The sequence below is a fragment of the Diplotaxodon limnothrissa genome, linkage group LG2, assembly GCF_057381915.1.
Source record: "Diplotaxodon limnothrissa isolate DT_005_m linkage group LG2, D_limnothrissa_male_GT1.1, whole genome shotgun sequence".
In the NCBI taxonomy this organism is placed as follows: Eukaryota; Metazoa; Chordata; class Actinopteri; order Cichliformes; family Cichlidae; genus Diplotaxodon; species Diplotaxodon limnothrissa.
In genome coordinates this window covers 21175689-21247777 of record NC_140597.1, presented here as the reverse complement: position 1 = coordinate 21247777, position 72089 = coordinate 21175689, and the positions used below count along the sequence as shown (strand labels likewise).

The window sequence follows — 72089 nt, the reverse complement described above, 5'->3', positions numbered from 1 at the left end:
TAGTTGAGTTACACCAACGAACTTTTTTTTACATATATCCTACTCACCGACGGATGGGTGCAGGACCTTGAAATGCACCGTGTAGAACGAAAGACCATCGTACGTATCATAAGTTTACCAGTCTCACAAATCGTCGTCATAAATACACATTCGTTAACCGTTTATTAATATAACCTTTGAGCTCAACGGTAATTAATTAGTAGTGGAAATAATTTCTGGTAGCATCACAGAAATGTAGCAGTGACAATAATATTGTATGCTGTAATCGTACTGGGCAATTAGTGATACAAAAAACCTGTTTTATCCTGTGAATAAAAGTATGTGTTTTTGTCAGTGTACCATAATAACAGAAGCGAAACGCAATATTGTGTCAGGATAATTTACTATTTATGCACAATAAATAAAGGAGCATAGCGCGACAATTTCTGTTCAGCGCCAGACTTGCTTGTAACCTATATCACCAATTATGTTAAGAAAAATGACGCATTAACTACAACAGCAGACTGACCTTTGTGTAAATGCTTGGAGCAGACTAACCTGTGAGCTGGAGTGTTCTAGGACGTTATATTTGATCTTTGAATGGCTGCAATCCAGTCGCCTCTTTGTTACTTCGGAAACATGGCTCGAACAATTTCTCTTCCACGACGTAATCCGATAACAACCGATCTCTTTACCCGTCGGCTTCCCGTGGCTGTCATGCGACCGGCTATTGCAGTTAATAATACAACAGCTTCTTGACATTTTTGTGTTTCTTTTTATCGCTGTGTGACTGATTTTAATTGAAAGCCTGCGTGCGCTAGTACCGCTTGCCACGAGTTCCCAGAATCCTTTGCGGTTCTACCCGTGAATGACGTCACATTTTCAATCTCTATATAATATGCATGTTAAATTTTATATTTGGGGTGAAATATCAAGTCTTTTCAAGTAAACCGGTTCAAGTCCAATTCAAGTCCCAAGTCATTGGTGTAAAAGTCCAAGTCAAGTCACAAGTCTTAGAACATTTTTTCAAGTCAAGTCTAAAGTCATAAAATTAATGACTCGAGTCTGACTCGAGTCCAAGTCATGTGACTCGAGTCCACACCTCTGGCTATATTCTTTTAAACTAGTTAAATACCACTGTGGACATGCCACAATCCCACACTTTACATTATGCTTACAATTACAGAAAGCAAATGCAAGTCGTATGCACGCGCGCGCACACACACACACACACACACACACAATAGGGCTTTGGAGTTGACGTCACGCCGCAATGCATTATGGGAGCGCAGCGCCATTTTCGGGGTCTACGAATCAAACCAAACACACTGTGTTGGAACGACGACTACAAGAAAGATGCTTAAAAGCAGCTCAAAAGAGAATGAACTGTATAGAGACCGATTTCATTCAGAGGCGAAGCAGCGGTACTTGCAGAAAATAGCGTGCATTGGAAATGTGGACCCGTATGAAATACGGCCGTGGAGTAGAAACCCTGAAGACCAACCGCTACTGACGTAGCCTGACATATTTTCGTACCTTATCTGTGGAATCAGCGCGTACAAGTCGTCATTCAAGCAAAGGTAAGTCAGCTCGAGTACTGCGAGTGAAATGCATTTGATTTCCTTGCAAACATTCAGATTAGTGCAGCATAAATTCATTCATGAGGGGAAATTACAGTGAGAACATGTGGAGGCTGTTAGGTGGATAACATAGCGAGTTCAGTGCATTGATGTGACATTCTCCTGAAGGATTGTTATTCTTTATGGTTAAAGAAATTGCACTAATTTATTCATATTTATTATAAATAATCCTAATTAAACATCTTGCTTCCATGTTTGTATCTTGTGTCACTAAAAATACAATTTATTTTAATTTTATATATTGATCAATGACCTGCAGAATCTCCTTATCATATTAAGGGATTCATAATTGTCACTTTATGCTTTCTCCATCTCTAAAGTGATGACATCCTTGCATTACCGGTACATACTTTAGGTTCATTTTCTGCAGGCAGATTTACACTATAACATGCAGCGTTCTATAGATGGACACATAAAGAAATGAAAAATTACATGTATGTGCTAACTTTCTAAACACTTTGTTACATTTATGATAAAGTAGATAAAACACATTTCACCAAGCATTTCACTACATATCGTACTGTGTATGACTGTGTACGTGACAAATAAAATTTGAATTTGAACATTTACGTCGGCCTTGGCTCATAGTTCTTGTCTTTAAATGAACTTTGTCTGTGTGTGTTTCAGGTCCTGCACTCTCAAAGACTGAATGAACCAGCATTGCAGCCATGGGTCACTGTGAGCATCACAGGGAAGGTTGAAGCCGCCCACTGCACCTGTATGGCCGGAGTCGCAGAGACCTGCAGCCATGTCGCTGCTCTTCTGTTTAATGTAGAAGCAACAGTGTTGATCCGTGGCACAAGGACTGTTACAGATGAACCTGCATACTGGGTTTTGCTGGGTAATATGACCAAGATACAGCCAGAGGTTGGCCATAAGATAGACTTCTCCTCTTCAGCTGCCCAAAAAAAGGCTCTTGATCAAAACCTAAACAGACCATCTGTAGTGACAGGTAAAAGGAGCTGTCCTCAAAACAGAAAAATCCCACCTGCTACTTTGGAGGAGTTGTCACTGCTATTGGATACTTTGCTGGAACACAGTAAAGCTGTGGGTTGTGGGAATGACCCATAATGTTTTATCTAGGGGTCTACATTTATGCCTGTAGTGCACTGCCGTGTAAATAATTTGCATTTACTGAATATATACTGACTGAGTCCCACTGTTCAAAAGTTGAATAAAGAAACAAACTAATTTTTGCCTCTTTTTTTTTTTATTGAAACCACCTTATAGAACATCACATCAGTTACAATGTAGAATCCATGTCATTTATAGTTTACAAATGACAAAATGTTTACACAAAATCATGAGTGTTTACATGACATCACCCACTACTAACATTATTTACTGTATCTTTTGAAAAAATACAGCAATTTTAACAGCACAAGACTTAAGAATATTTAACAGGAGCAGGTTTCATTCTTCCCTGGTTTTATTATCACACTGTTCACCAAAACGCAGCAAACCTTCACCATCTTATCCAGAAGGGTCCCCTCTTCACCCTCACATGGAAGAAGTAATCTGATTGGCATGGTGGTATGTTTGCAGCAGGTCTCTTGTGTAGCGCTGGAACCCAGTCACGATGTTTCATCCATTTCATAGGCTGGTTTGCTGCAATAATGCCAAATAATTAGCATCTCTATAGATAGAAGGTAGTTCTGCAAAATCACTCAGTAGGATGTTTGTTCTAATTTGCTATGACCTCAGAGCGCATAGAAAATAAAACTAATAGGCTATAAAGAGTGATATGAACATATTTAGAACTTACCGGAATGAAAATGTCTGGAGCACCAACAGATATTTGGAGATGGAAGAGAACTGCACGTCAGCTCGTCTCACAGCTGCTCTCCAGGCTAGACGCCTTCGTTTGGTAACATCAATACACGAGCTGCTCATGTTGCTTCCAGGTTGGGAAAGAATGAAAAGATAAACCATTTTCAACCTTATTCTCTTGCCGGTCGTGTGATCGAACATTGCAGCCGACCACACAGCAAATACGAACCATGGCTGGTGTGTGTGACTTCGCACCCTTTTCACTTGCGCTAGACCCCCAAAATGGCGGATCGGGCCAAAATCCTTTCCACGCCCACCCCCCCGTGACATCACGCTCCAAAGCCCTATATTGATTTTTGGGGTTTTTTTTGCTAGGTCAACCAACTTTAACCTCAGGCAGAATTCCCAGTCGAGCTTAGAACATCAACATAATTGATAGAAATACTTTTAGTCAGGGATAAATTCACCACATTTTACTCTTTCAGTAATTAGTTACCTCACCCGAGACCATCATGTGGAAACACGAATTTACTCTGACACCATGATAAAAATGCAGGCAGCTACTGACCGGTTAATTTGAACATATACGGGTTCAAATTGAACATGCTCTGCTGTCGGCATAGTCTATCAGCTAACCAAATGTACCCTGACAAGTGACATGTTTTAATTGTATCTGTACTCTTTTATTTGTGAGGAACGTTTGCTAGCTAAAAGAAACGGCTAGCTAAACTTAAAAAAACAACAACAACTCTACTCTGCTAAATTACGATTAAAACCATCAAATTTCAGTTTTTATTAAATATGACATTTTAAAGTGTACCGGTACAAATATAACTTGTAATTCATCTATTTAGAATTCAGTACTTACTTAACTCACCGAACACAGTCGAGGGCAAACACACCTCTTCTCCCACGAAGCCACAAGAATCCAGAAACTGTTGCGCACGATACGAACATATGCTACGGGGTTGCCCTCGTCTGTCTGAATGGTCTCAATTCAAACAGGAAGGATGTTGAAACTCATTTTTACATGTTACACAAACTTAATATTTTCTGTTGTTGATTGATGACAAAAGTATTTTATTCAATATACCCAAACATTTAAGTTAAGGAGCTGTTTTTTAATTTTTGTGTTGCACTGACTTCTAACATTGATTATTCAATTCACTGAAACGTGTACATGTAGACAACTTACTTTTTTTTAGCAGAAAAATGCTTTTTTGGTAAGTTCTACCGACAAACACAGCGAATATTTTTTAGAGTGTATTAAAAACTCCAACCTGAGTGTCCCAGTAGGAACAGACTGTTTTAACCAGGCCTAACAGAAAGTGCTGCATACAGAATGATGTTAACATAATATGTAACCATGCTTGAATGATAACACTATGCAGATATATTAAAGTTGCCTTCATTTTTTTTTGTTTAAAAACAACGCCACTATATAATGGTTTACATAAAGGAAAAAGGCATGGTGCGCCTCCAGCACCTTGTAGGAATATGGCCTGGACCCTGGTCATCATTATTCCAAACGCCTGCTCAATAATGGAGCGTGCCCTGGAATGATGGCTGTTAAAACGTTGGGCTCCCACCTTAATCTGGTCTCTTGACAGGAGTGATGAGGGGGAATGGATGTTGGAGGCATGGACACCTTCCATCTGTGAGGATAAAATGGCCAAGATGAAGGTAACAGGACTGTCTGTACAGTGGGCTGTGGTGGAGCACCCTGGAGTTATGAATAGACCCAGGCTAGCCCCACATACGTGCTGATGAAGCAGCCCTGATGGTCACAAACCACTTGCAATGTAATAGAGGGGAACAGTTTGCTGTTCCTGTAGCATAGAATATCAGGGCCGCTAAGAGGCTTGATAGGGATGGGGATGATTGGACCAGCCCTGTAAACCCATGAGCCATGACATCTCGGTCCTCAGGGGTCTGAGGTAGGTGGCTGACCCGATGGTGAAAGGCTACCACATCCTCTGTGACTCTGTAGAGTAATGATGCATCCCCGACACAACTCTGTTGGACGCTCCACTTGCCAGCCAGTAAAGAAAAACCAGGACCTCGGTTGTTACACCCTGTCCATATCTGCTTAAGCAGATTCAGCAGCAGAGACTCCCTGCTCAGCTGAAAATCAACCCTCACTATTGAAGAGTTAATTGCATGACTTACATAAACTGTAGATACATGTTTATTACAACCCGTTCTCACTCCCAAAGCGTAACATTTTACGCTAGGTGACAAATCGTCACCATATTACGTTTTCGGCTACCCACCACGTTCCTAAATGACGACCTCGGAAAAAGAGGAAATATGAGAACCGTCTGGACTGAACTTACACATGTTCGCTCTTTTTCTTCAAATCGCTTAGAAACACGCTATTTAACATCATTAAAGTCCTGGTTAAGGTCAGGAATAAGGTTATGGTCAGGGCTAGGGATAAGGTTAGGTTTAGGGCTGGAATACAGGGCTGGAACGTCTACTACCGCGGGAGCGTCATTGCACTGGATTCCAGCCATAACCCGCCGCGTACCATAAGAACGCCGAAGGTCTCCTTTCGCGTTCCTCAGGAACGCCGCGGGACGTGACAAAACGTCGACATGTTACGCCTCGGGAGTGAGAACGCTCTGTTTATTATTAGCTGTTTGCTGTTAGCATGTCACAGCTCTCTCTTTACATTATTATCTTCCCAAAAACTCTTCAGTTGCGTTTTGTGAGCTTTTGCAGCATTTTGCTATTTGCTTTCCTTCTTTGCAGTGCATTTGACTTCTTGGAGCCACCGTATAAAAAACAAGTCTACTCAGTCTAGCAAAAAATGAGTTCACGTGGGACACAAACCCCAGGTCCTTGAGTGCAAATTCTGCCTTGCACTCAAGGATCCAGCACAACCTCATCTTCATGAGCACTTTCATCTTCTACATTTGCTTTCACTACAGAACAAGCTCTGCTTTGATATTTTCCCTGATTTGCTCAGCTTTGACATTACAACAACATGAAAAATAGTAATCTGATGTTGAAGGTGATATGAGATATATTTCTTGCTGTGATCCAAGTTTATTTCTGAACTGTAGTTTTTGAATAATAGTGAACATTTCTTCATGTGACTCTGCAGAACTTTGAGCAGTAAAGTTTTCTGTTTGTAGCTCTGTGTTTATAGTTAACTCGTTGTTTAATACTCCCATATTCAAATTATTTCTACAGTAAAAATCTGAAATATAAATGACAAAATAAATAAGCTTTTAACAGTAGCACTGCCAGGCTTCTACCTTTCTACCTTTAAAACCCGGAGAGCAGCCAAATGGCTGGTAGGCTTTCAGCTAAGCTTTAGCTTCAGCCAAGTGGAAGCTAAATTGGCTAGTCATTCATATTCACATTCATTAAGTGAGCTCACATCAACTTTGGACGCGTTCCAGTAAATCTACACACAGGCCAAAGATCTGCGTGCGTGCGTGTGTGTTCACATACTGAGGACATTCCTTCAGTTGATGCTTGAGTGTTAAACCAGTAGTGGTAGATACTCGCCTCCGTTCCCGTCTGCTCACCTGTGTCCATGCGTGCGCCTCTCACCGTTGTCTCTTCTGCCCACGAGTCTGCTCAGTTTTCTTTAAAGAGGATTTGAGTGTGTGAGTTGGAGACAGAAGTCTGTTTTACTATCCAGTTAAAGATGGAGTGGAATCTATAGGAACATTGGCCTGGATGCTGTACATAGAGACTGTGGATGTTTTCCCTTTTTTGAAAGACACTGTAAAAACCAGTCAGTTGAGGACACTGGCCTGTAGGTGTAAATAGACTGCAGAGTCCTGAGACCTGATGAGTTAGCTTTTCTGTGTTGCACCATCCGTTTCGCCAAAGGTTGTTTAGTTTCCCCGATGTATAAATCCTGCCAATCCTCCTGGCACTTAACAGCGTACACTATGTTACTCTGTTTGTGTCGGGGGACCCGATCCTTGGGGTGGACCAAGTTTTGGTGCAGCGTGTTTTGGGATTTAAAAGCTACAGAGACGCAGTTTAGAGAAAATGCGTCTCAGCCGTTGCAATACTCTTGGCCAGAGGGGCCGATGGTGCGATATGGCAGCCTCGCTTCTGTCAGTCTGCCCCAGGGCAGCTGTACTACAACTGTAGCTGCTGCAACAATCCATTATTATTATTATTATTACTCCTGACACATAAGGGATCACTACAGGTTTTCGCTTGGGCAGCGGTTGTCCTTCTCTCCTGGATCGGCTGGAGCTTTCTTTAGAAGCCTTTCCCGCTTTGACAAAAGTCCAGCTGGGATAACCACATTTACTCAGGGACTTCTTGACGTGCTGTTCTTCTGCCTCCCTGGCCGCTGTGTCAGTGGGGATGGTGTTCGCTCTGTGTTGTAGCGTCCTGATGACACCCAGTTTGTGCTCCAGTGGATGATGAGAGTCAAACCTTAACATCAACATCAACACTTTTCCCATCTTCCCTGGTGAATTTGATGTGTTGGTCCACCGAGTTACGTCCAGATGAACTGAATCAACTCTTTGGGATTTCCTCACCTGGATGATTGAACAGGCATGAAGACACACTGTAAATAGTTTTTTACTGTAAAGAAATTCACCGAACTGCATTCTCAGTGTGTTTGAGTCCTGCCTGCTTGCGGAGTATGACAGAAAAGCTAGACTGACCCATTTAACAGCCACTTGCTTCCAGCCACCGTGGCTTTCACAGTCATAGGACCCGGCCTGTGAAGAGTCTGTTCCTGGTAAGAATCCTGTAACAAACAAGGATTAAAACATTACAGTTCAAGCAGAGCAATCTCTATCAAATCATTTCAGTGACTGCAGTTAAAAATATTACAGGAAAATATAAGTAAGCAAACGGAGCTGCATGTGGTCAGGGCCCTGCTTACTTGGTGCTTTGGATGGGAATACAGAGGAAGGTTTGGTAGGAGGGTCTGATGGAGCTTTTCATGTTTTTCATGAAACTGATTGAAACTTGTAGAACTTGTCGCGATTCGAATTTTGAGGAAGAGACATATGACTGAAAGTCCATAGTGGGTCAACACAAATTATTTTATTAAAACACATATATGTGGTGAAGATAGGCTCTGCAAAACATCAAGCTCCATCTTCCCCTTACAATAGGTGGGTGTAATATTTATACTTATGATGACCAGTACCTCGCGTCACTGAAACAGAACAGTTCCTCTTTCAGTTCCTCCAGATGCATCCTGTTATTCTACTTGTCCAGACTTAAACAACACTTGCAGTCAGTTTACCCAGACAGGCTATGTGTCGTTAATCCAAGTGCACGACCCCCCCCCCCCCTCTACATCATCTGTGACCAGGCAAACATCCATAGCAGCCTGCTAAATGCACACAGGCAATATGTAGTAAATTATACTATAAACATGTAGGCAACCTTTCAATAGCTGAACTTTGCTCCATTGATCGTCCAGACATCGCGCTGCCCGTAGCTTCAAACCATTAATTAACTTAACCGAGCTTCAACCCTTTAATTATGCAATATGTGTATAACATGATTACATTTGCACCTGCAATGAAAGATTATGTGCTTATGCTAACACCTGAAATACAGACTTTAATATAACCTCACCAGTTTCAATAAGTGTGTCAATGAAATGATAACAATGATAAATCATAAATGATGCAACAATAATAATAAGGATTATGAATAGTGACAGTAAAATAATATTTCATCTCGACAAACTAAATTAATTTAAATGACCCATTTCAGCTATCTGTGCACAAAAAGTAACCATCAGATCTGTTCCCCTCAGATGAATGTAAAGATTAAGGGGGTCCTTTAAAAGTGCTCTGAATAAAGTTGTAATATGAGTGGGTGGTGTCTGCTCTGCTTGAGACTTGCAGTGCATTATCACCAAAAGGAGCAAAAAGAGACCATTTAACCATCTAACACAGTCGACTGACTTCACAGGCGCTTAAGATTCTCCAATCCCCCCGAATGACACAGCATTTTAGTCTCAGTAAATTTTTTATTTTTCCTTGTAAAGTCTCACCCCCTCCTTAAGTGGTCCTTTGTTCTGAGGTTTTTCTGCTAGATCACATCATGGAAAAATACCCTTCTGCACCAATACTGCTCTATCAGTGCAGCTGGCCCAAAGGAAGAGAGCCTTTCAAAAGACACAAAGCCATTCAAACTCTGTTCAGGATTCCTGATAGAGAGGCAAATATTAAACATTTTCCTTTACTTTGCAAATTAGTCAGAAACATGCTGTTAAAAATCACAGCAATATGGGTTTTTGGGTCAGAATCTGAACAAGTCTGGATTGAGAACCAGTGAAGGATTTTACAAACAATAGCAGGTCCATAGTTAAAGCACAAATACCTTTAAAGTCCTTTTTATATCACCAGAAAAAAGGCAAACTTGGGAGAAAAAATGTATTAATGAGAAAGAAGGGGGAGGATGTGGTTTTATGGCTCCAGGCGAAAATGTTTCAATTAACCTGTTAAGCGATTAATCTGTATTTGTTTTGTTTAAGTTGAAGAAAGTCATTCTTCAACTTAGACTTTTGCTTGGTGTTTGTTTGCCTCAGTAATACGGTTGGAAAAATGTGTTGTTGATGTTCTAATAATGTTTATGAGTTAGTTAATGAGTTCAAATCACCCTCATCCAGCCCCTTAAGAGTTTCATTTGTTGTCATTTTTTTAATATATTTTTAAGCAGTTAAACATGGACATTGAGGGGACATGTAAGGATATGATAAGAGCGAAGTGAAGTTGCAGCAAAACTTGTTGAAATCTGTCTTCACTGTGTGAAGAATGAGTTGTTGTTGCAGCCACCGAGGCAGAGAAGCCCTTGAGGTGAAAAAGAAAACATTTTCTCACAGATATATTCAAGCTTAAGAACACAAACCCACACTCGTGCACACACAGATGAGCACAGAGACACACACACGCACACGTCTTCATATTGATTAGTAAAGCTAAAGAAGCAGCTTCTATCTTCATTAGCTGCTGAAGTTTAAGTCAGCGTGAAGGTGAAAGAGATGAGATTCGATACCAGTTTGTGTGGTTCTTTTTTGCCTCACTGTTGCCTGCAGAGTTTCAAACTCTCAGTTGTCATCTGCATCTCATTCTTTCAGAATCCTTTAAGAGGCTTTCACGCCAATCACTCTTTCTCCGTTTGTCAAGTCTCTATCCCGCTCTGAGAAATTCTTCTCACCCCTGGAAAACACAAACCTGCAGATTCTCGCAGAGGAACTTTTCTCTGGATTCTCTGCTTGGTGTGAGGGACAATATCCAAAGTTAAGACCATATAATAAATATATAATAAATAAACAGTCTCAAACACTGACAAAATTGCTTCTTGCAGGACAGAGACAAGGCAGCTCCCCACCCACGCATCTGCCATTCTCTGGACACTTCCAATCTAAAGCGTCTCACAGAGGCTCCTGTTAGATTGTTTAGCTGCAGCGGTTTATATGAATACAGAAAAAGAGCCAACCCAAAGAGTCGGATTCATCCAGCCGTTATAATGAGGTCACAGTGACAGAAAACATCGACAACAGAGGGGCTGTAATATGCTTGGTCTGTGTTGCACTGCCATTTTGCAGGTGTCTTTAGATAGCAGCTGCTGGTGGGAAATAAAAAGTGCAGAACAAGTGGTTGAAAAGTTAAGCTGCCGAGAACAATACAAAGTGAATTACTCTTAAGAACTTTTAATTATTTATTTAGTATTAGACAGCATCAGCGTAAGGGATGAATTTTTAATTCTGCATTTCTTTTAGAAACTTTATTCTAAGACTCTAAGACTTTATTCTAAGAGCTTGATAGAAGACTTGTCGGTACAGTAAGGTCTAAAGAGCATAGGACTCAAAAGGTATGTACTCCTGTGTGTACCCCTGTTTAAAAACCTTATCTGGGGAATGATTTCTCAAGAATGAACGAATTGACACCTGTTAACTTACTTTTCAACTTTTTGGTTGTTTAGTGTGGCTGGTGTATGCACAGTCATCAACAGCTTGCCTGCTATCCCTTTAGTTTACTGTGAGTGGCCACGGGTCTTTTGCATGCCAGTATAATGGAGGCAGCTACAGTTTCCAGTACAAACAAGCGGTGCTCAGTGACAACAGCCAACTGCAACCACAAGATCTCAGTAATATAAATGATGGTTGTAAACAACAGACTTTCAGCTTTTGGGTTAAGATCAGGTGACTGACTTGGCCATTCAAGAATATTCAACTTCATTAATAAACTCCGGGGTTGCTTTGGCCGTGTGTTTGGGGTCATTGTCCATCTATGTATAAATGCCACCCAATCAATTTGACTGCATGTCTCTGAACACCTCAAAATTCATTTGGCTGCTTCTGTCCAGAGTTGCATCATCATTAAACACTAGTGTCCCAGTGCCACGGACAGCCATGCACGCCCAAGCCTTCACACTTCCTCTGCTGTGATATTTTTCTGCGATCATCCACAACTGTTGTCTTTCATGGTCTTTTTGCGTTGGTAAGTTCACGAGTGCTCTTCAGGATGTACCAAACTGCAGATTTTGCCAATCCTAATATTGTAGCACTTTCTCAGATGGGTTTCTTTCTGCTTGTTTCACCTGCACTGAGAGCTCGTTTGACTGCATGTTGTTTGTTCACAGCAAAATCTTCCAAATGTAAGCACCACACCTCAAATCAACTCCAGGCCTTTTATCTGCGTAACTGATAAAGAAACAACGAAGGAAATGCCTGTCCATGAAATAGCCTTTGAGTCAACTGTCCAATTACTTTTTTTATAAGGAGATGTTAAGAAGCACATCTTAAGGAGCTAAAACTAACTTTGATCTGCTGTCTGAAAGACAGAAGGAGGCAACTGGACTCCAGAGCACTACCATAGGTAACATCCTCGGGCACCTGAGGGGGAGTGTTCAGCACAAATGATCTTAACTTTGCCCTGAATGGCCACACCAGCACAGTCATTGCTCACTCCTGCCGCAGGCTCACCGTTTTCACACAGTGGTCAGAACAGGACTTCCAGGGAGCTGTTTAAATATAGCAAGAGTGCTAGGAGCCAAGCTCTGCTGTTCAAGGAGACTTCCTTTAAAAAATTGCACAGCAGCTTTCAGAATTTCACAGTCTCGGTTGATAATACTCAGGAAGTTTCTCAGAGCTGCAGAGTCACTGCGAGTACCTGTCTGTCAATTTAACAAGTTGAATTAAGGTGCTTTAATACATAATACAGCTTATGAGGGGTTGTGACTTTTTTTAGTGTTGTGTCTGCACCAATGTGTCATTCATACTTTGAATTAAGGTTCCTGCCATTTGATCAAGTTACAGATTAACTAACTATCAGGTAATGGTTACCCCTTTAAAGACCCTAAACCAAAGTCACTTCTGATATTCTGCCAAAGGGCTGTTATGAAGTATCTCTTAGCAAACCTACTCCCCCAATATTCGATTTTCTTCCACAATAACAGACTGTAAAATTGTCAGCTATTACCTGCTGCATGCAGTACAATGTGGCACCACTGTGATGGATCACCCTGCACTCTGTGTGTTTGTGTGTCAGCCTCAGGGAAGTCTGATTTCCTGCGATCAGTCTTTATGATGCTGGTTATTGCGTTTAACTTTATGACCCCACAGAGGAAAAACAGCATCCAATCACTCACTCACACCCAGGCCTCCATGTTTTATGCACCCAATTCTTGGACACTGGCATGTCCAACAATATTATCTAGTCATTTGTTTTTCATAAGTAAATACAACACTTTGCAACATGCTGCTCGTCTTCTTCTTCTTCAAAGATTTACTAGAGTCAGTGCGTTGTTTTCAAGATAGCTCTGCAGTGATGAACCTCATTTTTCTTTTAATAAAATATCACGGTGCCTGAGAGAAGTAGGACAACAGATCATTAAAGATCTGATCTAAAATGTCAAACGTGTCTACCAAATGAAAAATGCCAATGAAACCTACAGAAACACAGAATAACCGTGGAGATTTGAAAATCGCTTTTATATAACATTTAGACCACAATTTGTCACATAAAGACTTACAAGCTAATGCTCAATCTGAGCAGTTCAGTCACGCAACAAAAAAACAACACAAAACTGCTGATTCTACAACGGTATATCTCATGTACTCCATCAACATACAGAACGTTTACTGCCATTACCATAAAATGTGCATTTTAAAATCTTGTATGATTAAATTTCAATGTTTATTCTAATGCAAGGTGAAAGCATGTTTTCTGTACTGTGTGTTTGTTTGTCAGCTAAACAAAATCTACTGAATTTCAAGTCAAAGGTGGTGCATGGGCACATGTTTGTGCTGATCGCATCCCTTCCCTGCTGTATGTTAAAATGTGTACATATAAATTAGAATGGAATGAATGCATCTTGGCTTTATGTGATATCCCTCTATCAACACTTGAGCAACTTCTACCTCCTCAGGTAAGCCTCAAACTTTCCTTTGAAGTAGTTGGTATTAGACCTTATCAGCAAAACATCGTTTTCCCACTGCTAAAGCTGCCTGAACAAAATTGTACACTTAGCTTTCAGTTAGCAGTATTCTGTAAATTAATGAAGGGCTTTCTTTTCAGGATATCGGCTAAGACAGAGGTCAGATAGGAGTATTGAAAGGAAAACAGCTGCCTTTGTTTCTATTTTTTTACTAGTTGGATTCCACTGACCTCCATTACCAGAGGTCCTGGATTAGTGAGGCACTGGTGCTTCATCAAACAGGATTTTCGATGCAGGAGAATCCTGGGTAGAAGAGCGGCTTTCCTTATCCTCTCTAATTTAGTTTCTCTCACTGCTTTTTCTTTTGATTTCTTCTGTGCCTCGGCGTCTCTGACTCTCACCACTGTCTGACAAAGATGGTGCAAATAGCATACCTTATTATGGGGAAATCCTGTATATGTACAGTGCTCTGTAAAATAGTTATTAATAATGCATGTCTTTGTATTTGACTTCCTTTTTTTTTTTTTTTTCTTTTTTTCTTCTTTCTAAACAAACTTGTAGCAGCACTAGCGGTTCTATTTTATTCTACTTTCTGCTTTTACTCATATTTCTGTTGTAATTATGATTGTGTTTTGGACTTCATACCATTTATTTTTAAAGAATTAATAGTTTTCAGTTTAAGTGCATTATTAAGCAATTCAAGCTATGTAGCAAGCAATAGTACTATCCAAAAACCTCAAACCACCCTTTATTTTTTGAATAGTTTCATATTTTCTGGGTAAAATGGCTGCAGTAATTTATGCACACACATAAGTGTAAATGGAGTATATAGGGCAAAAACAGTGTTTCAACAATTCTAACAAACTTGTATTTGACTTCCAGGGAGCCATTTTTTCTTGTAAGTTTTTGAAGAGGTTTTGAGTAATTATTCTAAAAAGCTTTCTGAAGGTCTTTCAGAATTTGCTTTGGACGTTGGTCATTTGTTCAGTCACTTTCAGTAAAGTCCTTGCACCTGACAGTTTTACAGGAATGTTTTTTGTTTGTTTGTTAAACACTTATCACTGATCTATGAATCACTGAAGCCTAAAAAAGCATCTAACTCAAGGGATGAACCAGAGTTATGTCTACATGAACGAGAAAAGACTTTTAGAAAGTGCACGTACCTTTCTGAACTTTGTTATAGCTTGTGGCAAAGATACAACATTATTCACATTTCTTTAGTTGAATACTAAAAAAAAACAAAACAAAGCATTAGATCTCTGACTTTTCAAGACTCAATTAACATGTTAAATGTTAAAGTTTAGAACAGTGCTATTTGAAAAGACTGAATACGTATGGCCAAGCACACTGGCAAATCCACAAGCGAATGGCTGAAAAAGAAAAGAGTCAGACTATAAATGATTCAATAATGTGGTATACTTAGTTTTTCACAGGACTATAGAGTGTAAACAGAGAAACAGGGCCCTTTACTCACTGCCCAAAGATGTAGAAACAAAAGCTAAGCTACCGTTACAGTTCAAGCAGACTAACTGACAGCTGCGACATGTGGAGACCTCATATTACTGTAAAATAATCCTTAGAATTACTGAGTAAATAAGCTGTGTTGGGTTTTCTCTGCTCTGATGTGAGTTAGTTTATATAGTAGAGTTTCTTTACCAGTGAGATTCAGTTTTCTTTGCATGTATTTGTGTAAAATAGTTTCATAACTTAACACTTGAATGGCCTTCTTGTCTCACCAGCACCTTTACCTGCTCTGTAAGGTCACATGTACTAGAGGGAATATTTTTTTCTATGATCTACTGCCTGACAAAGTCCAAACACGGAGCGGAGAAAAGCCAAAACCTGCAAGCAAGGTGACCTAGGTGAAAAAGGCTGCATCACACAACAGCGCTGCACAGTTTTCTCTAACATACAGCTGCCACTATATCCTACAGCATCCATATTAAAACATTACACATGAATGTTGTCTTTAAATGTATCGTCTGTCTTCCAAATATTTCCTTTCATTCCTCCTTATTAATTCCTCTACTAACCCTTAAAGCTTTTGGGGTGTGTACACTTTGGCACTGCATGGTAAGCTTCTGTGACACACACACACACACACACACACACACACACACACACACACACACACACACACACACACACACACACACACACACACACACTGTAGGATGCTCCATATAACAGCTGTCCTTTGCTGCTGTTAACTGTGCCTCCCCACATGGAAAAGATATTTATAAATCTTATAAAGTTTGTATCTGTCTTGTGTGAAACTTGTATGAAAAGCATACAGGAGTGAAAACAGATATAAGATCCCTTGAAAAATTATATAAATGAAACTTGTATGTTTTGGATACTTACTGAAACAATAAATGAAAGTAATCAGAAAGTGGCCATATGGCTCTAATCCCTCGGATGTCTGTCGGTGCAGCCACCATTTGTGCTTCCCGTTTACATTTTCTTTGAGGAACTAAATTAGCAAATTCCACAATTTTTAATAATAATGTGGTCATTAGTTCTACAGAAGCAAAAACATAAAGGCAGCATATTTGCAGTGATTGATGCACAAGTCCCTGCTGTCTTTGTCTGCAACCAGTGTCAAGTGTTTTATTCCAGGATGGGATACGTACTGTGTGAAACAGAATCTTCCATGACAAAGTAATTGGAGGTTTCCAACAAAAAGTAGTGCCATGATGACTGCTTTGCTTTGTTTTGGAGTGGAATTGTGTCTTTTGGCAAAAATGGTGTGGTTTCAAAGAGAAAATCCTCTTATAAAAAAAGGACATCATATTTCTACCTCGCACATCATCGTTTGAAATCAGTAAGGAGTTCCATTTTAGGCTAAAGCTGATTTATTATTATTGTGATTTGAGCTGCATCACTAAACCTACTGGTTCAGGTTAGTTTATCCAAGATATTGTTAATATTCCTCAGTAGTGGTGAAAAATTCAGCAACAAACAGAAGAATCAAGCAAAAAGTTACATCTAAGAATCTACTGTTATTACTGATGCTCATTAGGGATAAAGACTTCAGAAAAACTAGATCCTAATACAGTCTGCACATGGAGGTATAAGGAATGTTCCAGCAATGGTGCAATGATATTTTCCAGAGCAGTGATGAGTCAGTAGGTGGTGATTTCATACCTGTTGATATCTAATCTAGGACACAATCTGGTTTGGAGCAGATTAGGTGTACGGTGAAAGTTACAATGGTGATGTAAAGCAGTAAGTAATGCACTGTCTTCATAGTGTAGGAAACCCAGGGCTAATCCTGAAGTTACGTGGATAAAATGAAATCCTGCTTCACAGTGCTGTTCGTTCTTGTCATTCATTTTTAAAGAATTCACATAAATTTTGAAAATCTAATAAAGGGCTAAATTGTTTATATTTACAAGAGGATCTCTGTATATAGAGATTCAGCTGTGGTGCCCCCCCCCCCCCGTGTACTAAATTGAACATAGGTGTGCTTTTACTCATCGTGTATAAGACGAATGTGAAATGTTTTAATTAAGGACTTACTTAGTATAAGGGGGGGGGGGGGGGGGGGGGGGTATGGCAGCTATTTCTCCCATATCACAACATCAACTGAGTCAGTACAACATCTGTTATCCTACCCAGCAACACGTAAGGAGATTTTCAGAATAAAAGCCATAGTGGCAAAAATACCAACAATGGCGGTCCTCAGGCCTACTTGAGGTAGGCATTTCGCCACACCACAGGGGGAACTGGAACCCTCCTCTCAGGTCCCGAGAGTGTCTGTTTATACAAGCAGAAGCCGATTAGTAGTTGCTGAGTGTGGCTGTTTGTTACTTTGCCCACAGACCACCCACCTGCTGACAACTGGCTGCACTGTGTGGTTCTCTTTGGCACAAAACTCTGTCCACACATCACTGTACGTCCAAGCACTTCATTTAAACACATGCTAAATATATGTATATCCAAAAAATCCTTACTGGGTTACTATCCTGACAGTATATTTTATAGTACAGCAACTCAGGAGCTCTGATTCTGTGTGTCAGGTGTGAAAACTCCCTTTTTAGTTACTGCTGTTTGCACTTATATTACAAAACGATTTTGCCCTTTAATTTTGTTTATTTTTTGAGGGAAGGCTGGATTGGTTTGGTTACAGTTACCTACAGGTGTCACAACTAAACCTGAACTGTGTATCTTATTTATTCCTGTGCAAAACGTATCATATGTACACAATGTTGGGAAGGTTACTTTTAAAATGTATTCCACTACAGATTACAGATTACATGCCCCAAAATGTATTTTGTAACGTATTCAGTTACATTACTCAATGAGAGTAACGTATTCTGAATACTTTGGATTACTTAATATATTATCATGCTTTTTTACAACTACATGAATGTACTATTGCTGTGTGATTTATTATTATTACTGAAGGTTACTCTCCATACCAACACCAACTAGATGTTTAAATCTTAATATAAATGAGTAACAGTAGGTGGAGATTAGGTAAGGCTGCACTTTTTGCAGCGATCTCGTATAGAAAACTATTCCACGCGTATATAAAACAGGTCCGCGGCTCTGAACCGTAGTAAAGGGACCTCTGACTAATACGTTGGGTTCGTGTCGGGCTCGTTGCCAAAAACTAGCTTTACTTTGTTGTCTGGGTCAACTTTGCTAGTGAGAGACAGAGAGAGGCGTTGAAAGGCTGCTCCAACTGAACTTATTGTTTCAGAGCAAAACACAAACACGGTGTACAGTCGAGTCTTAATAGCTTACTTACAGCTGGGCTCGTCAGGCTCTCTTTTTGCCTGCAGTGGTTTTTATTATATTTACATGCTTCCAGCTCCCGTTTCTGCTCGGTGACAGCTCGTACTTTTCCTTTCTCTCCCTCCCTCGCTCACATACACATCACCGGTATGACAGTACTCATATTTTGAGTACTCCATGTACTCCATGTACTCCATTACTCCCCAACACTGTATGTACAGGATTAAATAAGCAGAGGCAGTGGATCAGCACTGAAACAGAGAAACTGGGTGATGAGAGCTTAGAATCTGTTATTAAAAAAATAATATATACGTGAAAAATAATACACTTGGTGTATTTTGAGGTTCAGCTATAAAGACACAGGTTTTGTGTCTCACTGGTTTGTTGGTGTAAATACCGCCTGAGCAAACAAATCTTCTCCACTGGACTACTTCCTATCAGATAGGATGTTTACGTGAGATATAGTTACATTTTGCACCTGTTTAAAGCGTACATCATCTATTACACCTTAGAAACAACCGGTTCTCCTCTGGGCGAATGTCCTTGAAAGCATGTTGAGTGCAAACTAAAAGCAGTACAGCCGGTTTTAAACAGTTTATATTCCACAGAGTAGCCTCTCCTTCTCTCACCATACACTTGTTTATTGTTTAGACCCAGTTCAATCTTGTAGGCCATTAGAAAGTGTTTGTTTGATAGAGTAGATGCTGAATTGAAAGTGTTACGTAAACCATATCAACGTGGCAAATTGAAATGCTGTATCGGTACACCCTGACCTTGGTGGAAAAATGTGTAGAAGAAACGGCCAGTAGCTCACGCTGCTGAGGGCAGCGCCATGTCCATGTGCTTTAGCCTTGACTAACATACAAGTAAACACAGCTTACAAAGGACCAGTGTATGGAGTCACATGCCTTGGAGAGCAGCAGGAGGGCTTTGCTCTGCAAGAAAAGAAATTTATGTTAGTGTTGAAACAGTGTTGGTAGCTGTTCCAGTCCTTGTTATAATCCTTTGTTGTTGTTCTTCTTGTTCTTCTTCGTTTTTGGTATTGTTGTTACGTTTTTTATATTTATGGTTGAATAGTAAATTTTATCAGAATTATCACCTAGTAGGAGCTGGTTTAATTCTGTAAATGCAAAAGAAAGTGTCAGGTACAGCAGGGTGGGACTCAAATACAGGACTCAGAGGCAGGGGAATAAACTCAAGGAGGCACCTTTACTGCTGTACTGAGACTTGCACTGTACTAAATACAAAAATATGAAAACTCAGGCCAGGAGGAAACTAGGAACTAGGAACCACAGAGCAAAGGGAAATACAGCAAACGAGGACAACGCGACAATGAGCAGAGGAAGACAGAGAACTTAAATACACACAGGATAAGGAGATGATGGGAAGCAGGAGAGAACACAGCTGGAAGTAATACAAGAGCAAAACCACCAAAACAAGGAGCACAAGAGTCCAAAACAAAGAACAAGCAGTTCAGGAGGCCGGCTGCATGGCCGACGGTGGAGACAGATTAGCTCTGCAGGATGTCCTCGTGACCAACTGTGTGGGTGATGGTGATCTGGAGGCTGACTGGGAGGCTGGCGACGAAGGTGGAGTAGATCTGGAAGCTGACGACTGAGGCAGAGTTGGTCTGGAGGTCAACAAGGATGAAGAAGACCCACCGAGCGACAGGACTGGAGCCCAACATTGGAGACGGAGCCCCTCAGGTGAAGCAGGACCAAAAGGAGCACGACAGGACAGGGGAACACAGACCTCTGGCTGAGGCAGGCTGGGGCTGTGCAGGGCACATAGCAGGCTCAGGTTCATACTCGGAAGTAGGTGGCGGCATGAACCCAGCAGACGCAGTACGCTTGGGCGGCTCGCCTGAGCACCCATCTGATGTAGGAGGGTTTTTATAATGACTGGATGGGAAACAGGAGGGAACACAGCAGGAACTACAGACTAACAGGATGGGGGGAGCAAAAATGAGAACACTGACACTGGACGAGAGACTGACAAAATAAATAAGTACAATAAGCTCAGAGACCAAGATTAAGACATGCGGGCTTGACACTGAGACCAGGGGAGAAACAGACATGGAAATAAGACTGACTGGAGAGACAGGAATGGAATACCGAACACGGAGACAAGAGTCAAACAAACATGAAGACAAGGCTGTCAAAACATGGAATGTGGACACTTAGGGAAGGCTTGGAAACAGAACAAGAAGAAGACCAGAAATTACAAAATATAACACAAAGCAGAAAAACAACAAACAGAAGCAAAACCAGGGATATACACTAAATCTGAGGATATTAAATAAACCAGAATCAAAATGTACAAATGCATAAACACTGGGCAATGACAGAACGGTATATTATTTATTATAAGATATGCAGGAGCATCCTTTTTCCACTTTGTGCTACATTTCTGTATGAAAAGTGCTTTATAAATAAAAATTAATTGATTGATTGATTGATTGATTGATCCTTTTTCCTTATAATCTGTCAATTTTTCACTGCTAGGGGTCACTTCCAAACCTCTGGTTACTCACTGTTCATATATTCAGATGGCAAAGCCAGTCCAGACCAGACTCACATCACAGTGGGGATTTGCTGTATTTCAGCCCACAGCTGTCATCTGAGTGTTTGAGGCACTCAGGTTAATATACACAGGGGCAGAGTTAGTGCATAGCTGGGAGTTGGACTCATTCATTTCAGAATCTATAATGTTTATGGTCTCCATGATGAACTGAGTTTGACCTTGTGTTCATTTGTAACTGTTCACTGAGTGGAATTAGTAGTTCACCAAAGATGAACAGAAGTTATTAGTGTATAAATCTTTATGTTGCACATGAGTGATGGAGTCCTGATTAAACATAATTAGAGGCTTCTAATTTTCCTCTGTTGTAGCACAGGGACAATAAAAGGTACTTCTTCTTCGATTATATGGATAAAAGACACACAGTGGGCATCTTATATCTGCTTCCTGTATAGGAAAGCAAAACTGGGAAAATCCGGTGAAGCAAGTGATCCGGGATCTAGCAGCACGAGTCAAGCCTTACCTCTTATCTCCTGTCTCCCAGTCCAGTCAAGGATCAGAAACCAGTACGAGAGAGCGTGAAAGTAAAGGACTAAGCAGAAGATATAGCAGCAGGTTGCTGTCTGAATAGGAGCATTTTTCAGATTGTTGAGAATCTAAGAACTTAAGAATGTGGAAAGAGGAGACATGCACGCAGAGAGAGACAAAGAGAATGACAGAGAGAGAGAGAGAGCAAATAAAAGTCTACTTTTGGCTTGCCTATAAATCCACTTTCAATCAGAGCCCAGAGTGAAGAGAGAGCAGGAGTGAGATCCAGGCAGGGATGCAACAGTAGCAGCGGCTCAGACTCTTATTTCCTGTGTTCAGTTGAGTTTGAGCGTCAACAGACGGCATTGTAAAGCTGTCATCACTAAAGCGCTAATAGAATAACCTGATCTCATCACAGCACAGAAAAATGTAGGGATGAATCGAGACTTTTTCTTTCCCTCCCCCTGTTCTTTTTTTTTTTTTTTTGGCTTGATCTCACTCCATCAAATTTAATTCTATTGTATTACATCCTCTCCTAATCATATTATATCCTAATTTCATATCCTAGAGCACTCTGTGCTGAATGCCTTCTTGTACGGAAGGGTTCTGTAATATAATGTGTATTTAAAGGACAAGGTCTGTGGGTTGCTACAACAAAGCACAAGCACATTTCATATCTATGTGTAAGGACGGCTATTGTGCAACAGTTTGCTCTAGAAATACATTTTCATGGCAATGACCTTCGATGAATGGGTATCACTGGGGATCGTAAGTCTTTACAAGAGACTTATTCTTTGGAGTGTGTGTGTGTGTGTGGGTGTGTTTATATGCTCTGAGTGTAATAACCCTTTTCAATGTTCCTTCCTGTCTATTAAGTCAACTTTTAAACCCTCAGCCAGGGGTCAAGTTAAGGCCATCAGGCAACTTTTTGCACTGATATGGCTTCACAAAAACCATCTTTAAAGTGGAGACCCTGCCTTAGTTTATCTGACAGTGGAATCATTGCACTCTATTAGACCTCCATCAGGAAGTCTCCAGGAAAAAGACTTGAAAAAAGTCTTAAATGGCAACATAAAAAATAAAACATTGAATGCATTCAAAATGCTTCTGACTGCACATGGAATTAAGATGCAAACTGTTGTTAGCTGTTTTGAGTTGTGTGCTATTTCAATTCATTTTCTATGTCAAGACAATGAGACCGAATGAATTGGACTTGAGAGGGTTTTGCCACTTTAACGCCCTTTCATCACACATGTAATGTATTTTAAATTACCTCCGTAATTACAGCCCATTAACTCATCTGTTATTTGCCTCAGCTACTTGTATGTAGCCAGCAATATTAGCTAAATTAGCATTAGGGTTAATAGGAGTAATAAAGAGAGTTTGTACTTTCAGTAACCCCGCTGATTTGGAGCAGGAAAAAAATCTGGGTATGTTTTTTGGGGGCAGTGTGTTAAATCCAAGCTGCAACTTTAACGACTGAAAAATGAAGTCCATGCTGATGTTGTTCCTCTGACGTCCTCCTGTGGCTGACTCCTAATGTGAGTATCTATAGATACTTTTATCAGTAATAACAGGGCCTTTATCTTATCTGCTTCTCCTCTTCCTCAAGAATTAGCTTGCTGCACTCTTTTTGTATTCATGGTGTCTTTTGGAGCATTTTTATAACATGTATCTTACAAATAATATGGCCCACTGTGAGGTACAAACCCTGCAAAAACTTTACGATCCAGTTTCAGTGAGTGAAATTCTACTGTGTCTCTGTGATAGCTACCCAGTAAGAAACCAGCATCCACTCTTTCACTTGACTCTGGTCTCATGTGATAGGCTACTTTCAGGCACCATAGTGCCCTACTCCAGAAACCAGTGGGTGACATTAAAGTTCTTCTGTCCTTCTTGTGGATAGCGTTCAGACTTGTCTACTGATGTAATGTGTAACAATTTGTAAATTAAGGAAGAGGTCACATAGAATTAAGATTCCCTCAACTGCATAATTTATTCTTTGTTTGTTTATTTCAAAATAAATATTTTTCATGGGGCAGATTTACCTTTTAGGTTCCCTCACATGACACAAAGTCCCATCAATTATTATGTGCCCTTGATTTTTACTAAATCAATTAATTAAGAGCTTTTAAGAGCAAATTAAGCTGTTCTAACAGCAGAGATAAAGAGCTATCAGACATAATATCTGACTCTATATAGGACAGGGGTGTCAAACTCAAATACACAGTGGGCAAAAATTCAAAGCTGGAACAAAGTCGCGGGCTAACGTTAGTATTTTTTGAAATATATTTATTCCTCCAGATATAAGAATGAATCTTTTCTTATGTGCTCAAACACGTTTTGCTGAAAAACTGAATATGGAACAAGCAAAACGTGTTTGAGCACATACTAAACACACAGCTTAATACTAAACAATATATATATTAGCTGTATAATACCAGTAGGCCAGCGCTAATAGTAATTTGGTATGGCTTCGCGGGCCAAATGTAATTAGGCTGTGGGCCAAATTTGGCCCGCGGGCCAGAGTTTGACACCAATGATATAGGATCTCTGTATTTTTTTTTAGATTTGCTTTATGACTAATTTACTAAATGAAGGCCTTAGTATTTGCATTTGCATTCATCCTGCTTCTTTATGACAGCTGCTTCACTCCTAATTCCTTAAACACCAGGGATCACTGTGGCCTGAATTTATGTGCTTTGTAGTTTGACAGACTGAATAAAGTCCCTGAATGTCTGAAACATATATCATGCTACCAACAACAAGCACCTGGCAACAGAGGGAAGAAAAACATCCCCTTTAACTGGAAGAAAACCAGCAGAACCAGACTCAAATGGTTTGAGAGAGTGATGTGTGATTTTTTTTTTCTTCCAGCCAGGTTATCTGTTTTATCACCACTTCCTGTATGCTAATCTGGGTAATCCTCTGCTGCCTATGTGGTTACCAAACAATCAAAACTCAAGGTATCAGTTTGTAATGAATACAAACCCTTTAATGAACCATATGAAAATAATAAGATTATCTTGAAATAAAGAAACAGATTGTAGATAATATTTGGTTATTTATGCAATAATAAAAACTCTGAGAGTGGTAAATGCAGTAAAGTCCAAGCAAACACCCAAATGATATAGAAACTGACCAGGTGATGGGCAAAAGGTCAAAGTGGTTGCTGAGCTGCCAGCTCAAACTAATTGTGAATATGAGCACAAAACTAGAATAGAATTCACATGTTAATTAATATGCATGCAAACATGCTCACAGACTTGCATTATACTTGTCTCTGCATATACAACAGCAACTTTGCCTCCAAATCCCACAAACACCTGCTGTTTCCCTGCTCTGTGTGGGAGGAGGACAGAAAACATCCAGCTGACTCTGGCACCAGTGGAAGCACCGCTGTGGTCCCACGTTTCACTAAATGAAAGCTGATGTTCTTGATTTTAGTGCCTTCTGTTATTGCAGAATGTTCTAAAAGAAGGCAGAAGTGCTTTGTTTTACAGTTGTTTTTAGAGCCAGTAAATGCTCTCCATCTGCAGCAGCAAAGCGGCTCTTTTGCAGGGTCTCTTCTGCTGCTGCAGGGGGAAAAGTCCTTGAACCCATCACTCATTCTTTTTGCCTTTTTTTTGTTGATGAACACACTATACAAAATTTATAATCTTTTTTAGAGAAACATAAAAATATGTTTTCAGAGATGTCCTTTGTGCTGTGCACAATAATGTACGATGTCAGAAATAACTTATTTAGTTTTTACCTTCACATCCAGTGTTGAACTCTCTAAAACTGAATTGAACTGGATTGAAATGCAGTGCTGGAATCAGCGAGGTTTTCCAAGCAGGGCAGCAGTTCTAACACCAGCATCTCTGTCAATGTCCATGATCACTCAAAGGAGCACTGCTTACTTTTAGTAATTGCTATGTTCAGATGGTTTCTGTGCTATCAGAAGAAATCATTCAGGAGTGCAAACCTGAACAGCTGGGTCCCCTGTGCAACATCACTTTTCAAGGGATTATTATAAAATGGAAGAAATGAAGAAACATCCTCGGAGTAACTGTGCTCTGTACAAACAGTAAACTCACGTTTTCATGCAGCAAGGCTTTTTAAAAGTACGTCCTGCTGAAAAACGAGTCAGTGCATTTGTTACCTTTGCACTGCATTTCTTTGTTATCATGTTGTCATTGAAACCTCCCTGAAAAGCACTCAGTTTATTTAAAACGCTGCGCTGAGAGCACTAACAGGGAGATCATATTTCTCCCAGGTTACCTTCTCGTCATTGATCCTAGATTTGAATGATTTGAAGAATAGGGAGTAAGAGGACCAAGCATCCACGAGGGAAGCACTAAGGGTGTCATTTTTGTAGACAAACAGAGACACTGGCCCATTTTTTCATTGGCAAATGAACTTGTAAAGACAAGCACATTTCCTGCAGTTGGATCTGCTTGTGGATTCCCATCAGACCTCAATCCGACATAAAGTCGACTGGTCATCTGTGGCAGAGTTTGAAAGGCAGTCTCTGATTGAGGTGGTAACCTTTACACATGGTGAGGAGTGTGCTTCATTAAAAATATCTGGGTTCAAGGGCCAAATGCCAGTGTGATCATTATACTGGAACTTGGGCAGTTGTGGAACCTGAAAATGAATTATGACCTGTTAAACTGTTACTTTGAGGTGTAATGAAAGTGTGTGTAATAGCTACTTTCATAGTTTGTAGTTTTTAATTTGTCTGGATGTTGATTTTTTTTTTTTAAATTGGGCTTCAAAATATGAGTGGGCATGAAAATGAGTTTAAATATATCCAGTGTGAGCAGGTGAAACAGCACATACTGTAAATAAATTAAATCACATACTGTAAACATAAAATAAATATTAAATTGTCTTTTTTCCCTTTTTGGAAATTTCCAAGTTGTTGGAGATTAGGTATCGGAATTTCAGGAGTGGGACCACGCCTCCAAACACCCCCAGTTCTGCAAACTGATCATTCTCGTTTATGTGCCCCACCCTCCCTTGCTCCTTGTTCTCAATTCTTTAACTTCTTCACTCCTATTTAGTGCGTGGGGATCTGCCAGGCCCGGGAGCCGTCGCCAGTGGCCATTATTTTTTCACTATTTGCCCATCAGTATTATTGTGTCCAGGGTGGGCTTGTCTGGCAAATTGTGGATGTTAGCATGCTCTATCATACTGAGTTGGCATTTGTTAGTTTGCAAATATGAAGGAAAATATAACGATTACACTTCGCTAAATTCATGACACTGTGTTTTAGCATTTGAAGTTAAGTCTAAGTTCTCTTGTTGTTGATAATCAAAAGTGGGAAATGAACACGGAGCGATTTTTGCAGGAGCTGTCAACAGGAATTGCTGTCTTTATTATAGAAGTGCATTTGATTACATTTTTTCCTTAAAGTAATGGAATAATGGTAACTAACAATATATTTCTTTTTTTTTTTTTTTAATAAATAATGAATCATTTGAGATCTGTTGGTGTAAATACAGTAGAAATGTGTAAATACAGTAGAAATGTGAATTTCCGAGTATACCAGTCTTAACAAAGAAATCCCAATGGGGAGAAGTGCTGTGAGATCAATGATTACTGCTCTTTTGCTCCCAGGAGAGGGTAGGAAGGAGCCAGGAGAGGCAACCGAACCCACAAAGTTATTCCAGTTCATTTCCTCGATAAAGGGCAACGAGAAAGAAGAAAGAAAAAAAAAGAATAAGAGAAGAAAAAGAAAGAGAAAAAAAAATAACAATATATTTCTGATAAAAATAAACATAAATATAGCATTTAATTGCAAAAGTTCAACAAAATTTCGGGGGTTTCCTGTGTGGACATGTTGGTGACTTGAGGTTATAGTATATGTCTGCATTTCAACTCCCCTTTACTCCCAGTGTTCATGCACCACTTTGCTTTTAATCATTGTTATTCATCTCTGGCTTTCTTGGACACTGTGGCTTTTGTCCTGTCTCCCCCCCTCGCCCCCAACTGGTCTCTGCAGGTAGTTGCCCCTCACTGGTTCTTCCTGTTAAAACATAGATTTTCCTTCACACTTTTGCCAAGTGCTTCCTCACAGGGGGTTGTCTGATTATTTTGGATGTATGTATGCTGTATTATTGCAGGGTTTGCCTTACAATATAAAGTAACTTGAGGTAACTGTGAATAGAACTGAATTAAATTGAAGTTGACAAATGAAAAAAGTGTTGGTTTAAGAAATAATGTCAGTTTGTTCCTCTGTGAAAATTCTGATCCGAACTCACAAGTCTTGGTTCTTATCTTGGTCGCGGTACACTGGACCAGTTCATTTATACTCTCAGGGACATTCGAGAGTGTTTGGGAGTTTGTGGATATTTTTAACCAATCAGCTACAAGAAACATTGGTCTGCAGCAATGTTTATGGGGGTGGTACCTGTAAAATTAACTTCTATGTGAACACAACAGTGGCGTGCAGTGACTTTTACAGAAAGGCAAGCAGAAGCGATTAAGCCCCCCACGCCCACTATACACACACACAAACAGAAACATCTTCCTGCAGTATTTAACAATTTCACAGGGACAATTGGACGACATCAAAACATACAGTTTGTGCTCTCTGTGTTTTAAATATGCTTTGAGCCTATACACATTCTACACTGTTAAAAAAATCCGTAAATTTAGGGGTCCCTTTACCGTGGATTTGCTACGGATTCGCTCCGTTTTGCGAAATACGGAAAGTTTGCTGTTGCGCAAGGCAGAATTTTCTCCCCCAGCCAGAATATTCAGACGCCATTACTTTCAGTGCGGTCAGTGCCTACCTAAATTTCTGCAAGTCACAAGGAAAGTTGGAAACAGGTTGGTTGTGTGGAATGAGAATGAGAATGGAGTGCCACCTTGTTCCCCCTCGTACATTAAATTGGTCTCGATAGGCAGTTGGTAGTGGTGTGTATGTGAGTGGACGTTTGCTGCTAGCTGCGTTAGCATTAGCCAGCCGCCTGCGCTTCGTAAGTACGTCAAAAACCATTTTTTCCCTCCCTCTTACATGAAATTTGGTCTCGATAGTCAGTTGGTAGCCGTGTGTGTTTCATGGTAACATTTGAATGTGTGGGTTTTGCGTTATTTTGAAGCGTGGTTTGCCCAACTAAAGTTAACGTTAGCCCATAAGTTGGATGCGCGCGCTTGTGTGTGTGGGTGTGTGTATGTGTGTAAATTAGCCACATGTGTGTATTGTTATAGCTCGCTGTGTTACGTTAGCATGCAACTGAACATGGTAATAATTAAAAGGGGTGATAGTTAAGTAGAATCAGATTTCATTGCAGAAAACATTGCAGCCCAAAGAGAGTGGCCCATGCAGCCCAACGCAAATTACTTATTTGAAGGTACCTGAAAAGTGAATATGCTTCACTGTGCTGATATAAATTTATTGTTTTCATATTGATTCTGTTCTGATTCTGGCTATCCGTCAATTGGCAAATTCAATCTCTTAAAAATGTTGACTTGTAACATTTGTGGCTTTAACGCTCGGTCTTCGACTGATTACTTGAAACACTGCCGAACACACAGAAATAATAATAATGTATCTTTTTTATGTGGCCATAGGGATTGCAGAAGGAAGTTTAACACATACAGTAGCCTTGCTGTGCATATGTCACGAGCTCATGTAGACAGAAGGAGCACACAAACATGGAACCGTAATGTGTCTGTACAGTTAAGGTGCTTGTTTAATTTTTGCAGCAGTGAATATGATGATCTTAAAACTTTAAAGTGTCATTTGAGTGGTCACATAGATGAGGGTTTGACTGTAACGTGTCCCTTTGATGGATGTTCTAAGACATTCAATGTAAAGTCATCCTTTTTAACGCATATTTCCAGATACCATAAAGGGTGGGATGTTACCAAGATAGCCCCAGTTCATATATGTGAACCAACAGAACGGTCTTTCCAAGGTGAAGGATCACATGTAGAACCTGAAGAACCTGAAAGTTTTAACATTGATGCAGAACAAAGTGATAATTTCTGCAGTGATCAAGTGAAAGACAACTTCACAGAGAGTCTTGCTCAGTTTTACTTGGGTTTACAGGCAAAATATTTGGTTCCAGCCTCCACAATTGATTGATTGGTAATTTATTTCAACATGTGAACAATATACAAGTACATTTAGAAAAGAAATGAGAGGAAAAAAATATACTATACAAATTACATAAAAAAAAACAACATTCTGATTAATTTACATGTTGAAAGAGAAATAGCAAATGAAATGAGAACTATAAGTGATATTCAACAGGAATATACTGTGGATGCACTAGCCTGTGAACTGGGGCAGTATGGTGTTCCAAGGGAGACTGTAACATCTCTTGGGAATAGTATATACGAGCAGAGCCCTATGCACAAGGCATTACATTCTTATTTTAAAAGGTGCATTAGGGCAAGTAAGAACTTCATAAATGTAACCAAGTCTCTGGCTGAACGGCACCAGTTGCTTCAGGCTTATCAGTCTTGTGGTACCTTGTTTCGTTCCCAGGTTCATGTCTCAGACTCAACACGGTTCTATCCAGAGCTCTATGACCAGAACATAAAGACAGTGGTTGGAGAATTTGATTTGAACTCAAGTAACTCAGTTGTCACAGAGAGTGTGCAGGTTAAAGGCACTACATATGGAAATGGAATGCTGGTCTTACTGAGCTACGCAAAAGGACTACTGCAGTTAGGACAAATAGCAAGCATTTTTGTAAAAAATGAAACTACTGTCCTACTTTTGCTTCGAGGGAAAACTGCCAGCTGGATACCTGATCTTGGACTCTATGAACTTGATGAAAATGCTTCTGACCTGTTCAGTTGCCATGATTTGAACAAACTTGATGATTATCATCCACTTTATTCTTACCAGAGAGGTACTCGGTGGCTCATTCCTCTTAAACACACACCAACATGGAACTTGTGAAAAACTATGTCAAGAAAGCAATGCCATCGCTCAGTAGCGATCAGATGGATACACTCATGGCTAAACTGGAGGAATTAGGAGTTCTCTCTGTAGATGACCTGAGCCTTGTGGACCCGGAGGACATTAAAGACACTCTGCCATTCATTCAGTGCAAAAGATTCGTCAGAGCTGTCAAAGCATTGGAAGCAGGTGAGTTTTTGCCCCTCTGTTTTAATGCAAGTTTTCTGAAACTACAAAGGTTTATTCCAAAAATGCAAAAAAAAGTTGCCATCAGCTGTACATGGCAATAATTACTCTATAATTGGTTTTCATAATTAGGTCCATTTGTATTCCTGGTTGACCCAAACTGGACATTGAGGACCAATGTATTAATTGATTTGCAACAATTGTGATGTGTTTAATTTATGGAGATGTTTGTCATGTCATCCATAGATTCACAAACTCCACCGCAGTTCACCCGGCCTGGCCCCTCATCAACACCTGAACCACAGAGGTTTCAGCTGCCCTCAACACCACCTGAGACAGCCGACTCCCCATCCCAAGACACATATTCTGTACCATGGCACAAATTTCCCTCAAAAGTCATGGATGAGTTGCGTGAAAAAAAGTACATAATGGGGAAAGACAGACGAGAGATGGTTCGGATCGTCGCTGAAGATTACCTCCATAAACACCCAGGAAGACCTGGTAGACAAAAGCTGAGGGAACTCGCCAGTATGATTGTAGGACAATATCCTGCCTCCTTCGAGCTGACAGAGCCGTTTGGAAACAAACCTTTTGCAAAAGATGGTTCTGAAACTCTCTTTCGTCAGCTGGAACACAGAATTGAAAATATGAAGAGGCCACAAAGCTCACTGAAGAGGCAAGCAGGGGGTGAAAATTCAACAAAGAAAAGGCCCAGGAATTCAGATCTGTATGGATGTGTGGCGTGGGATCCAATCATTGAGGGGGCCGTGTGTAGAGAAGACCTGGTGTCTAAACGAGATGAGTTGAAACGTGCCTTTCAAACCCAGGATCTTCAGGTGGGTCTGCAATCATCCATTACAGATACAGAAAGCTTTATTAATCCTCGAAGGGCAATTCGGTTCCTACAGTCCACCATCTAGACATACAACCATTCACACAGCAATAGTATATAGCAGGAGTAATGCGATAAGGTCTGGGTCCAAGTACAATTTAGGACACATTGTGAAATTGTAGATCGTCTGTAGATCACTATGCCCATAGTCAATTGAAATTGATACCCTGTTTTATTATTTTAATTGGTTAGTTTGACTAACTGTTCGACTGTTTGTCTAACTGCCTCATATCTTTAGGAGTCATCTGTTCGAAAATTGATGACTGAAACATATCCCATTCAACATGAAATCCTCAACGATGATGATACCACTATTGCCGTTGTAAAGGACGAGTGGCCGTTCCTGTTTGAAGTTCCTCACCTGTTTGATCATGCATCTAAACTCCTTGGCTTCTCTGTACAAAACAAGCTGGCACAGGTGTGTTGTTATTGTTATTATTATGATTGTGCTGTGCTGCTCCATATGGAGAGAATTTTGTCTTTATTAATCAATCAGAAAAAGATTTGCAACCAAAAAGAGAGTTGAGACCAAAAAAGATAAACTGGCAACCAATCAAATAGAATAACTTGGATGAACAATCAAATGGAATAGATTTGAGACCAAAAATCAGGAAGTGACAACCAAAAAAGCAGGACATTTGAGATCAAAACAGAACAGGTTGCAAATGAAAATGAAATAATTCATTTTTATTTTTATTTTTTTCAAAATTCTCTCCATAGCTCCAAACGAAAATGAGTGTTAGTCTTATGTACTTGTACAAAATTAACACCTTGAACCTTGAACAGGAACTTTCCAAAAAAGAAAAGGGGATCAATGACTTCCTTGACTCCAAAGGGATGAAGATGGGCGAAGGTCCAATACAGCTCATCTGTGGCATTTCAAAATACTTCAAGGAAGACTCTTATAAACTCTTCCACAAAAAAGAGGTAGATGTTGTAGATTTTAAACTGTGTGCAAGATAATTATTTGCATCCAGTGGTGAACCAAGTAACCAACCACAGTAGGAAGTATAGATTCCCCTAATTGTGCTGCTGATATTCTCTATAAACTCTCTATCTATAAACTATTTACATTAATGTTTGTGCATAATGGCTACCTCTGTCTGATGAAGACACTAGCAGATAGTCAATTTGCCAGCAGGTTTGTGTGCACTGGAAACATTAATTCATGTATCATGTCTGTCACCAAAACAGATCTCTGCAGATCCTGAAGTCGAACTCCCAGTGACCCCATGCATCCTAATCAGAGGTTTGTAGTTAAATCTTTTTTTGTATCCCAGCAAGCTGTTGTTAGCTGTTGTTATAAGCTGTTGTTGTGTCATATTTATTAAAGAAATGTTTTGCTTGCCTTAAAATATAGGATTTTTTTTTTTTTGTAAATGGTACATGGTTTTTATCTGTGTTTAAGGTGACCAGCAATTCAAGATTGCTGTTGATGGGTTACTTGTCAATGACCACATCACCTCTCCCATTGTGGCCTTGAGCTACGTCTTCTCCATGTTTTATGTCTGCAACGTCCAATACCCACCGGAGATGGCTTTTACTCTCGAATTCATGCAAAGGTAAGCACTCATTGTTTGGAAATACTTTGTAAATGTGACTTTGCCGTGCCTTTCTGCACCTGACCTGCTTTTTGTCAATCTACACTAAACCCGTTTGTCTGAGATGTACAAGCTCAAAATGTGTCGTCACATGCTGTGAGCTTTTAGATCAGCTGTTATTGGCTTATGATCCCCCTGAATATGGATTTGTTCAGAGATTTTGTAGCTCCCTGTTGAAGACTATTGTTGGAATAAATGTGTCATATCTTTTTAAAGGGCAGGTAACAGGCTTTTTGCTTTAAATAGTGTCCTAAGTCAATCAATAACAAAACAAACATAACATGATTCTAGTTGGGAAATGGAGCAAAAACATATTTTTCTCAGAATGGATTGTTGACACAACATTCGTTTGAGCTATCTCTTTAAAACCATTAGCACCTGAGACCAGGTTATGTCAGTGGTGGTCAAACCTTTTCATGTCAAAGACACACAAACTGAAATTTATTTGGCTGCAGACCCCAAACTCAAAATATGTTGTTCCAGGGACCCCCCCCCCCCGAAGGAAAGACTAAACATATTAATTTAAAAAATACTACATAGTGGATTCATGCCCAAATGTTAATACTTGTACTGATGTGTAACGTGCACTGAATGTCACAGTTTCTCCACTCCATGTTTGAATAACCCCCAGGACAGTCCGTGTTCAAATGTGCTGTTACACCTTTTGATAGGACAATGTCAACTGTGTTTTCTATCCCCTTCTGTGTTCTGTGCATTTATAATATCCCTGCATACACATTGAGGATGCATGCTGTCATGTGTTGGTGATAAGCAGACTTCTCACCCTTGCAAACATTTCTGTATATGCGGTGTGAATGCATGTGTCTTGAAAAGACAAAGGAAGAGATAAGCTTAGCCACTGGCACCAGCACCACAACAACATTGGGTTCTAGACAGATGGTCAACTAGAATGATAGAGAGGTTCACACATAGGGGCATATTGAAGAAAACAAATGTAGGATTTTATTGAACTGCTCCACTCCTGTCAAGCCACACTACATGTGCAAACTTTGTCTGCATATCACTATTGTTTTTTTTTTTTCCTCAGAGTTTTCTTTGGGGTCAATCCTGAGCGAGGCTCCAAGGCAGAGAAGAAGGGGAAGAAACGGCACTTCATTCCTCCACAGGTGTGCAAGCTGGTTTCTCAGCTGAAGGAATTTGAATGCAAGCAGAAGGAATCTGAATGGGCCATTTGAGTTGTTCTCAGAGCTCAGAAAATACCTTTTTGGACTGAATGTACACACACACACACACACACACACACAGGCGAATCCAAAAACATGGGGCTTGGGAGTAGAAATACAGATTTTTACAGTATTAGGTGAGTTCAGATGTTTTAACTAGATGCCCACAACACACATGCTGCAGTTTCAAATCCCCCATGTTAAGGGGGAGGGAAGGTGGGCGATATTTGTCATTCCAGTTAAGCTTTTCCTGTCATTGTGGAGTTGGAGGTGTAAGTTTTAATTTTTTTTTAGTTTTAAGTTGTTTTAAGAGTTTTAAAAATCTCTTTATGGCATGTTGCACAGTCATCCTTCTAAGGTCATGGTTGTTATTGCTGCACTGATGTTTTATAGAAAAGTTGTATAATGTAATACTTCTAATGTTCTATTTGTTTTTTGTAGAAAGGTCAGCCACTGGTTGCAGAGCTCTGCCTGTCGGTGTGATATGTGGAGTTGGAGGTGTAGGTTTCTGCATCCTCCTGGAGGGGGCTCCTCATTTTGCACTGACAGGTGAGACAGCAACAGCAATGCTGGCAGTTTTATTGTCTTATTTTGTCATTGTATTTAACAAATTAATTTGTTATTAATGCCTGTCAGCCTGTGGATGCTAAAAAGTTGCTAGATTTGGCATCTCCCTGTTAAAGGACATGGCTGTACTTCTTTGAGAGAACAGCTGGTTTATGTATGTAAAATTTATCTGAATGTGAAGGTGATGTTCTGAATGTTTTAATGGTTGTAATGTAAATATTGCAAATCATTCACCACAAAAAGTGAAATCACTTTAAAGCACTGGCAGCTGTTAAAGGAAATAAATAATTGCTGTGATTCTACATTTGTGCTTTATTGATGGTAAACGGTATAGAGAATGGTACAGAATTAAACATTTTAGGATGACTGAAGTGTCCGTAAATGGTATGGATTGAGTACTTAAATAATACGGAATATTCCATTTTAGGTTTGATGGAACTGTCCGTAAATGGTAAAGAAAAAGTCAGGTAAATCTATGGAAATATCTGTTATAGGGTTTACGGAATTGTCTGTGCAATAACTCCGAAATTTATGGAAAATACGGAATTTTCCATTTTAGGTTTGACGGAAATGTCCGTCAATGGTACAGAAAAACTCGGGTAAATCTACAGAAATATCCGTTTTAAGGTTTACGGAAGTGCCCGTACAATAACGGAAAAAGTGCTGGTAATTAATTACCAGCACTTTTTCCGTTTTATAACGGAATTTTTTTTAACAGTGTACATGAATGTCTTCACCTTTCTGCTCTGGTTAATTAGAAATGTCCAAACCACCAGAAATAAAGTGCTCAGTTTACACAACTTAGTCATTGTTAAGAGGAGATGGACATGCTTGTAAAATGGAGGCAGCTACAGTTCCCTATAAGCCTGAAATATGTGGAGCTTTCACCAGCAATAGCCGACTATGACCACAAGATGGCAGTAATGTAAGAATGGATGCAAAATTTCCAAGTTCTTGGAGATTATGTATCGGAATTTCAGGACAGGACCACGCCTCCAAACACACTCCTTCCGGTTGTCATCTATATAGGTTCCCCCAGTTCTGCAAGCTGTTCATTCTCGTTCATTCTCGTTTACATGCCCCACCCTCCCTCATTGTTCTCAATTCTTTAACTTCAGGCATGTGATAGTGCTGTCTGAGATGGAATGTTTCCAATATGCCTCTTTCTTCCTTCCATTCATCTTTAAAATTTCCTCTCATCTTAATGTCATCAGCCTTTTATGGCTGATGGGGTATTCTCATCACGCCACCAGGTGGATGGGTGACATTTCACACCAAGGTTTGTGAATGTGATAACTCTAGAACAAGGCAACGAACAAGGATTTTCAAATTGAGGATACCATAGGTGCATCTTCTAAAAATCTTGGAGTCAAGCTAAGTTGTCAGGTTTTCTGAAAATCTTGTGAACAGAGTAACTCAAGAAAGATGTCAACAAGGGAATCACGTAGGATTTTCAATTTTATGCCCTTTGTGTACTAGAGGCTGAGGATTAACACTGGCTCGCCATCAGTACTTTCTTTGAAGTCACTGATCAAAAACAGCCCCAGCTAGGGCTCCATCCCTACAATCAGCACAATTCTCTTTTATTTTAGAACACACATGTACCAACGATACCTCTGCACTCTGTCCATCTGTCCCATTCTATTGAAACAGCTGGGATTTGAAATTTCCACTGCAGACATAATAGTCCATGGCAGCTAGGTTCAGCCTGTTTCCACGGTCTCATTTTCTCTCATTCCCTGACTCCTCCTCCCCTCCTCCCCTTAGAAACAAGATAAGTTTGTTGAAAAGTCTTTGTTGTTGCCGGCACTGTCTTTTGTCTCCTGTGAGTAACTTTATATCCACTGTGATATATATGACCGGACTCTGAAAAGATGTATTAGTTAATTAACTTAATGGTGTGTGTGTGTGTGTGTGTGTGTGTGTGTGTGTGTGTGTGTGTGTGTGTGTGTGTGTGTGTGTGTGTGTGTGTGGAATGTTTGTGTGTGGAATGTTTGTGTGTGGAATGTTTGTGTGTGGCTAGTAAATTGAGCAATATAAAGAAAGAGGCTCATTACCTCAAAATCAGGAAGACAAATTGGAACCAATGGTCTGATAATTCCTCAGCTTTTAATTAATGATGCAGCGCGTGTCCAACCAGAACAATTATCCCTGCACATTTCGTTGCAGAACAACCCTCATCACATGATTTAACTGGGAGCATTTTGTGCAGGTTGCACTGGTGGTCCTCAGATAAGAGAGATGAGGACGTCAGCAGAAATTTGCCAGGGTTGACTTTTGCATCAGCTGGAAAAAACATGCAGGAAGGAAGGGAACTGAACTAGAGGCAGAGTGTGGCAGACTTTTGTGGTGTCACGTGTACAGTGTATGAGCAGGGAATGACACAGCAGCAGGCAGCTCAGCCAACTTTAAAACCTAATTATGTTAAAACAAAGGCCCACGGCACCAGCATCCAGGCTTACTGCATTAAGGCCTTTACACACCAAGCCTGTTGTGAAAATGGAAATTGGATGTGAACTTGTGTAACGTATTCACAGACAAGTTTTGTGAAAAATTTGTCGTAAAAATTGTGAAAAACCTCGCCTGCTCCATTGACCTCAGGTGTGCCACATGGGTCCATTCTTGGTCAGGTTCATTTATTACACTCAACAAAAATATAAACGCAACACCTTTGTTACTGCTCCCATTCCCCATGGGATGGACAGAGAGACCTAAAATTCATTCCAGATACACAATATAACCATCCCTCCCAAACAGTGGTCACAAATCAGTCCAAATGTGTGGTAGTGGGCACATCTGCTATATTGAGATAATCCATCCCACCTCACAGGTGTGCCACATCAGGATGCTGATCTGACATCATGAGTAGTGCACAGGTGTACCTCAGACTGCCCACAACAAAAGGCCACCCTGGAATGTGCAGTTTTTTGCGCTATTGGGGGTCTGGGGACCCAGAACCGGTCAGTATCTGGTGTGACCACCATTTGCCTCATGCAGTGCAACACATCGTCGCATGGAGTCTATCAGATTGTCAATTGTGGCCTGTGGAATGTTGGTCCACTCCACTTCAATGGCTGTGCGAGGTTGTTGGATATTCGTGGGAACTGGTACACGCTGTCGTATACGCCGGTCAAGCACATCCCGAACATGCTCAATGGGTGACATGTCCGGTGAGTATGCTGGCCATGCAAGAACTGGGACATTCTTAGCTGCCATCTGCCCTGAACAATGTGAACCATGATTCATCCGTGAAGCGCACACCTCTCCAACGTGCCAGACGCCATCGGATGTGAGCATTTGCCCACACAAGTCTGTTACGGCGACGAGCTGGAGTCAGGTCAAGACCCCGATGAGGACGACGGGCATGCAGTTGAGCGTCCCTGAGACGGTTTCTGACAGTTTGTGCAGAAATTGTTTGGTTGTGCAAACCAATTGTTCCAGCAGCTGTCTGGGTGGCTGGTCTCAGACGATCTTGGAGGTGAACCTGCTGGATGTGGAGGTCCTGGGCTGGTGTGGTTACACGAGGTCTGCGGTTGTGAGGCCGGTTGGATGTGCTGCCATATTCTCTGAAACGCCTGTGGAGACGGCTTATGGTTGAGAAATGAACATTCAATAGAATAGAATAGAATAGAATAGAATAGAATTCAACTTTATTGTCATTGCACATGCACAGGTACAGGGCAACGAAATGCAGTTTGCATCCATCCAGAAGTGCTTTAGTGATATAGATATATTACAATATATATTAGCAATAATATAGATATGTGAGTATATTACAGAAATGGGTCTATTATGGTATGTTATAATGTACACGGTATGAAGTATGTTGTGAATATTCTATAACTATAAGTATGTACAGGCTGTAGTGAGTACAAGCTATGTACAGGATATGAACAGGATATAAATATGAAAAACTATACAGAATATGAAATAAATAACTTTACAGAATCTGGGATATACAGCTATACAGAAATGGGAACTATGCAAGTTGTAAACAGTTGTAGGATTAAAGATTATCGAATGTACAGAATGATTATTTACACAGAGCTATACAGTAGTGCAGTTAAGATAAGTGAGATATAATTCCTACAGAGGCTATATAAAGTGCTAGTGGTTGTGAGTGGTGGTTCAGTCCATGTTATTATTGTGTTTGAGGGTACAGTTGTCCATTGTGGGTGTGTGTATGTTCAGTCCATGAGTTTAACGTGGGTCAGATGTCAGGAGGCAGAGTTCAGGAGTCTGACAGCTGTGGGGAAGAAGCTGTTCCGGTACCTGGTGGTCTTAGTCCGGAGGCTCCTGTGGCGCCTCCCAGAGGGCAGGAGGGTGAAGAGTCCATGTGATGGGTGACTGGGGTCTTTGATGATTTTCCCAGCCCTTTTCAGACACCGCTTCCTGTAGATGTCTTTTATGGCAGGAAGTGGTGCTCCGGCGATGCGCTGGGCAGTTTTCACGACCCTCTGCAACGCCTTCCGGTCCAAGGCAGAGCAGTTCCCGTACCAGACTGTTATACAGTTGGTCAGGATGCTCTCGATGGTGCAGCGATAGAAGTTCACCAGGATGTCTGAGGACAGGTGGTTCTTCCTCAGAGTCCTCAAGAAGAAGAGGCGCTGGTGAGCCTTCTTGACCAGCTTGGAGCAGTTGGTCGTCCAGGTGAGATCCTCGGAGATGTGGACTCCCAGGAACTTGAAGCTGCTCACACGCTCCACAGCCGTCCCCTTAATGTGGATGGGTGGATGTGGGTCAGCATTCCTCCTGTAGTCCACGATGAGCTCCTTGGTCTTCTCGGTGTTAAGCAGCAGGTTGTTTCTGTCGCACCACTCAGCCAGACGATCCACCTCCTCCCTGTAGGCGGCCTCATCGTTGTCACTGATGAGGCCAATCACCGTGGTGTCATCTGCAAACTTAATGATGGTGTTGGAACCATCAGCAGGTCTGCAGTCGTGGGTGAAGAGGGAGTAGAGGAAAGGGCTCATCACACAGCCTTGTGGTACACCGGTGTTCATTGTGATGGTAGATGAGCAGCGGTTATCCAGCCGGACATGTTGGGGGCGGTTGGTCAGGAAGTCCAGTAACCATTTGCAGATGAGGGAACTGATACCCAGGTCTGTCAGTTTCCTGATGAGTTGTGAGGGGTGGATTGTATTGAATGCTGAACTGAAGTCTATAAACAGCATTCTGGCGTAGGTGTTGTTGTTGTCCAGGTGTGAGAGGACAGAGTGCATTGCGATGGAGACTGCACGGGCGACAGATCTGGTTGACATTCCTGCTGTCAGCATGCCAATTGCACGCTCCCTCATTGCTTGTGGCATCTGTGGCATTTTACTGTGAGACAAAACTGCACATTCCAGGGTGGCCTTTTGTTGTGGGCAGTCTGAGGTACACCTGTGCACTACTCATGATGTCAGATCAGCATCCTGATGTGGCACACCTGTGAGGTGGGATGGATTATCTCAATATAGCAGATGTGCCCACTACCACACATTTGGACTGATTTGTGACCACTGTTTGGGAGGGATGGTTATATTGTGTATCTGGAATAAATTTTAGGTCTCTACGTCCATCCCATGGGGAATGGGAGCAGTAACAAAGGTGTTGCGTTTATATTTTTGTTGAGTGTATTACACCTGTTTCCATTATGATCTACTTCTGGAAAACAAGGCTTCCTATTTATATCGTTATATTATTGAATTTCTGCGATTTATTTAAGTACTACTTACAGACCCAACAGTCACTGTTAAATTGGTCTTTATTTAACGCTCTGAAAAAAAAATGTCTGTCTATGATTTCTAGGCAATATGTTTAAACCAAGGATATATAGACGGACTTTATAGTCAGTCTATAATAAATTATAAATAAAAATTACAGTGCATGTGGATAGAAATATGCTACAATCCTGTTTTGTGTGTACACCTGGGTGCAGCTGGTACTTTAAAGCATTGTAGTCTGTACAAAGCAAAGGTGTGTAAATAGATATGATTTTCTGAGGAAGTTAGTCTGCTATCTGTAACTTTGCTACACAGTACGTATCAAGCTTGCTTGCTCAGGGAACATAAGATCAACAGCTGACTAAAGTTTACTTGATGGCGACAGTGTTATGCAAAGACATTTTCTGATTGCTTATACTAGTTTGCAGAGTATGGAGTATTTGGCACATTGTTGCAGACCACCCAGCCCCATGCAACTACAGTGGGGGCTTGGTCAGACCTCTTCGTTGTGGTTGTTGGACTGAAGCAGGACAGCCTTTTTCCACAGATTTCTCAGCACAGTGAATGTGCAGAAGGTGGTTCTCTAGATCTTGTGATGTGGTTCTGTTGGCTTCATGAAATGGTGATGTTCAGCTTGGCCAAAGGAGAATGAGCTGGTGCCCCAAGTGGAGGAATTCAAGTACTTTTGCATCTTGTTCACCAGTAAGAGAAGGAAGTAGGAAATTGATAAGCTGGTGCAGTATCTGCAGTAATGTGGATGCTAAACATGAAAGCAAGAACACAAGCAGGCGAACTGGCAATATGCAGTCGCCCCCCATCATTAGATATACCTGTTGTTAACGCAAATATCCAATCAGTGAACCACATGGCAGCAAGTATTTAGGCAATTAGACACGGTCAACACGACCTGCTGATGTTCAAATAAAGCATCAGAGTATGGGAAGAAAGATGATTTAAGCGAGCTTCAACATGGCACTGATGTTGGTGCTAAACGAGTGTCTGAGTATTTAAGAAAATGCCAATCTACTGGAATTTTTCCAACCAACCATCTCTAGGGTTTTTAAAGAGAACGAGAAACTACCCTCCTGGTAAAAATGCCTCGTCAGTGCATGAGGAGAATGGCCCAACTGCTTTGAGCTCAAATGAAGGGAACAGTAACTTAAATATATATCAAATATGCCCCTTAATATCAAAGAGCGTTGTTTAAATGTCATAGCCTATGTGAGTATTGTTGCTGACCATGTCCATCCATCCCTGTCTGACCACAGTCCCATCTTCTGATGGCTGTTTCTGGCAGGCTAACATGACTAATAGAGCACATTTGGGTGGAATGAGAGTTTTACATACAAGATGAATCTGTAGCAACCGTGTTATGCTGCAGGTCAACATAGACCATACGGTTCTGAGGAATGTTTCCAGCACCTTGATGAAGACAAAAATGAACATGCTGATGAGTGCATAATGTATAATATCACGCAAACACATACTACTGGATTTACTTTATACATTTTTCACACATTGATGGGAATAAAAATAATATGACCCTACCAAATAGCTAAATATCATATTCAATAATAAAATGAGCTTTTAATGAAAGGAAGAGAAAGTTTAGATATTGGTTGTTTACCTTTCCTTTTTTCCTTGCAGCCTTTGCTTCCATCCATACTTCGGATCATTTTTCTTTGTTCAGTGTTAAGCACCAGTTTTTCATGTTTCCTTTTGAGTGGCAGGCAGATAACTTTGCATGTGCACCTTGAATGCAGCATAATGAGACACATATTCATATTAATGCACTCCGTATACTCAAAAGAAGACTTGAAAGGGAGTCGTGTGCCGTGTGTGCGTGGGCTCCGAGTAAAGGTGCGTGTGTGTGGGAGGAGAGGTGGTCTTCAGTGTCCGGCTCGAGCAGCCTGAGAGAGTTTAGCAGAGAGAGAGAAATAAAGAGAAAAAAAGAGTCTAGAGGGAAAGGCCTTGAGAAGGATGGGAAGATGAATGTGGGGGAGGAGATAACCACCAGGGAGACGAGGAGGAAAAATAGTGGAGGTGTGCCTCAGATGTCTGTGTCTCTGAAGGATGTGGGAGTCCCTGTGCTTATTGGCTATAAAGGTCTCTGTGGTAACATTACCCATGGGTGATTACAGGTTTGTAGCTCAAATGAAACTCTTGCAAGCCCAGAAAAATCAGTGTAAATGGAAAATTCCCATTTTTTACAACTCTAAACTAATTTTTCATTGTTTTGCTCTAAATTTTGAGTTATGCTCAGGAGCACAGTGCAGAGTAAACATCAGCCATAGCTATTGCGACCACTTGTTTTGTCCCTCTTTCTGCCCTGACGTCTTCATTTGTGCATAGAACAACTGTGGTCACAATTTTAGAAATAAGTGTTTTTTCTGAAAAGAGCACATTTCCTTCTGCAAAGTAAATCCACTCTGTGACCCAGCATGTGAAAGCCTCACTAAAGCTCAAAATGCTGCTTTTTTACTTTTCTTTTCAAAAATTTAAAAACATCTAGTGCAGCAAAGAAATTTAATTTCATTATTTTTCGCTTGAAGATACCAACCTTCATCCATTATTTGCATCATTATGACACCACAGTAATCCAGACCAACAATTACACTGATTAAGCTTCTGATTAAAATTCCACTACACTAAGCTTTACATTAAACTGTTGATGGATCCAGTCCACACAGCATTATCTCAACAGCCTACAGCCACACAGTGAATTAAACATGGACCATCTGACATGGCACACATCTACATGTGCATCAACCTATGTGAAAGGGCCTTAATGACAGGAAGGTCACCAGTATCACTAAGGGGCAAATTTCACTGCCTGACAGGTCAATTTACACCCCCAGAGGTGTGTGGCTGTCGTGTTTCCCTCTTCCATGTATGAACCTTGCTGGACAAGGATTCAAAGTAAAATAGTGTATTGTTTATTAGTATTTTAAACATCAAGAACTTTAGAATAATCTACATTTGTCAGACATAGTTTTCAGAAATATTTACAGACAGTAAACAATGAAAACACTGGAAAGTTGGGTTGCTCTGAATTGTGTCAGTGCTTGGCTGTTTTTGTGCACAGCTGGGATTCTCGGTCTCCATTTTTTTAGATGCTGCATCACATATACAGTATATTTTTAAGCAGGTGTGCACTGTTAGTTTATTTTTTGTAACAAACAGAAACACCTTTGATAACAGATGCTATATTTGCTACAAGAGAGCCAGATCATAATTCTGTTCAGAGGTGATGGCAGTGGTGGGATTTGAACCCACACCTCCTCTGAGACTGGAGCCTACACTGGGCCACACTACCACTGCTGCCAGGCAAGTTTGTAGGAGTGTTAGTTCAGAGTGAAATACCACCCAACTCACCATTCATGGAAGTATTACTGAGGAAGGGATGACATCAAGGTTGGATTTATCATATCAAGTAAAACTGAATCAAACTGAACTGGAGCTGATGATACAGAGATAAACCGATGCCAATCACATTGTGCACCATCACTGTCCATAAAGACACTGAATATATGTTGCCATCTTTAATTGTAAGTGACACAAGAGGCAGTTCTAACTTGAATTTAAAATAATTCAAGGATTTATTAGTTCAATAATAATGGCAAGACAGAAAGCTCGATTGCCCAGCTTTTTAAAATGATCGAGTTCTAATCATCTTGGTCGCCTGTTTTCAATAAATTTGATGTGTCCAGGTTTCCACATTTCCTTCAGTGTATTGAAACAATGCAGACTTGTTCACAGAACCATCACACTACAAGGGTCCGAACTAGTAAAAGAACAGCTTGGTCCTTTTGAGGCTACTCTTCACAGTGCACTTCTTTTGTTTACAGTTTTAACCAAACCATTTATTAGGATCATTTTTGTTTGTGTGGATACAGTCCTTAACCAACATGCACAGCATTAGAACCAGAAACCAGCTTATCTACATAAACTATTTGGCATTTATTTGTTTGAACCCTCAGATGTGATGGCATTAACCCTCAGCCTGAGCTATCAGAGTAGGTGTTTCCCTGTGTTGGTGTTGTTCCCACATCATCATAATAATGTTGGTCCAACACTGCAACTAACATGTCATAAGTCTGTAATGTGAAACAAATGGTACCAATTTCTATATTTTCTTGATTAATGTATGCAATCTAATACATGTATTATCAAGTTAAACTTGTTGGAGCAAAATTTAGGTCTCCATGTTGGTTTGCTTGGGATAATTTTTAATAGCATTAGCTAACTTCTTGTCTAATGCTAACTGATTACTAATGTAATTGGTCAGCTGATCCTAGATCAACCTTATTTTGATGGTGTAGGACAAGACCAGGACAAAGATATCAGAATACATATCTATTTTTCTTTTCTTGGCAATCATGAAGGAAAAAGAAACCATGTTAAATTGTTCACATCAAAAGCTGCAGGTGAACTGAACCTTTTCCTTTTGTCTCCAGCATGAGACAAAAGTGGAAATGTCCCAGTACAACAGTCACTACACTGCTGAAGTGTGACACAATGATTCACATTCCTGTTTCTCTCTGCGTAAGAGCAAACCCTCTCTGTGTACAGATAACCAGAGAGGGTGTGTGGGAACGAGTTGGCAATTACAATGAGGAAATATATAAATTAATTGAAGTATAAAATCAATTGTTGCAGTGTTTGGAAAAAACAGAAGCAACTGCAATTATCTTGATGTTGAGCCAAAAGGGATTTTTGGGTCTGGGAACACAGATAAAGCGTTAATCTCTTCTTCTTTTTACTACACTGTTCATCTGTTTCTCCTTCCTCTGTGGGCTTCTTTTATTCATTCAGCTTTCTATCTGCTAGTATCTGTCTTGCTGTCTGCTTGGTTTCACAGAATAGAGCTACTGATGTTGTCTTTTTTAATCTTTATTATTGTTTTAGTTCGGCTTTGCTGTAAATTCTGTGTTAAACATTAAAAATTTGCAAACCTTGCATGAATATGCTGTCACACTAGTGTTATTATTGATAACTAGTTTAATGGGCCTTATTATTCTAACTCTTATTTACAGGTAACCTTTTGTGATGCAAAAAGACAGACTGTGAAAGACTGTGATTGCATGACTTTAAAGGTCTGAATGTTGGGATGCATGTTTTTTCTTTTCCTACGAGCCATAGCAGAGCGGCATCCTGATTTACAAATTAACCTGTGAATACATCAGCAAAGTTAGGCTGCATACGTTTTCGCCCAGCACACCCACAAAGTACAGACACTATAGTTCACAAGCAAGAGTGATGCTCCTTGGCAGAAGTTCAGTGATAGCGTGTGTTTGCTGGACGGGAAGATCCCACAGTACGAACATTGCCACTGCCCTTAGCATGTGTGTTTTCATAATGACAAGCTAACTGAAGTATTTAATTCTTTGGGATTCCAGAGTTGATTCCAGATCCTGTCGTGACTTTTTTCCTGCCTTGTCACAGCATCTAATTAGCCATGCATATTACACATGCCTCACCCTGACTCTAGCCTAAGGGGTAGTTTTAAAAGCCAGTTAAGTGATGTATATATGTAATGATTCCCTGACTCTGTTTTAAACCTTTGCAACTGGAATTTTAATGACCTTTTAGTGCGTAATCAAAGAGAAGAGAGAAAAATAAATGAGCTTGTCATAGTTCCTTTCTTACCACTTTACACTCTTTCTTTGTAAGCTCTCAAGTACACACGGTGCTTTCTCCTGTAGGAGTGACAGCCCATTCAGATGATAACCTTAAGCGCGTTGTTGTCTGCATTGTTCTGCTAGAGACACAAAAGGTTGCATTTGAAAGGTCTCGAACAAAAAACGTGGATTCCAAGATGACACTCAGTGGGAAAGGGAAGTAGAGAAACAACCTTGAATATTGAATATGATACAAGAATATTTTACTCTGGTAACACAAACACACTGCGACATTATGTGGATTATTGTGTTTAAGGACCTTTTTTTGTCTTGGTCCTGTTGCTTTGTTTAAACTCACCAACTAGTTTTGAAGAACAAACAAACAAAGAATTTTAAAAAAGTCAAAGATGAAATAATTCTCTGACCAACGAATTACAGCGAGTGAGTGCAAACAACAACACAAAGTTCATGGTTTCCAAAATGAGTTGTATTTGGACAGCTCTCTGGTAAACTTTGTTTCAGGTGTATTTTGGATTGTTTGGAGCAAAGCTGATGTTCAAACAGTGTGTATGTGATCCTTGTGGTTTACCAAAAAGATCAAATGTGGGCATTTTGTTATGTACACTCAAAGTTGTAGAGTAAACATGAACCACACAAAACAAGAATGCCCACAGGCAAAAACAAAGGCCAAATAATTATACTTATAGACGAGAAAATGTTTCTCAGGTTTGCTTTGACAGGAAACAACTGTTAATTAAGAGTGAGGAAATTTAACTTAACACAACACTAGTCAAAGAGAAGCCTCAGAAATGCTACTGTGTACACAGTATGACTGTTATGGTCCTGCGTCTTTGATATATTTCTGTATAAAGGTATGTTTATGATCGAATAGTTCCTGTTTGAGCCTTACCGATTATATGTTTTCCATAGTCTCGTTCTTAGTTTCAGTTTGTGTTAGCTTAGTTTCTCCCAGTGTTCCCCTTCTAATCCCACTGCATCATTTCCACCATGCTGAGCTTATGCATGTGTCTGTGTTTTCTCAGTTAGTTATGGTTTTCACTTCCTGTTTTATTTTGGTAGTTTTGTGTCTTTTGTATGATGTATTTAGTTGTACTTGCCCTTTGACTAGATTTTGTTCACCTGTGCCGTACTTTCCCCGGCTGTGCTCACTTCCCTTGGTTAGACCTACAGCTTCAGCTCTGTCACTTGTTGCATCATACAGTTTCTCAGCCGGTTTCTCTGTGCTTTCTGGGTTTTATGCCTTTGCTGTTAAGGACTTTATTTATTTATTACCTTTTGTATTTTAATTCTTGACTTGTAACATGCTTAAATAAACAATTTGTTTTCTGTACCTGCACTCTTCCTCGCTGCTTCCAACTTTTGGGTCTGCACCTCAGCTGCTCTTGAAATTGTGACTGAGACAAAAAAGGCTAAACATGACTTTAAGTTGCTCCCTTGCCACAGTGGGTAGCTGGCATGTTTGATTTGGCAGACTTTTACCCCCAATGGCCTTCATGATCCAATCGTTAAATTAATTTGTGGTAGATATAAATGAAAAGTCAACAAATGATGCTGTAACATGTTGGTTACCGTTCCATTTACTGCTAAGTGAATGAGCAACTGGAAGCTATTATCTCAGCTAAGCTGTTATTTCACTTGCAAAAGTAACCATGGTTTTAAAGCCATCCACACACATAAGATTAGGAGGTGGTGATGGTCTTAGTTTGGCTGAAACACCAGCTACCTAAAAAAAATGTGACTTTTTTTGGGTCAGTCCATTAACCCAGACCTCCTCCTGACAGGACCTTCTGTCACACCATGTGTCTTTTTGCTGCAAGAGGTTTTTTTCTCTTGCAAGTAACTTGATGTTCAGTTGGTTGATGATCATAATGCAGTTCATAATTCTTAGTGTGGGCCAGTAAACTTTATCTTAACAAAAAATGCCAGAATTTTTCCTTTAGAGCTTATTTTCATAGTTTTCTCTTGCTCTCCCCCTGCCAGTTTTTTTCAGGCTCTCATCATAATCCAGTCATGCGTAGTCAGCCACTCTCCTACTAATGAACAATTCTGTCTGTGACACTCACCTCACAGCAGCAAGGCTTTAGGGAAGAACAACATGATTCTGCCAACTTCCCAGTCACAGTTAAACCTCCCAGTGTCAAACTTTGGAGAGCTGCTTTAAAGCCTGACTCCAAGAGAGGCAGGGGACATTTCCGACTCTAAAAGCTTAGGCACAGATATAGGAACTCGAAGACATTATGTAGGCTTATTTTACATTTCCTGTTCTTAGTTCAAACTTCTGGCCTTGGGGACAGAGGACGCATCCACTAGAGGCTATGTGAGTTAAATAGATTTTCTGTATTTCTTCTTTACCTCACAGTTTTCATATAAAAATGGTGAGCTCAGATATTTACAGGTTTTGTTTTGTGATTGTTGCAACATTTCCTGAGACCAGTCCTACTATGTTCTTATATTTCCAATGTGGAGTCAGGAAGGTGCGTTAACCATTACAGTAAGAACAAGGCGTCTCCCAAGGCAGCTCACTCTCTGGGCAGTATGTATTTTCAAGGGGATACTATGATAATTTGTTTATATTCATTTTGTTTTCTTTGTGATTTTTAAAGGTGTTTTAAGAAGTTTGTAGTGCAGTAAAAATAACAGATTTGGGGGTTAATGTGAAAGAAAGGCAGATGTGAAAGTGTGAAACTGAGTGTATGTTGAATTTTTAGCATAGTTTTAAAAATAAAATTTTTTTTATGAAAGTTTGACCGTATTTGAAGAAGAGGTCAGAGGTCCAAAGTAATGGGATATTTACAATTCCTCTGTATCATTATGTATATGCCTATGTTGTCAGCACAAATAATGGCAATAAGATATAGTTTTAAATAGCTCTATATACTGTAGCATTATTATTACTGTGGCTCTGAGATTAATCAGAGGAGCTCAGTGAGAAGTCGGAGGGCGAATGTGACACGATATTTTAAATCTTTATTTGGTACTTTCGATAAAAAACACACCACACTTGTAAGAGCCAAAGTTTCTAAGCTAAAAGCTTTTTGTCTGTCTTTGACCAATAAATCATTAAGTTGACCTTGAAAACCTTTGTTGATGTGAGCCAGAATTGAGTGGATCATTAACACGACCCCACACTACACCTTTAACATCATCAGGCTGTTGTGTTTACAGACAGAGTTATGAACTGCCAAAACAGAATGCAAATGCTATCAAAAACACAATTCGAGCAAATGACATACTTTCTTTACTTTGTTTGCATTTTGCAAAATAGATTTTTTAACCATATTCACAGGGAGTCACTAACATGCAGATGTTAAATGTAGGGAGAGCACATACTATATATAAAACATGGATGTGGCCACATCACCGATGGTTAGGGAAGAAGACAATGTGAAGGCTTGAACATTACTCCACTTTTACATTACTGTTTTTAGCCCCTTTTCCATTACTACCTACTCGGATCGACTGGTTTTCCATTACAATTGAATACTTCCTAATGTGCATGATCGTCGTCATAGCAACGCGTCAGAGTGTCCTGTTACTTAATTAATTTGAGGCATGAATGCTACAACAAAGGTGGACGTCGAGACGAGGACATACCTGGTGCTTGGTGGTGCTTTTCCTCCGACTTGGGATCTCAGCGTCGTTTTTTGTAGCCGTATTCCTCGTTGCCAGGTTTAAAAAATGGTGGTTTTGATTTTTGTGAGCAAGATGCTCTTATGATGCATTGAGTGACGCAACTAACCAGACAATTGGTTGGATGCAGTTTGACGACATTTAAGTGCTGCTCGGATGGCTTGGACCCCCGGCTGAGCAGGAAATATGATCTAATGGAAAACCCTGGAAACTGTGGGGAACCGTGGCGAGTCGATCCAAGTAGGGACTAATGGAAAAGGGGTCTTTATTATAATGAAACTGATTGTGAACAAGGAATAGATCTGACTGAGAAAATGAGACAAACTGGTGCCTTGGATGCCTTCCTCTGCCAGAATTTTTTAATTTGAATAAAGAACAGGAAATGTAAAATAAACCCATTTCTTCAATATTCAGACGCAATATCTACACCCAGCTGTCTTGGTTTCTGGCCTGTTCGTGACACTAAAAGGTTTCAGAATAACAAAGAATTTTTAATGTTCGATAAAGATAAGTGAATACAAATTGCAGTTTTTACCTGATGATTTCTTTTATTAAGGGAAAGAAGCTATCCAAACCTACCTGGCCCTATGAAAGTAACTGCCCTCTAAGCCCAAGAACTGGCTGTACCACTCCCTTGGCAGTCCTTCACATCACTGCAGAGGGATTTTGACCCACTCTTCTCTACAGTATGGTTTTAATTCCTCCAAACAGGACGGTTTTCCAACATAAGCAGCCTGTTTAAGGTTATGCCAAAGCATCCCAATCAGATTTAATTCCAGACTTTGACCATGTTTGACTGCTGGGCTGATGTTCTTCATATGAAATTATGTGTCAGTTTTACACCAGATGTAACAGGATGCAAATCTTTCAAAAGGTTCAGCTTTTCTCTCATCAGTCCACAGAATATTTTGCCAAAAGTTTTGGGGATCTTTGACAGATGTGAGTCGAGCCTTTGCGATCTTCTTGGTCAGCAATGATTTATACTCACTATGCCATTTTTGCCCAGTCTCTTTCTTGTTGTTGAATCACCTTAAGATTTTTGTATCAATAAAAAGGAAGCTGACACACGCAAGACTTTATCACAGGTGTAAGCGTCACAGCAGATGCCTTTGTGCCAAAGTAGCTGAAGCTAAAACACAGAAAAACATGAAGGTTTTCCTGGCCTGGGATTTTATAAAAATATTCTGCAGTACATCAAAAACGAAAGAAAACCATTAATCAACATATGAACATTACCTCTGAAGTTACAGCAGTTTTATTAGAGACACGTTAAGCGTTTTGCATTTTGAATAATTTTAAAAAGTTTAAATTTGTTCAGTATTGAACAGCAGAAATGAGGTTTTCTTTTCGGAAGAATGTAAAAGGGAAAAAAAAACAGCGGCCGAAAGCGCTGTAAACAACAGTAGACTTGTGCGTAACAAGCAAGTGAATAATGAAGAAAGGGAAACTGTTCTTGAAGTACAGAGAGAGAGAGAGGGAGAGAGAGGGGGAGAGAGAGAGAGAGAGAGAGAGAGAGAGAGAGAGCTGTGCATCGCGGTGGAAGCAAAACAGTAAAAGTCAGAGTGAATTCATGACGATTTTATGTGAAGCGTTTGGATCTTCTTTTGCTGCTGGTTCGGTCAATATTGTTTGGAGAGAGATCAAACTAACAGCTTTAGAATCGGCACATAAAGGGCGTGAACACAAAGCGCGGACCCGCCGACAGATCAGAATCAGCGAGCTGTCGGCTTTCAGCCCCGACTGTGAGAAAGGCGACATCTAACTGATTCTGATCCGCGAGTTGCGCTGTGTGTTTAAGTCTATGTGCAGAATCTGTGTTCCTGCTCTCATTTACTGTCTTAACTGTTTGGTGGTTCTTGAAATTTTGTGAGATGTCACCAGAGATTCTGGCATTTTGGGCAAAATAAATTTATATTAAAAAATCGATTCAGGATTTTAATGAATCGATTTTACGTTATCCAAGCCAGAATCGATTTTAATCGATGAATCGATTATAAAAACCCACCCCTACTGCTGAGTCACCTGAAGAACTCATTTCATTCATTCTCCACATGATGTTCATTTACAGAAATGTTTCACAGGAACTGATTTCTCCCAAAGGGTGAACTAGTGTGTTTCCATAGATTACCTCTGTATGAATGTACTTCTTAAATGAAGGCAAGTGTTTGTCCTTTTTTGTTCCTCAGGTACAGTACGTGATATCAAGGGCAGGCGGTCAACACTGGGGGAAGACAAGAAGCAGACGTACTTCCAAGAGGGAGTTGCAGTGAGGACACAGCCAGGTCACTGAGGTCAGAGGTCAGAATCTGAAACAGCTCAGGTTTATATTTTAGGTGTTATAAAAAATCAAAATGTATTTATAAAGAAACCTTTAAATAATAGTTATAATTATGATTATTATAAGAAATATCAAACATTTAAGTGGATTTTCTGTTACACATATTGTGTTAGCCCTGCAATAAACTGGCAGCCTGTCTTTGTCCTGTCTCAGCTGGGATAGGCTTCATCCTCCCGCAACCCTGAATTGGATACATTGTATTCCAATTATGTAATCTGATCATTTACATACAGAGCCCCGCAGGGGACATGGGAGAAAAAAAAAATTAGGGAGAAAAAAAAAATTAAGACGGACTTTTGCGAGATCTCGCAAAACAAACTCGGGATCTCGCAAAAGTATTGCGAGATCTCGCAAAAGCTTTAGCTGCATTCTTCGGAGGCCGCCAGCTCGAAGCTGACCGGGAGGTCGAGGCACGATGTGCCAGGAAAGCGGTGTTCCTCCCGGCTGTAGTAGGTCTCGACCTCCCGTTAGCTTCGAGCTAGTGGGTGTCAGATCTCCAAAAATGTCGGAGCACTTTTGCAAATATGTGATGTCTTGTAAACCGAGCAGGTGTCTGACGTTTACACAACTACATTCACGCCTCAAAATATCTTAAAAGTGTATTTTGTGACCCAGAAAGAGTAATATTACAACTAAGTAGCTGCCGCCATTGTTGGAATTCAACTTGCGCGAGAAAGTTTTGCGAGATCCCGAGTTAGTTTTGCGAGATCCCGAGTTTGTTTTGCGAGATCTCGCAAAAGTCCGTCTTAATTATTTTTTTTTCTCCCTAATTTTTTTTTCTCCTATGTCCCCTGCGGGGCTCCGTATTTACAAACTCAAGGTATCTAATCAAAATGTAAGTAATAATTATAAAATGGGAAAGCAGAAATAAGTGTGACATAAATGTAAATGTGTGAGCTGACATTAGAGGACAGCTACATGTAGTCTGATAAATCTTTGTTGTCAAGTTTGCAGGTATATCAGCACGAGACATTCTTACATAGAAGAGTCTGTTAAAGTTTCTAACTCAGTGAAGCATTGTTGGTCCCGTCTGTTTGGATAAATATAGTAAGTTGATGTTTGTCCATTTATTGACACATTTTCTTAAGTGCTTATCCAGTTCAGGATCACAGTGGAGCTGCAGCTGGATATGTTCACTAAATAAACCTTACAAAAGTTAACAATAAACCTGCATCCATGTACGTTGTTGTCCACAGGATGAGAAAATCAAACTGGAACACTGTGGAACATGTTAATAAATGTTTGTGTGTTTATGCCTGCGTCTTTCACAGGAGGCGCTGGAAGGTTTCCCTTATAGTTCCTGGTGAATCAAAGCAGAACCATAAAGGTTGCTGGATTGCATGATGGCCTTACCCCTGAGCAGTCATCCTGTTAAAGGAGGAACCACTTAGAAACTGTTTTCAAAGTAGCTGAGCAGATTTCATCTCAAGTAAGCAATTAACTGTTTGTTCGTTTGTTCTGCCACTTAAAGAGCATTTAAGGACGTCTTTTGAGTGTCCAGTTGAATTAATTCTACTGGCTCTCATGGTCATTTGTTATTATAGACATATTTTTCATGTCCATCCAGCTATTTAGTCAATTCTATCTATTTAGTAATATCCGTCAGCTATAAAATGTAATATAAATATAAAAATATCTAAATATCTCCTGTCCTTTATGTTTTAATGATGTAAGTCTGTTATCGTGTTACATTAGCATTCCTCACATATCAATTGTCAGTCAGTTATTTAGTGCTTCTGTACAGTTAGGGTCACCATCTGTATTTCAGAATAATTAATATGCGGAAAACACTAAAAGTTGATTGTCTTCCAATATTCTAGCATAATTAAAAAACTTTGACTTTGTAAGTACATATTATTAGTCCTAATGCCAGTATGATTCTTCATAACTCCTGCTTTGAAATACTGAACTTTAAAATTTACCTGATGAAAGATAATTTACAGTGGCACTCTGTCAGGATCATTCTGACTGTAAGATCACTGTATTAATCTGAATCCTTCTGAAATGTGCTGTGAATGAATGCTGATGCAACTCACTGTGGGAAAACTGTTAATAAAATGAATCTGTGACACATGCAACACATTCACAGAGGAAGAGGACACAAAAGGAGGACACGCAGAGGCTGTGTTGAAGTCAGAAATCCAAATCTTTAGTCAAAAACAGGCGGTGGTAACAAACAGGAAGACAAGCAGTCCATCAAACAGTCTACAGGGTCAAACGTACAGAGAATTCAACCAGCAGTAAAAAATAACTGGACACTGAAAAACTTAAAGCAATGTGTGACGGAATAAAAGGGAGCATCGACGTATATTCACTGAATTATCATCAATTACAAAAGAGAAAAACGACAATTTCAAAGGATTATTTTCTTAAATGCAGTTAGAGTGTGGCTGGTAAAGATGGAAACATACAGAATGTAAACTGTGTGAGTTTGGTGAACTTTGTTAGTAAAAAATGAGGTAAAAAACCCCCCCGAAACAGACAAAACACAGAAAGAGGCTCTCAGTATTCATTAATAATTAGAAAGAAAAGTTCTGGTCGTGGATTTTTACAGTCTTAGTTCTGCTCGCTGTCATAATTATAATCATCTTGATCAATGGGTCCTTAGGTGGGTGGGGCTGTCTCTGGTGATGTCACCATGAAGGAACAGCATCTGGCACGTGTTGCTGAAACATCCCAGTACACTGGTGTAGTTTCCTCTCCAGCTGTTTGACATGTGACACTTCAACGTTAATGGGAAGAAGAAGAAACAGTGTTAGGTCAGGTGACCACATGGTTTCTAAAGTAACTGACAGGAAATAACCAGGCCGTTAGAAATGGATGGCATGTGTTTAGAGTTACTGGAGTTGGGTAACTCTACTTACCAAAAGCAGAAGCACACAGATGAAGGATCAGATGCTGAATGTTGCAGAAACATGCTCATGTGCGGTGGTCATTCAGTGCTGCTCCGGCAGGTTAGACAGTCCAAGACTGATATCCTGCCTATCTGAGAGTTTGAAAGCACACATGCAAAGATTTATTTTGTATTACAGTCAAAGTTGGATGTTCATTTTTGTCCTTTAAAAATGTTTGTGTATTTGAAAGCACTAACATTTAAGAATGACTTGGATTGTCTCCTTTAAAGGGGAGACAAGTGTATCCACTGATCTACGTCACTTTACCTGGATGATGACTCCTCTCCCCCTCACTCAGAAACACTCCTAATATAACCAAGCAAATAAATAATATTGAAGATTTACTTACATCATTACAAAAACATCAAAACATCTCCCTTTGATTCTATTTCTCCATTCCTGCTGAACATCAGGCAACAAATATCTCAATAAATCACAGTAAAATGTAAAGCACATGTTTTCTCTGCTTTGTCTAACCTCTGCAGAGCCTCTGTCAAGAAAAACATATCTGTAAGCATAAAACAAATATACATTTCATAACATGTCACTGGACAAACCTCGGTCAGTTGTTTCCTCTGTGCAGTGCAGACGAACAACAGTCAGCAAGTCAAGGTGGTGAGATGGACTGGTGTCCTTTGTGACTCTGCTGGTTCTTCTGACGAAACACCACCGCCTCTCCACACCGTCACCAACTGTGAGCACAAACTGCTGCTCTGCCAGCAGGTAGGAAATCAGATATCACACACATAGGGGTGAAGAAACATTAGAGCTCAACTTTGGATACTTTAGATCTAAACAGATCAAAGTAGCTCTTAGTTTCAGCAATCAGTGAGCAGACAAACAAAGATACCATACTGATTCTGTATGAATACAATATGGTATTTTCAATACAGGTGTCAAATTAATTTATTAAAACTAATATATATATATATATATATATATATATATATATATATATATATATATATATATATATATATATATATATATATATATACACACACACACACACACACACACACACACACACAGCTGGATAGCATAGTGGTTAGACTACACGCCTTTGGAACAGAGGATCGCAAGTTCGATTCCTGCCTGGGGCGTCTGTATCCAGTAAGGGTCCTAAGGCTAGACCCCCTATGCTAAGCGAGCCTACCGCAGACATGAGCGAGACAGATAAATATGAAGGCATGCCGGCTCGGACGTCGCCCGGATCAACAAGGTCCGCGTCAGGTGTTGAGGAACCAGGGCACCCTGACGAAAAGTGGGCTACTGGAACAAGAAGGCATCGGTGGGCAAGATGAGCAGGCACATGGGTCAATACATGAGCGGGACACAGAAAGGAATTGGCAAGAATACCAGAGGCGCAAAACACCAGCTACTGGTAGACAGAACAGTCAGCCGAGACTGCAAGACCAGACTGACCAACCTGTGCACTGCCTGGATTGATTACAAGAAGGCCTATGACTCAATGCCCCACAGCTGGATACTGGAATGCCTAGAATTGTACAAGATCAATGGGACCCTAAGAGCCTTCATCAGGAACTCAATGGGGATGTGGCGTACAACACTAGAGGCCAACTCCAAGCCCATAGCACAAGTCACCATCAAGTGCGGGATCTACCAAGGAGATGCTCTGTCCCCACTGCTGTTCTGCATAGGCCTGAACCCCCTCAGTGAGATCATTAACAAGACTGGCTACGGATACCGACTACGGAACGGAGCAGTTGTCAGCCACCTCCTGTACATGGATGACATCAAGCTGTATGCCAAGAGTGAACGAGACATCGATTCACTGATCCACACTACCAGGCTATACAGCAATGACATTGGAATGTCGTTCGGACTGGAGAAGTGTAGTCGGATGGTAACAAAGAGAGGGAAGGTAGTCAGAACTGAGGGGATTGAACTACCAGAAGGCAACATTGCAGACATAGACAGTTACAAGTACCTGGGGATCCCGCAGGCGAATGGGAACCATGAAGAGGCCGCTAGAAAAGCTGCAACCACCAAGTACCTGCAGAGGGTCAGCTGAATGGTAAGAACAAGATTGGGACTATGAACACCTACGCCCGTGATCAGGTACCCTGCTGGGGTAATAGGCTGGCCAAAGGAGGCGATAGAAGCCACTGACATAAAGACAAGAAAGCTCCTTACCATGCATGGAGGGTTTCACCCCAAGTCCAGCACCCTGAGGCTGTACGCTAAGCGGAAGGAAGGGGGCCGGGGACTGGTGAGTGTCAGCACCACAGTCCAGGATGAGACAACGAACATCCAAGAATACATTGGGAAGATGGCCCCAACTGACCGAGTGCTCAGTGAATACCTCAGGCAGCAGAAACCCAAGAAAGAGGAGGGAGACGAGGAACCATCATGGAAGGACAGGCCCCTGCACGGTATGTACCACCGGCAGATAGAGGAGGTGGCTGATATCCAGAAATCCTACCAGTGGCTGGACAAAGCTGGACTGAAAGACAGCACAGAGGCACTAATCATGGCAGCACAAGAACAAGCTCTGAGTACAAGATCCATAGAGGCTGGGGTCTATCACACCAGGCAAGACCCCAGGTGCAGGCTGTGTAAAGATGCCCCAGAGACAATCCAGCACATAACAGCAGGGTGCAAGATGCTAGCAGGCAAGGCATACATGGAACGCCATAACCAAGTGGCCGGCATAGTGTACAGGAACATCTGTGCCGAGTATAACCTGGAAGTACCGAGGTCAAAATGGGAGATGCCCCCAAGGGTGGTGGAGAATGACCGAGCTAAGATCCTGTGGGACTTCCAGATACAGACGGACAAAATGGTGGTGGCTAACCAACCGGACATAGTGGTGGTAGACAAACAGAAGAAGACGGCCGTAGTGATCGATGTAGCGGTTCCGAATGACAGCAATATCAGGAAGAAGGAACACGAGAAGCTGGAGAAATACCAAGGGCTCAGAGAAGAGCTCGAGAGGATGTGGAGGGTGAAGGTAACGGTGGTCCCCGTGGTAATCGGAGCACTAGGTGCGGTGACTCCCAAGCTAGGCGAGTGGCTCCAGCAGATCCCGGGAACAACATCGGAGATCTCTGTCCAGAAGAGCGCAGTCCTGGGAACAGCTAAGATACTGCGCAGGACCCTCAAGCTCCCAGGCCTCTGGTAGAGGACCCGAGCTTGAAGGATAAACCGCCCGCAGGGGCGTGCTGGGTGTTTTTTTTTATTTCTTTTGATAAATTAGTTTGCTAAATTATAAGAATATATTTTTTATTTTTTTTCATTTAACAATTGCAACTGAAAGAAATTAAATATTGAACAAAAATATATTGTCACATTCTGAGCATGCTCAGCACGTTGACAGACTTGAAGTTGCTACAGATTTTAAGAAGTGATAATTATAGGGAAGAAACTTCTCTTTTTCATCCGTTTAATCAAACATTTGATGCCTCAGCTGTCTCAGTCCTATAGCGTTCTGCAACTACAACTAACCTGAAGCTTGGATTTGGCTGCAGGTGCCCCTGTACATCCTTCTCAACATGTGGGTACCATTTAATCACACTTCTTCCTGAGCTTTGCTTCATCACAAGACCAAAGGTGGCATCCCGTGTCACAGTCTTATCATCATCCAGAAGAAACATTTGAAGAAACATCATGGAGAAGAAACATTTACGTGCCTCCTGGTTTTGTTTTCTGATCCTGCAAAAAGACTGAGGACAACAAAGCCCAGAGAACACGAGACACCAACATTCAGACTCAACAGCCTCCATAAATGAAGAGCACCAGGTTGGTTCAGTTATAGTAGATACAAGCATACTTTACATTACTGGGTATGAATAATAATGAGGAGGCAAACTTTGAAGATGCAGAGCATGATGTCCCATCATCAGACTGTAAACAAACATCCACCAGGCTTCTTTGTTGCCAAAATTGATGATTCTCCTATCAGGGATCAGTAGCGTGTATCACTGAAATATTACTGTCTCAGATAAGAAATCTAGGACATAAAAGCCAGGGTGGGAGGGATCTCTGCAAACTGACTTACCTCTGCAAGTGTGAAGCTCAACAAAAATCTGACTCTCCAGTCACAGGCAAACAAAAACTCCAGCAGGGAGATAGAAAACGCTGTCCGGGTCTTGCTGGATGTTGCTGGTCAGAGTCCACACATTAGCAGAGTGCTTCTTGGTCCCACTGACTCATGTGGACAACGACTGTGGAGAACTGTTCTGGAAAACAGAGAAGAGAATTAAAATAACAAAAAGCCAAACAGGATTTCCACAAAGACTCTCTTGGAATCAGCAATCAAAAAATCACTGGTTCATATTTCAATTAAATATGAACAGGTTCCTTAAATGTACGCAGTTCAGATCTGATTTAATTTAATTTCCTTCACACAGCACATTTGTCCAGGCTGACAGGTAAACATAGAATTAATCTCAGGTAACATGACTGTGGCGGAGGTGTGGTGCTGGGCGCGGCTGCAGGGGAGGTGTGGTGCGGTGAGCTCAACGGGGTGGTGCTGGAGACGCAGGTGAGAACAGCTGATGGCGTTTTGGACTGATGATGGTTTCCTTCCCTTTTATAGTGAGACGGGAGAGGAGCGGAGGAGAGCGGGAAATCAGCTGAGACCAACAGCTGTCAGACTGTGGCCGGTCATAACACAGGAAGCTAGAAATAAATGTGGCATCTGGAGACAAAGACCTGTGCGTGTGTGTCCCTGCGTGTAGTGCATTTCACAAGTGGTGCCCAAACCCAGCCGGCGTGGGGATGTCTGACCCACAGGCTGCGCCGCCCGCCCAGCCTTTGCAGTTCCTGGCGCAGATGCTGGCGGAGATGGCGAAGATGAGCCAAGACCAGGCGGCGGCCCAGTGACCTCACCTGGCTAAGCTGCAGGAGCAGGCGGACTGGCAGACCCAGGTTCTGGAGCGGCTGGTTGGGGCTGCTGCTCCGCCGAAGCCCCCCCCCCCCGCTGTCGGTGGCAATGCCCCGGATGGGTGACGGGGATGACCCCCAGGTTTTCCTGGAGACTTTTCGTGCCACGGCGGAGGCCTGCCAGTGGCCGCAGGTGGAGTGGGCTCCGCGTTTGCTTCCTCTGTTGTCGGGGGAGGCTCAGACGGTGGCCCTGAGTCTGCCGCCGACCTCGAGGGACAGCTTCCAGGATGTGAGCCGGGCGGTGGTGGACAGGATGGGACTCACCCCTGAGGATCATCGCCGGTGGTTCCGGGCCTATCGGCTGGCCACGGAGGATCGGCCATTTGCTTGGGCCCGGAAGCTGCACGACGCAGCGGTGCGCTGGCTGCAGCCGGGATCGTCAGAGGGAGAGAAGCTGCTGGTGGTGCTGGAGCAGTTTGTGGAGGGGTTGCCTGTTGAGACGGCGAGATGGGTCCGGTGCCACCGTCCCGTGAGTCTGGAGGTCGGGGTAACGTTGGCGGAGGACCACCTTGCCGCTAGAGCGGGGGAGCCCGGGGACGGCGGCCGGAGACTGAGCAAACAAGCCCCAGTGCCGGCACCGAGGCGCCGGGTACCTGCGCCAGGGGAGGCAGAGCGGGCGCTGGCACTGAGCCCCACTAATCCGTTTGCTTCGTTTGTGCCTTCCCAGGGATCAGAAATGAGCGGTGCCGCCCCTGAGCCACGGAGAGCAGCACAGACGCCGGGGCAGGAGTGCTGGAAGTGCGGGCAACCGGGACACCTGAGGAGGGACTGTCCTCTGATGGAAGTGGGGCAGGTGTTCCGCGTCGCCGGTGCCCCAGCATCCTCTCCTGGTCCGGTAAGGACTCGAGGGGGTATACGCCATGCTTTGGTGGACACGGGCTGTACGCAGACCCTCGTGCACCAAAGCTTGGTTTGCCCCGGGGCATTGCTGGAGGCAGAATGAGTGGAGGTGAAGTGTGTTCATGGTGATGTTCACAGGTATCCCATAGTGCCACTGTTATTAAAGTATAAGGGCAAAACGCATAGAGTAACGGCTGCGGTTAGCCCGCGCCTGTCGCATCCCCTAATTCTGGGCACGAATTGGCAGGGGTATCATCACCTGTTAGGGCAGTATGCGGGGATGCGATCACGACCGTTAGTAGTGTGTAGTGTCTGCGCGGCGCTCAGCGGTGATGCGGGGTCATCCGACACTGACTCCGGGGAGGGGGAGACAGCGGGTCCTTCATGGGAGGCCCCGCCGGCTCCGGAAATATCCCCCACGGGTGATTTCCCACTGGAGCAGTCTCGTGATGACACCCTACGCTCAGCCTTTGACCAGGTGATTGAGATTGATGGTCACGTGGTGCGCCCTGAAGCCGTGCGGTCCTACCCGTGCTTCATTTTATTAAAAGATAGGTTATATCGAGTGAGTCGTGACACTCGCACGGAGGAGACGGCCCGATTTTATTGGCCGGGCATCCAAGCGGATGTGCGCCGCTGGTGTGCGTCTGCCTGTACTGCCAACTTTTTAATCAGCCGGCCATACCAAAAGCGCCTTTGCGCCGGCTCCCACTCATAGAGGTCCCGTTTGAGCACATTGGTATGGACCTCATCGGGCCGTTTCATCGGAGTGCACGCGGCTACCACTTTTTATTAGTCCTGGTGGATTATGCAATGCGGTACCCGGAAGCAGTCCCGCTGCGCAACATCTCTGCAAAGAGTGTGGTGCAGGCACTGTTTCAGGTCATCTCCCGAGTCGGAATCCCGAAAGAGATACTGACTGACCAGGGCATGTCGTTCATGTCTCGCACACTGCGGGAACTGTACGAATTACTGGGCATTAAATCTATTCGGACCAGCGTCTACCACCCTCAGACGGATGGGCTGGTGGAGCGGCTGAATAAGACTTTAAAGTCCATGATTCGTAAGTTCATTACAGAAGATGAACGCAATTGGGATCGCTGGCTAGACCCTCTGTTATTTGCAGTGCACGAGGTGCCCCAGGCCTCCACGGGATTTTCTCCCTTTGAACTGCTGTTCAGCAGGAAGCCGCGTGGGGTGCTCGACCTGATTAAAGAAAGCTGGGAGGAAGGTCCGAGCCCTGCCAAGAATGAGATTCAGTACGTGTTGGACCTGAGAGCGAAACTCCACACTTTGGGGAGGTTGTCACGGGAGAATTTGCTCCAGGCTCAGCAGCGTCAGCAACGCCTGTATGACAGAGGGGCTAGACTCAGGCAATTTTCACCGGGAGAAAAAGTGCTTGTATTACTCCCTTCTTCTAGCTCAAAGTTGCTCGCCAAGTGGCAAGGACCCTTTGTGGTCACACGGCGAGTTGGGGACGTTGACTATGAGGTCGCTCGGTCGGACAGGGGAAGGGCCACGCAGATTTATCACCTCAATTTCCTTAAAGGGTGCTCTCATTGAGCATCATTTTGGAACGCAGCCTGGCGTGACGGTGCGTTCACGGCCCTACAGGCTTCCTGAGCATAAACGGCAAACCGTTCAGAGGGAATTGGCTGAAATGCTGAAAATGGGAGTGATAGAAGAGTCGCACAGCGCCTGGTGTAGCCCCATCGTTCTTGTGGTGAAGAAGGATGGGTCTATACGGTTCTGTGTCGACTATCGCAAGGTGAATGAAGTGTCACGCTTTGATGCTTATCCCATGCCCCGGGTCAACGAGCTCCTGAATCGGTTGGGCACGGCCCGTTTTTTCACGACACTGGATTTAACCAAGGGCTACTGGCAGATTCCCTTGTCTGCCGAGTCCAAGGAGAAAAACGGCCTTCTCCACTCTGTACGGTTTGTACCAATTCGTTACGCTTCCGTTCGGCTTGTTCGGAGCCCCTGCCACCTTTCAGCGCCTCATGGACCGGGTACTGCGTCCGCACGCCGCATATGCTGCTGCCTACCTGGATGACGTGATCATCCACAGCGACACCTGGGCCGAGCATGTGCAGCGGGTGGCCGCGGTCCTGGAGTCCCTGAGGAGGGCGGGGCCCACGGCCAACCCGAAGAAGTGTGCGGTTGGACGGAGCAGTATCTGGGGTACCACTTGGGGGGCGGGCAGGTGCGTCCACAGGTGGAGAAGACGGCAGCTATCGCATCCTGCCCGCGCCCCAAGACTAAAAAGGAGGTGAGACGGTTTCTGAGGCTGGCAGGTTACTACCGCCTTTTCGTGCCGGGGTTTGCGCAGCTGACCAGCCCCTTGACCGATCTCACCCAAAAGGGTGCTCCAGATCTGGTTCAGTGGACGGGGCCGTGCCAGGCGGCGTTTGTGCAGGTGAAAAAGTCTCTCTGTGGGGAGCCGCTGCTTCACACTCCTAACTTTTCCCTCCCTTTTGTTCTGCAGACTGATGCCTCGAACAGAGGGCTGGGGGCCGTTTTGTCCCAGCAGGTAAGGGGGGCCGACCGTCCTGTTCTTTACTGGCAGAGCGTGAAAGACGGTACAGCACTGTGGAGAAGGAGTGCTTGGCTATCCGGTGGGCGGTCGACTCCCTCCGCTATTACCTCCTGGGGCGCTCATTCACCCTCTGCTCGGACCACGCCCCGCTGCAGTGGCTCCACCGCATGAAGGATGCCAACACCCGGATCACCCAATGGTATCTGGCTTTACAGCCCTTTAAGTTCAAGGTGGTCCATAGGCTGGGGGCGCAGATGGCTGTGGCCGATTTCCTCTCTCGCTCGCGGGGGGGGGGTAGGTTCGGCCGGACAGCTCCCCGGGTGGGGGTGTGTGGCAGAGGTGTGGTCTCGGGCGCGGCTGCAGGGAAGGTGTGGTGCAGTGAGCTCAACGGGGCAGTGCTGGAGACGCAGGTGAGAACAGCTGATGGCGTTTTGGATTGATGATGGTTTCCTTCCCTTTTATAGTGAGACGGGAGAGGAGCGGAGGAGAGCGGGAAATCAGCTGAGACCGACAGCTGTCAGACTGTGGCCGGTCATAACACAGGAAGCTAGAAATAAATGTGGCATCTGGAGACAAAGACCTGTGCGTGTGTGTCCCTGTGTGTAGTGCATTTCACAATGACTCATAGTAGAGATTCAGTAAGAAAGATTGCTAGCTCTAATATTATTACCACACAATCCAAGGACACACCAACAGCTCAGATTTGTAGAACTATTTAAACAAATGTCTTCTGAATATTCAATTCAGGTTCACAGTGGGAGGGTGGGGGTTGTCGTGGAATTTTTTTAATAAAGTCTGCAACACAGAAAGAGCTGTGATCAAGCTATTTATTACTGCGCCAACACACATCAAACATCACAGTTCAGTCATGTCAGCGCTGCCACAGAAGTTGGGCTCCTACTCCTTTATGCATTCCAAGGAAGAGGGAGGAAGTTACAAACTGATCCTACCACACTTCACGTGTCTTGCTATGAAACCTAACGGATCAATGGTTATGCTGTTTTGTGCCCTTGGCCTTATCAACACCTGTAAAGGGAGTTGTTCTCTCAAACTGCTGACGCTGAAGTAAGTTCATCTAGTTTTAGAAACTTTCACTGAACAGTCTATAACAGTGTCACAACTAAGCATATGCATAAGCACTTAAATACTTTAAATGAGAATAACAGAAAATTTCTTTTACAGAGGCTAGAGCCTGTCCCAGTAGTCATAGGTAGAACACACCTGGACAGGTACCAGTGTGTCAGAGGACTAACACAGAGACAGACATCAGAGTAACAAATCTATTTAAAATTAATGTAAGTTTGCTGCAGCTGTATGTATGAACATGTGTTTCTGTGCTCACAGTCCACCTCTCAGGAACCTGCAGTTCATTTTTAGTCTACTTTAAACAGACCTCACAAAAGGCTGATGTGGCTGGATCAGTAGTCTGATTTAAGTACAATACCTTTGGCCAGGGATTAATCTGGTACATCGCTTCACTGCAGTCTTACGTATTTTCCCCACACCTGAATTAAAAAAATACTGATATATACAAATAACAGCTTCAGCTGATGCAGCCTGACTCAATCCTAAATGTTCAGCACACACAGAGAGACACAGAGATACCATTTAAAGTTTAGTGTTAACATGAGTCACTGATCATTTGCAGCATTACAGAGTCTGGCAGTCTTTGCATGATGTCCACGTCACTGTAAGTTTCTAGCTGACTCTCAGGTGTGACAGGTGTGCCAGCAGGAAAGAGTAATAATAACCTGCATCCTGAGGTTTGTCATACAGGATTAAAGGAGCCAGGCTTTGTTCACACAGTTAGGATTGTATTTTACACTGACCCTGGGTCAGTATAAGTATCATACAGTTTAAACGAAGCACTGAAACTTGCACATATTTATTATAGATGCACTGAAGCTAATCGAGATATTTGCTGTCAATCTGTGGCAGTGATTAAACACTTTACTGAAAACTTTATTAACTATAACTTCATCAGTCATGAAAGAAGCTAATATTTCCGTGCTAACATCATTTAAACAGTAACAGCTTTACTCCAATATAAGCTAACGTTTACACCGTAACTTTAAGGTAGCACCATAAAGACGGTAAAACACGTAATAATATCTACAAATGCACCTTAAAGCTGTTATATTAGCACTCTGTGTATTACTAACATAACCATTACTGACACTCGCTGACTTTTAATAGTCATTTTATAAATGCTGTCCGTTTAAATGGTCTTACCTGCACACAGTGCTGTATCCACCGGATTCCATATAGTCATCCAGTCGCTAGCTGTGCCATTACCCAGCATACATCACCCCCTCCATAAATGCAATAAACGATACAAAAGTATCGTTCTACCTGTTTTTCAGGTAGTTGTTTACATTATATAATTTATTGTGTTCAGTATACGTCACTAAATTGTGATTTCGGAAATATATAAATATACGGACAACAGGCTCTTCCGCGGCAATCTCTTGTCGTCAATAAGCAACGTTAAGGGAGCTCTATAGTATTCAATGAGAGGACCCTGCACGTCAATTCTCGAGGCGAGGGGGGTACCCTGCGCGTCCATATCCATAAGTGAAGCAGAGGGAGCCTGACCATGTGTCACACATTTGAGGAGTTGGGAGTGAGAACGTGTTGTCATGTGATCTCCTGGATGAGTCATCAGTGTGCTCTTAAGAGTAATTTTAGTAGGCCGTGCACTCCTGGGAAGGTTCACCACTGTTTTCTGCATTTGTAGAAGACGACTCTCAACGTTTTTCACTGGAGTCCTAAAGCCTTAGAAATGGCTTTGTTACGCTTCCTGACTGATAGATGAATTTGTTTCTCACCTCTTTACTTTTTTAAAAGATAGTGAAGCAGTGAAGACAGACAGGAAAGTGGAGAAAGAGACGGGTGGAGAAGACATGCAGCAAAGGGCCGGCACAGCACTGTAAAGGACACAATACATCTGTAAGACATACAGTGTTGTGACTGCATCATGTTGAACTACACATGGCCCCTCATTAAAGAGCGTTTCTGATTTATTCAGTTACTTTCGCAGGGGCAAAGACGTCGCTGACATTTCAGTGCTACTCCTGCTGTGATCCTCAAATACATCATCACAAGAGAGAATTTCTAATACATTGTGCTGTTATTTTGGATTTCCTCTCCCTTCTTGACTCTAAGCTTTCCCTGTCCGTCCCTTTATCTTTTCATCTTTCTGCTCATCTCTTTGCTCTCTCTTGTTCTTCCCTCTACTCTTACCAAGTCTTCCAATGTAGCGTTGCTTGTGAGAAATACGTCGCCACTGGGAGAAAAGAACGGTTGCTGTTACTCTTTTGAAGCATCACATGGCTTACAGCGTAGGGCGACTGCACTGATCAGAGAGAAAGATAGAGTGAGGGGGGAGATTAAAAGAAAGAGACAATTGTAAAGGAGACTGATGCAGGCAAGGAGGGGGAGACAGAAAAAGAGATAACATAGATATGAAGAGAAAGGACGTCAAAGTTAGAAGAAAACATGCATGAGAAATTATGCACAATGAAAAATTTGTAAAAACAAAATAGAGAAGAAAAAAAGAGTGCAAAGGAAAGTTTAAATATCTTAGAGGCTGTGCAGAGAGGGAGATCACAGGGTTTGAGATGAGTATGAGAGAAAATACCTCAAGGAGGAATCTTCGTCTTCCTCCTCCTTATCTGCTGTTCCCAGGGTTTATGGGGAGCTTAGCAGAAGATTCCCAACTCTATAGAACATTCACAGCATCATGCAGAAGTAGGGGAGAAGAAGGAAAGTAAGGAGTGAGGGGTGAGAGGAGAGGATCAAAAACAGAAAAAGATGGGAGCATATTTTTTTAATTTTGGAAGATAGTTTTTGATTACCTTTATAGATCAAAACTGTCTCTCTGTACTGCTCTGTATTATCCACACTTCTTTACTGCAGTTCAAGCTGGTCTTACTGAATGAAATCAATGATAAGAGCTTTCACTTGATTAACCCCATCTGTCCCTTTAATGCAGCCACTTTAACTCCGCACACAGTTTCCCCACTTTTTCTAACATTAAACTTCTAAATAAACTTAGACCATTAGTCATTTATGAATATGTGTTACCTTGGGCTATCTTAGCCGGTATTTCAGTTCGATCATTCTCACGGTTTCAGCCCTCTAATAATCAGATCTCTCAGGTGGTTTAATAAATCAATTTCAGTGTTTCTAAAACTGTCTTGTCTTACAAATGTTTTGTTTGTTTTCAGGGCAAAATGTGTGATTTCACTCCGGAACTATTAACATACCTATAACCAACTGTTTACACTAAAAGCAATGGATTTCTGTCATTCACACCATCTGGCATATCCTTTTTAATTAACCCCAAAACCTGCTGGCAGGAATGTAAATTGGTCAATGCAGGTGGCAAATGTGAAAAAAGAAAAACAAAGGATGGTGAGTGAGAAGCAAGCTGTTAGCCTGCAGAGGAAGGAGCAGAGACCTTTAGGCACAACAGCACACAGACATGTATGCAGGCATCTGGGAAAGTCTTGGAATAATATCCCCAAAATCCCCTAATTCTGGAAACTGGAAGTAAATCCACAGACTGATAGCAGGATTGAAAGATAGAAAAAGAAAGAACTGATAGATGAGGTAATCTGGGGATGTGATCTGTGTGATTTGGAATAGATGTCAACTTTGACAAAATCTGTCTGCCAGGACAAAGTGTCAAATTTTCATTCCAGGCAGTTTCTGATGAGATTTAAAACTCATTATCTAAAAACTCTCTTTGGCTGCATACCATCACAAGCAGTACTTTGTGTACTTAATACTGTACAGCATGGAGTGACTTCTTTTTAAAATTCTGTCCTCAGTGTTTCTGGTATCAAATGACAAGTGTCACATATGAAATGTGACTGAAAAGTTCAAATATCAGTGTGGTTTATTCAAAGCTTAAACTATCTGAATTAGAAGTACAATATTTTTGGTCATGCATCAGTTGATTTAAAAAATGAACAAATGTTGGAAGTAGTGTGGTGCTTTTGTGTTTGTTTACCGAAAAGTTTCACTGTCAAGAGTTTAAAGTTACATCTTCAAATGTAACAAATTGAGACACTGGAGCAAAATGTTCTTAACCAAATATGCCAAACCGAAGAATTCCACGGTAAAGCTCCGTACACACTGGAAGCAATTCATGGTGACCAGGCGACCAGGGACTATAGAAAGTGAATGATATTTAACTGCAAGCAGTCATTGGTGTGATAGCTACTGGTAATGCTAAATGGGGAGGAACAACAAACATTCAGATTAGTGACGAAATATATTAGAGGATCACCTCAGCAAGTGTAGCTTGGACTGGGACTGAGAAGTGAAACACTGGACATAAGGTACAAAAATAATGTGTTGGAAAGATTGTCAGAAAACGTGACCTATGAGTTTGACCTTGAGGTTAAGGTCACCGGAATTCAAACTTGTTCCAAATTTTTAGTGGATATGGTATCAGTTTGAAAATCCTACACTGACTTGTTCTCGAATTATAGTGTTCTTAAACTTGAGTGGTCATGCCGCCTGCCCACCCAAACAGAGAGGAGGTGACAATACCCCATCAGTGTTTTATGACTGAGGGGTAAAAAGTCCTCAAGCAGACATCTGAAACTAACCATCGCTGGTCACACATTGCTTTCAAGCTAATGGTAAAATGGTAAATGGCCTGTATTTGTATAGCGCTTTACTTAGTCCCTATGGACCCCAAAGTGCTTTACACTACATTCAGCCATCCACACACATTCACAATGGCAAAGTTTTTGGGTAACAGCTCTTTGGGAATCACCTTATTTGTGAAAAAAATACAATTTTCTACAAGTCAAATTGTGTTAACTTTGAATTTTTCATATCTTCAAGAAAAAAAGGAAAACAAATCGTATATTTTTGTGACAGGCTGTTGGTAACAAATCCTAAAACCCAATTTGTATTTGGTTCACTCCCTGAGTTAGATGCCTTTTTATGCTTGAATGATTCAGAGTACCAGTGTTAAATGACATTCCTCTGAAAATGAATGTACAAGAACTGGATTGAAAACAGGTGAAAAGGCAGCAAGTCCAAAGAAAAGTCTTCAAGAGAAAGTTTCAACTTTAAAACAGACGTTGAAGCAAAATATACTGAAGGGTGGCTCAAACCTTTTTTACTGGTAGGTTGGCTGTTGGTAGGTATCTAGCTTGTTGTCAGCAGTGTAGTCAGCAGTGAAACCTTTGACATAGATGACTACAGGTTCATAGGTGAGGTGCCACCACAGCAGTGACAGTTTTCTGCCTATGTCCTACTAGTTGCCTCACATTCCCGTCACATACTGATCCACAGTAAGTTGAAATGAGTCCTACAGCACTGCGGAACAAGATCTCATTACTTGAGCTCATTATACACAAGCTCATATAGACTCAGTGGAGCAAGGTCATAGTGTCCTCACTCTGTGACTCTCATGTTAGAAGTACATGGAGATGAGATTACATCTAGGACAGAGGCAGGTGACTTTTGAGGACCTGTGAGCGAATGTAATTCAGTTTGGAAAGGATGCACAAGGGCCTTCTTGACAAAATGAATCTATAGTGGTGGTGGTGTGTCTGTGTGTGTGTGTGGAGGGGGTGTTTCTGCTGACAGGAGTGTGGGAGGCTAAAGGTCGTTACAGTTTTGAGAAAGCAAGTGCAGAAAACCACGGACCATGAAGCGGACCATGAGGTGATGTGTGACTGGACCATGACCTGCTTAGAGGGCCCACAGTCCCTGAATCAAATGACTTGGGAGCAAATTTCAAGAGGAAAAAGTATTTTAATGCAAGCAGAACAAGGCCAGACAGGCAACGCTATTACACCAGGGGGCAACAACAAACTGCACCTGACTGAGGTTTCAAGTCCCTTGGACAGGGACAAAAGGTCACAAACAGAACAGATGGCACATCGCGTTATTAATTTACTTTTATGTATCTGTTGTTTTTCAGAGAGTGGGAAATCCTGTCCTGCCTTTTCCTGTCAGCAGCAGTCATCCACTGGACCGTACAGGCAGGAGAGATGTTCTTTCTATCAATCTTTGTTTCCCTCTCTGCTCCGTACAAACATCCTGTGGCCGGTTCAGCCCCCCCCATCCTAATGTAATAAGCACATGTAGTGTGCTTATTAAGCTACATTCTCTCAGTGGTATTGTTTCTTTCTTTAACTCTGCATCCATCATCTAAACTTCTTGTTCTGTCACTTTTTGTTTGTCTCGTGACTTGTAAAACCTCTGACCTCAGCCAGTTCTTTTCACTTCCTTGGTCATACTCACACTTAGGAAACATCTCTTGTTCTGCTTTGTGTCTCCTGGCCCTCGATCCAAGTTTTCTCCCAGCATTAGAGGCTTTTAAATAACTACGATTGAAGAGATTGGACGCATGCCACTGTACATCTTATTTGTCACTTAAATACCAATATGATCCACTATTTTAATCCCTCTTTCTGCTCAGAGAAATGCTGAAGATGTTGCTTCTGCAATGTTAAAGAACCTAGACTATATTAGAATAATAGAGGATGTAAAACCGGACTTCTTAACAGGGTGATTATAATTTTGAATTTCAGACCGACTCCCTTCAGAACGCTATTACCAGAAGGGCTCATTTCTAATGCGTTCAATGATGCATCCCTAATTTATCTGACAGAACATTTTAAATCCATTTTATGAGTGAATTCAGCAGAGTTCAACTTAAATCCACTCACCCAGTGCACAAATTAGCACAACAAATACAACACAGAGAGTACTGAAAGAGAGTAAATACAGATTTTCAAATATAATGAATCAGTAAAGACAAAAGAAAGACATCAAAATGCTTTAACTGTGTCGCTGGGGCCCTCAGGGTTTAGCCCCTTTAGACAGTGCTGTCCTGATTCAGTGCAATAAAATGATAGATGGCTAATTTGTGTGCAGCTGCTTCTGATTTTATTAATACCTCGGAATCTAATTTGCATTTTTTGAATAAAATCCTACTTTCAGGTGCTTCCTTATTCACAGGGTGTCACCAGAGCAGGGAGCTCACATGCTTTGAATTGGCAGATTCTTACAGTGGGTGCTCTCCCTGACACATCCCCAAAGGAACCTCCGCACTAACCAAGAAACTTTTGCTTGTTAGGTCAATGTGTAAGCCACTATTATCTCGACAGTGAATACGGGTTAATAAAGGTGTCCATGCATGACAGATTCACTCTGACTACATACAAAACAAGTCCATCTGAACAGAGCTGTGCAGACACACATAGGTCATAACACCTATAACCAGTGAAAAAATATCTTCACATCCTTCTGATACGCTCAGTTTGCTAAAACATTTCTTTATCCAACAGAAGCATCTGTTAGCTTAACTTCATGTGAGGACAGTCACTTTTATACATTCAATTAAATATAACTTAATAATACTTAACAACATATCGTCTCACTGGTGGAATCTTCCCTTTTTGCTCAGTTTTAGCATTTCTTTCTCTGAAGCATCAGAAACGGAGGAGAAAAGCCTGCCTGGGATTTTATACAGAAATGCTCAGAACCCACTGAGAGACCCCCTGAGGAAGACGGTGGTCTGAGAGACACGTTTCAGACGCCATATCTATGTGTACACATGTTTATGTTAAATGCCCCCAATAAACTACAAATGGCATCACCAGATAGTAAAATTTCCCCAAATTTACAAAAAGTGATTTAAAATGTG

The 72089-nt window shown here is 41.7% G+C and overlaps 1 protein-coding gene across 1 annotated transcript; it reads left to right on the top strand.

Moving 5' to 3' along the window:
* The first annotated feature begins 30464 nt into the window (after positions 1-30464).
* Positions 30465-34402, top strand: LOC146638370 (uncharacterized). Its single transcript, XM_085367999.1, has 7 exons — positions 30465-30669; positions 30913-31502; positions 31797-31976; positions 32345-32485; positions 32753-32807; positions 32967-33120; positions 34208-34402. Exons 1-7 carry the CDS (start codon positions 30468-30470, stop codon positions 34353-34355), a joined length of 1470 nt encoding a protein of 489 aa, XP_085224125.1. The 5' UTR covers positions 30465-30467; the 3' UTR covers positions 34356-34402.
* Positions 34403-72089: the final 37687 nt, after the last annotated feature.

Coding starts and splice junctions, on each gene's coding strand:
- LOC146638370 (XM_085367999.1), top strand. CDS start 30,468: ATGGAACTTGTGAAAAACTATGTCAAGAAAGCAATGCCATCGCTCAGT. Junction 32,808..32,966: donor CCCATGCATCCTAATCAGAG/GTTTGTAGTTAA, acceptor TCTGTGTTTAAG/GTGACCAGCAATTCAAGATT. Junction 33,121..34,207: donor ACTCTCGAATTCATGCAAAG/GTAAGCACTCAT, acceptor TTTTTTCCTCAG/AGTTTTCTTTGGGGTCAATC.